The following is a 72,089-nucleotide window of genomic DNA, read 5'->3' on the forward strand; positions in this document are numbered from 1 at the left end:
TCAAGCTGAAGTCGCCCACTTGTGTATACTTGAGTCCAAAGTCTTGGGTTCCCTTCAAGTAATTTAGAACTCTTTTTGCAGCAGACCAATATCCCTCACAAGGCTTTTTCATAAACCTAGAGAGGATTTCAACAACGAACGAAATGTCTCGCCTGGTAGTAGTCAGGCAGTTGAGACTTCCTACAAGATGTCTATACTTTGTTGCATCCTCAAATTCTTTTCCTTCAATGGATGTGAGCTTTAAGTTTTGTTCCATTGGAGTAGTCAAATGATTGCATTCAGCACAATGCATCTCAAGCAAAGAGACAAAGAAGTACATGATCACACTGCATATACCTCACATCAAGGAGTTATATGAAGAAGAGGATGATAATCTGCTGGATCTGGTTGTACCATCAATCTCGTGGCGTCGAATATCATGGAAATGACTCCTCGCACATTGAATGCTGACACCAGCACTCCACTTTGAAAAGTGGCTGAAAAATGGAATGCCCAAATGGAAAATCTGATTACACCATCAGATTCATAGCGTCGAATAATGTAAAATCGATTGCCAAATTTATGAATTCTGACAAAGTGAAAATCTGGCTACAAGAACCTTTTAGATTTCCCCTAGATTCCTCAAAGATTCCATCCTCTGGGTCATTTGAAGATCTTCTTCTTAGATCAAAATTCTGATCTCGTTATTGAGATCCTTGCAAAATTCTGAGAAGAATGAGTTTGAAGTTGGCTACATTCTGACTCTGGCGAATTTCAACCTCCAAGGAATCTAGAATATTCCATCAATATTCTCAAAGATTCTCCTCCACTGGAAATCTGCAAATCTGCTGGTCAAAAGGTGAATCCAACCTCACCATTGCATTCCCTTGCGAAAATCTGAGAAAAATGACTGTAAACTTGATTACATTTCGATAAAAATAATTTTTACCTCCCAAGGGATCTTTAAGATTCCTCAAAGAATCTACATGAGAATATTCCCTAGAATATTTTGGGCCTCTACCTCGTTTTCCATGCCCAGGGCAGACCCCTTTGCACTACCACGCCTCCATTCCGTCGCTCTCCTGTTTGGTGTTCTGTGCTCTGTTCTCCCCGTGCAAATGAAAGGTCGGGTTATATAAACGTTTTGTTGGCGGAGGTATCAATGAGCAGTGTTGTGGGCCATTGGTTTCGTTGGCAGATGGCATAGAGGCGGGCAAGTTCAAACCCCACCCACTCCAAAATAGCACGCAATATATTTTTTTTGGTTAACCGTTGTGGGGTTGCATTAACTCCGACAACAAAACACACGGTTTGATAACCGATATGTTCTTTTGTTTGTTGGAGCCATTTGGATTGCAGTGTATTGGTGTTTATGTGTGTGGGCACTCGAGCAGTGGGCCGGCAGATCCAACTTGGCGGGTTCAAACCCTGCCTCCCATGGTTGTTACAAATTATGTGGTATGGTGGGGCGTGGGTTGGTCCACCAGAGGTGGCCTGCTCACCGCCCGTTGATATAACCTTTGTTATAATGTATGCAGGTAAGGTGGTTGGAGGTCTGGCAGGGTCATGGCCGCCGACCTATTTTTAATAAAAAAAAATTTAACATATGTTTTTTTGGGTGCGATGGAGGTGGCGAGGGTCATGGCCCGCCACCTGTTTTGTATTTTATTTATTTATTTTTATAATAGGCCATTTTTCTGATTTTGTTTAATATAAGGGATATTAGACAAATTAAAGAGGCAACAATTTCACCCGCTCTCAGGAGCTAAGTTCCATATACGGTTGACGGTGAATTCGTAGGACCATTAAACCTGGCCCACTGCCCAACTTTGACCGAAAATTTGATTGGTTGTTTCTCCCTCATACGAGCTCGGATTTGAGTTTCATTCACACCGTTGGAATCAGGGCGACGAGCACTTCGATTTGGTGCTAGTTTGGAAGAAATATGACCACTTTTAATTTTGACCCTTTCTGAGTCCTCTGGGACTTCTGCATGTGTCTGGAGCCACTTAGATCAAATAGCATTAGATGGACATCTATTCTTTACATACATAGCACATAGAACTGCATTAGCCCAAAACATCAATTTTACATTCTTGAAAAACATCATGGAATGTACCATATTTAAGATTGTCCTATTCGTTCTTTCAGCTACTCCATTGTGTTTGCGATTATAAGGCACAATTGTTTGATGTTTGATCTCATCATGACGAAGATAGTTTTCAAATTCATTTGAAGTGTATTCTTTTCCATTATAAGTGTGAATAGAGCCAATATGAGATTGTGCATCATTTTCAATCCATGTAATGTTTGAAAAGCATCAGATTTGTTCTTCAATAAATAAACCCAAACACATTCTGGTGTAGTCATCAATAAATGTCATCATATGTTTATTTCCATTTGAAAAAGGAACATGCATTGGACCATATAAATCTGAATGAGTGAGTTCAAGTTTTCTATGTGCTCTCGAATGTGAATCATGAAAAGACCATTTGCTATGGTTTCCTAGAATACAAGCATCACATTGCTTAAGTTTCCTAGGAATTGTAGGCAAACCAGTAACACCATTTTTCTTCAACAAGCGAAGTTTGTCATAGTCCAAGTGTCCAAATCTAGCATGCCATAAAAGACTTGATGGAAATGTACCTTCATCATTACAAGAATTGTATGAGAAGTTTCATGCACGAGCAGAGGCGCCTTGTAGCTTCAAAAGTCTTTCTTCTTCTATCTTCGTCATGACAAGTGAGTGATTTGATGCTTTTATGACCTCAACCTTGCCATCAGTGGTATGGGTGAGGTTGTTCGCCATAACCATTCAACATATAACAGTGTTAACGTAACACAATGTTCAACGCACATTTCAAATGCACCATAACTCCAACATCCAATATGAACCAATGTACATATACATCAACACACAACTTCCAAAATTGATTCGACAACTTTCAAAATTAGTTCAACGGATTCCAAAAAGTTTGCATGGATTTAACATACAGTATAGTTTACTACCACAAAGAAAGGAACTCAATGGAGATCTTACAATCCAACGCATTGGGAACAGTTCAGGGTATTGAGTTCAATGACCATAATCAATGCGCCGAGGAGAAATACACCCATGCACAATCACAATATTCCCTTCAATTCATTTCAGCGCCCAGAGTAGTGTACACACACACCCAACTGTTCAGTGCAGAAAGAAGAGAACTCTTTCTCGATGTCAGGGAATAATGAAGGTAAATAGTAGTTATAGGAGCACAAGGAAGCTAAAAAAGGGGTCTGGCTCTAATAACATGTCAGGCCAGGAGGTAACTCCTCAAATGAATTGTGTTTTTGCATTGGGATAGCTCATGGATATATACAAGCAGGGAGAGACTCTTGGGCTTCACCTCTCAGCGTCTCTTCATATTCCTATTCTCCATTATTTACTATTTACATATATTCACCCAAACCCAATGATTAGGTGTCAACATACAACAATAATTAATAAATGATATCCGTACATGTTTGTGAAAGCCTACAAATTAACTACACCTCCTCAATATACACCAGAGACTCTAATCGATCTATGTTATACACATGGTGTAGACAATTTTTTATTTGTGATTAGGAGAAATACAATTAACCATAGAGTCAAACACACATAATGCTTATAATAGTTGATGCATGATGAATAGCAATGACTAATTATATGAGTAGATAAAATAGTTAAACACACACTTATACACAACTTTCACAGGTGCATTGTAATCTCAAAATTTTTTCAAGCAATGAATGGCAGTTAGAGATTATTGTACACATTTCACATCCCTAGCTCTCAAGAAGTGTGACTCAATGTTCGTAGTCACTCATTATAATATAACCTGAACTTCTCTATTAAAAGCTCCATGAAATTCCAATAGCATAGAAATTAAATGACTAGATAACATTTAATACATAATTTTATGTAGGTTAACCTAATAAGCAACATTCACAAACAAAGAGTAGGAATTCTGTTAATTATTTGATTGGTTAATTAGTCAACTAAAGGAGGGACTTCCACTCTCCTCCTAATCATAGATCAACTACACCATAATTCTCTTGCAACTAATCATCCTCAAGCCGATTTGAGGTTTGAGGAAGAAGAAGCTCAATAATGAAACCTCATTCAAGAAATAAAATAATTGTGATGAAGAAATGATGTGAAGACTCTCTCATATCCATCATTGGAAAAAATCTTATGTTAAGTGAGAAATGGTGTGTATTTATATCCTTTTACCCCACTACCTCTTACAACTAAGGGGGCACTGCCCTAGTTCTTCTCAGGGACATTTTGTCCTTTCAAGTTTCGAGGGGAGAATATACTACAAGTATTCCATATCATGTTTTGTATTATGGACCACCCTTTATTTAATTTCTTAATTCTTCTTTAATAATTTATTATGGTTTAAAACTCGTATTGTGCACAATTGGCATTCTATGAAAACATTCATATAGCGACTCCAGTTAATAAGCAAGAGCATTAATATTATCTTCTGCGGACTTTAAATTAGGAGAGACATTGCTTAAGTCAACCACTTTTACTAAAGAAAAGAAGGCCTATCTCTTTGGCTTAGCCTCTATAGACTTCACTAAGTATCTCCAAATATTTTTGGTTGAGTGTATAAAGATAATAATGGTTTCTAGTTTTTTTTCAAGCAAAAAAAGCAACGATCTTTCATTACAAAAGCAAGAAAGTTACGAAGTCCCCAATAAAATGGGAGTGAGAGAAATATAACCAATATGCAATACTAATAAACAAAGTGCTAGAAAACACAATATAAGTATGTTTATGTGTCAAAAATAGGGCATAGAAATGTCTATGAATTTATTAGACAGCTAGGGGAAAGGCCAATGGTTGTTCACCCTAGTCGGGCCGCAGAAAGACATCCAAGATTAGAAGACTATGAGCAGGGAAGCATAGCATATGACCACCTATTGTCCATGAAACAACCAACCTACCAGAATAAGAGGCAGAGTGCCATTTCACAAGCTGAAAGATCCCTCATAGCAAATTGATCCATTGACCAAATATTTGAAGCACATCTGCCCATCCCAGATGGTGGTACCTCTCTTGGAGAGGAAATCTGCCAAGGAGTTCTGCTCCTTGTAAATGTGGTAGAAGGAGATGGAAGGGAAGGAGGTAGTGATGGCCCAAATGTGCTCCATCCACTGGAAAAGGAAAGAGACATATAACATGGAGAGACCATTGATCCAATCAATGGTAGTCTTCAAGTCCCCTGTGATCGAAATCTAGTCAATAACCAACCAATTGTCGCCCTTGATCACCCCCCATAATGCCAACACTTCAGCGCGAATATTAGAACCAAGTCCACCAGACTAGTGAAAATGATAGGCTATGGTAGGCTGAAACAATGATGGCTCCACAACCACAAGCCTCATGTGTTGCTACTCCATCAAAGTAACCTATAGGGTCAATATTCTTGAGGTTCATATGTGACCATTTGCGGATGTATGACAGAGGGATCCAAGGGCCAATCTATGAAAAATAGGTTGCAATAGAAAAGGCAGTGGACATCATATCCACAGATTTGTTCTCAAAGATGAGGGCATTTCAGCAACACCAAATGCCCCAACAAATGTACAGAGGAAGAGCCTTGAATGCCCTATTATGGATGGACCGGTTTAGAAAGCAATTAGCAATGGATGATTGGTCCACCAACTAGTTGATCTTGAGAATATGAGAAACCTCCCTCCAAATGGAGATCAGAAAAGGGAAGTGTAGAAAAATATGTTGCACCTCCTCATTAGTAGATATGCACAATGGGCAAAGTCCATGCCCTATAAGTCCTCTCTTAATTAAATTTTCCCAGGTGAGAATTCTATTGTGGAAGACGAGCCAAATGAAACATTTTAGCTTCGATGGAGTGTCCCATCTACATATACCAGCTAACTAAATAGTATCCAGGGTCTAAGGGGACGGATTTATAATGAATGAATAGGCCTCCTTAGCAGAGATTAAATTACCATTAGTGCTTTTGTCCCAAGTAAGAGTGTCATTTTGTTCCGAAAGGGAAATACCATCCTGACATAATAAAAGATTGTATCTTTCCCACTCAAGCACCAAATAAGGGGAAATATCCAACTCGTATGCATGCAACCAGTGGGTAGTATAAAATCTAACATCCAATGGGTGGCCGATGTAAGTGAGGAAGAAAAATCCATACCCCTGTAAAAAGTGGATCAAGGGAGGTGAAATAAAGTGAGTTCACTCCAATCCAAAAATGCCAACAAGCCCCATAGGGGTGTTTTTTCCACAACCAACCTTCCACTTAAGGTTGTTGCATAACCATGGCCTAGATTTCATTAGGTTGCGCCAAATAAAAGAAGCTCATTTCTTCACCAATGCCCCAAACTTTACTCACTCCAAATTAGCATTATTGAGGTATTTATCTGAGATGATTTCATGCCAGATTCTAGGCCCCTTGAAGGCCCTCCATTAATTCTTAGTTAGCAGTTCCATGTTGAAGAGCTTAGTATCCTTGATACCCCAACCTCCATCATCTTTCAGTTTACAGATTATAAAGAGCTTAGAAAGGTGGAATTTTGATTTATTTCTAGCCCCTGCCCATATGAATTTAGTAAGTATATAATCAATCTTCTTGATCACCGACATGGGAAGGAAAAAGAGATGCATCCAATTGACATAAATTCCTTGGAGAATAGTCATAATCGTGACCATATTAGTTATGTTAAGCAAAGTAGTTGTTCCAGTCCTACCTTATAGCTATAGAATTAGTAAAGAGTAGCAATGGTTCAGTTTTTTTAATCCTGACATGAGTAGCGATGATCATGGCATGCAATATTAATTTTTAATCCAAATTCTGATGTGAAGTATCATATAAGATTACCTTTGTCAACTTTAGAATTCACCACCCAAGAGTGTCATCCTTTGCTTCTCTACTGTGGTGTATTGCCACATCAATTCTAGAATCATTACCAACAAATAAAGTGATTTCTCACTGAGATTTTCTTGTTTGACTACTAGTTCAATCTGGATAAAAAAGCCAAAAAAGAATAAAAATAAATTATGTAAAATTGCTATGATAATTTGGCCCAATGGTCCAAGGCACCAGAGCTAGTCTCTAGCCCGCAAGAGCATAGTTTCATGTAGTAGTCATCATAATGATCCAACCCAATGTCTATGTTTTATGTATAGTTGTACGAGGAGTAGTAATTCCACTTATCAACAAATATGTGACGAAATAGGTTTTACCGACTTCTACATAACAATTTATCAACAACAATTTCCCGAGTTTCACTTGTTATGAACTCAATCCTCAATAAGATTTGCTTCTTCTTACTTGGGTGTTTACATTACTTACAGAGTGGACCTGGCCTGTGCTATTACATTCTATGTTATATTAGCCAATGACCATCCTCAATCAGAAAACACAATGTCAGGCTAGGAGGTAACTCCTCAAATGAATTGTGTTTTTGCATTGAGATAGCTCATTGATATATACAAGCAAGGAGAGACTCTTGGGCTTCACCTCTCAACGTCCCTTCATATTCATATTCTCCATTATTTACTATTTACATATATTCACCCAATCCTAATGATTAGGTGTCAACATTCCCCCCTTAATCTGAAGGGATGTTGTTGAGTCCAAGCATCATTCTGAACCTTTCAAACTTTTCTCTTCCAAGTACTTTGGTGAAGATGTCTACAATCTGCTCATTAGTGGAATAGTGGAGTAGATGGATTCTCTTGGCCTCAACATGATGTCGAATCAGATGGTATTTTGTATTGATGTGGTTTGTTCGATCATGGAACATTGGGTTCTTGGCCAAGTTTATTGCAGAGGTGTTGTCAATCATGAGTGGAGTTGAATGCACTTGTTTTACATGCAAATATTCCAGAATTTTCCTTAGCCACACAATTTCCTTTGTCGCTTCAACTACTGCCACATATTCTACCTCTTTTGTGGAATCTACTAGAACTGATTGTTTACATGATCTCCAGGAGACAACTCCTGATCCAAGACTCATAGCATAACCTGAAGTAGATACCCCAATTTCTTTGTCTCCATCGAAGTCTGAATTAGAGTATCCAATCAAGCTGAAGTCGCCCACTTGTGTATACTTGAGTCCAAAGTCTTGGGTTCCCTTCAAGTAATTTAGAACTCTTTTTGCAGCAGACCAATATCCCTCACAAGGCTTTTTCATAAACCTAGAGAGGATTCCAACAACGAACGAAATGTCTGGCCTGGTAGTAGTCAGGTAGTTGAGACTTCCTACAAGATGTCTATACTTTGTTGCATCCTCAAATTATTTTCCTTCAATGGATGTGAGCTTTAAGTTTTGTTCCATTGGAGTAGTCAAAGGATTGCATTCAGCCATGCCAAACCTGTTCAACAGATCTCCAATGTACTTCTTTTGAGAGAGGAATATATACTTCGGATGTCGAGTTACTTCAATACGAAGATAGTAGTTAACATAACCCAATTCATTCATTTCAAAACCTTTTCTCAATTCCTTCTTTATGGATGCAATGTATATCTCATTGTTCCTTATCATCAAAATATCATCTACATATACCACAAGATATACAACTATCTTTCCAACTTTCTTCACAAACAAATTTGCATCATCAAGATCATAATGTTTGAAGTTGAGTTTCTAAAGTTTCTCAGTTAACTTTTCATACCAGGCTCGCGGTGCTTGCTTGAGGCCATACAAGGATTTCACAAGTTTTCATACTTTGTGTTCTTGGCCCTTCACAACAAATCCTTCTGTCTGGGACATAAAAACATTCTGTTTCAAATATCCATTCAAGAAAGAAGTTTTTACTTCCATTTGGTGGACTTTCCAACCTTTTTGAGCTACCAAGGCAAAGAGTTTCTGGATGGTAGCCCATTTTTTTGTGGGGGAAAAAGTCTCATAATCGACCCCTTCCTTCTGTGCAAAACCTTTTGCCACAAGCTTGGCTTTGTGCTTGTTAAGTGAGCCATCAACTTTATACTTGTTCTTGTAGACCCACTTGCAACCAATTGATTTGGTTCCCAATGGAGGATCAACCAACTTCCAGGTGTCATTCTTTATCAAGGCATCATACTCCTTTTGCATCACTTCTTTCCATTCATCACGAGAATTGGCTTCTTTGAAGGAAGTTGGTTCAAAATCTGTAGACAAATTCAATTCACAATCATAAGAAACATCCATATCAACAGGTGAATCAGAGTCATCTACATCACCTCCATTTTTCTTGTCTTTCCAACCTCATCAGGATGAACACTTTCAAGTGTCTTTGTCAGCCATTTTGGGGGACCTTTCTGAGATGGTCCAGGTTGCTCAGTTGAATGACTTGGGACTGAATCAAGATTGAGTCTCCCAATTCCATCAATCACATCACTAAAAGTATCATCATTGGCTGGAGCTTCATGTGGGGGGGAGAGTGATTAAGAAGAAGATTCCACAGATTGATCCAGTATAGGAATCCCCCCTTAAAGATGTGGAATTTGATTATCAAATTCTTGAAACGATTTTTCATGTCCGAATCTATCCAAGCAATCAAGCTTCCGCTCAACAATATTGTCAGCTTTGGAAGATTCAAGAAAGATTACATCTCTAGATACAACAAACTTCTTATTAACTTCATCATAGAGACAATATGCTTTGGAGGTATTTGAATACTCCAAGAAGATACACTTACGACTCCTTGTACCAAGTTTGTTTCTTTGTTCCTTTGGTATCAAGGCATAACAGGCGGAACCAAAGACCCTGATATGCTTTACCGAAGGAATGTGGCCATACCACATTTCATAAGGAATCTTGTTTCTAATAATGATTTGAGTTGACTCGACTCTCGGGTTTAACCAAGATCTTTTACTTTCATGATGTTGTTAGAATTGCATTTAAAAGAGCATAAAGGGACACATATGCATGATGTAAAGAAGAAGGAACATGACAAGAATCAACAACATAACACAAGACGTTGATAACGGAGTTCGTCCAAGAAGGACTATGTCTCCGGGCCCCGGTGTCAAGATGGCCGCTGCATCAAGTGCTGGAAGAGTGATGATGTACATGCATGTGTTTTCTCTATCATGCAAGGAATATGCCCTCGCACAGGAGTGGCTCCACGAGATGTTCCGTTGCAAGAACTCTCATTCACAAAAGGACTCCTATTAGCATGACATAATTTCACATATGATAATAATGAGCATCTCGCCAACATGGCATCAAAGGGATCTCCATTCAAACATACATGGAAACACATGAGTATCCCGTCAACATGGCGACAAAGGGATCTCAATCAAAACATGACAATAAGTACATCTCACATCAAGAACAAAACAAGATCCCACATCAAACATCAAACATGGATCTATACAACACAATGCATCTCAAGCAAAGAGACAAATAAGTACATGATCACACTGCATATACCTCACATCAAGGAGTTATCTGAAGAAGAGGATGATAAACTGCTGGATCTGGCTGTACCATTAATCTCGTGGTGTCAAATATCATGGAAATGATTGCTCGCACATTGAATGTTGACACCTGCACTCCACTTTGAAAAGTGGCCGAAAAATGGAATGATCAAATGGAAAATCTGATTACACCATCAGATTCGTGGCATCGAATAGTGTAAAATCGACTGTCAAATTTTTGAATTCTGGCAAAGTGAAAATCCGGGGCTACAAGAATATTTTAGATTCCCCCTAGATTCCTCAAAGATTCCCTCCTCCGGGTCATTTGAAGGTCTGCTGCTTAGATCAAAATTTTGATCTTGTCATTGAGATCCTTGCAAAATTTTGAGAAGAATGAGTATGAAGTTGGCTGCATTCTAACTCTAGTGAATTTCAGCCTCCAAGGAATCTGGAAGATTCCCTCAAGATTCTCCCCTGCTAAGAATCTGAAAATTCATTGCTCAAAAGGAAAATTGGACCTCGCCATTGTGTTCCCTACAAAAATCTGAGAAAAATGACTATAAACTTGATTACATTATGATAAAAAGAATTTTTTACCTCCCAAGGAATCTTTAAGATTCCTCAAAGAATCAACATGAGAATATTCCCTAGAATATTTTGGGCATCTGCCTCATTTTCTGTGCCCAAGGCAGACTCCTCTGCGCTGCCACGTCTCTGTTCCGTCACTCTCATGTTCGGTGTTCTGTCCTCTGTTCTCCCCGTGCAAATGAAAGGTCAAGTTATATAAATGTTTTGTTGGGGGAGGTATTAATGAGTAGCCCTGTGGGCCATTGGTTTTATTGGCAGATGGCATGGAGACGGGTCGGGTTCAAACCCCGCCCACTCCGAAATAGCATGCAATATCTATATCTATATCTATCTATATATATATATATATATATATATATATATATATATATATATATATATATATATATATATATATATATATATATATATATATATATATATATATATATATATATTAACAGTTGTGGGGGTGCGTTAACTCCAACAGCAAAACACGCGGTTTAATAACCATTATGTTCTTTAGTTTGTTGGAGCCATTTGGGTTGCGGTGTATTAGTGTTTATGTGTGTGGGCTCCTGAGCGGCAAGTCGGCTGATCCGGCCAGGCGAGTTCAAACCCCACCACCCACGGTTGTTAGAAATTATGTGGTATGGTGGGGTGTGGGCTGGGTCCACTAGAGGTGGTCCGCCCACCGCCCGTTGATATAACCATTGTTATAACTTATGCGGGTAAGGTGGTTGGAGGTCTGGCGGGGTCATGGCCGTCGACCTAGTTTTAATAAACATTATTTTTAACATGTTATCACTCAGATTTCTTCCTTAGAAGTTATTAATGAAGGAATAGTCCGAAGTAACCACAAACCAATCTTTTAGACTCAGGTTCTAGCCAACCTAAGTCCAGAGAGGGCTCTCTCTTTATAATTTAACTTTGTTTGAATAATATTTCAGGCTAGTTCTTAATGTTCAGGGTTGTTTTGTTTGATTGAGTGGTGGAATTAAGAAGACAGATGGGCATAGCAAATATTTAGGCCATTGGGCTATGGAGTCATTCAAGAAAGGCTTAACTGGATTTGATCTATTACTGAGGTAAGAGTCCGCTCGGCAGGCAAACAAAGCAAGAACAAATCTGCAGGTTTAAATGGATGGAAAGTCTTAAGCAGGGCCAAGGGAAATGAAGAATCCTCAACTGGGATTAGGATGAAGAAAGGAAGGATGGACAGTAGCTAAGGGCAATGAAGAATCCTAAATTATGGACCAAGGGGAGGGAAAACTACGGAAGTAAGGGAGCAACTAAGGATTCCGAGACCAAGGTAGTTTAGTAGAAAACATAAAGAAAGAAAACAGTTAAACAGAGAGCACTTAAGCTAATTCTGCTGATATTATTCCTTGTTTGCTTTAAGATTGTATAAGAAACACGAGAATATTTCATAACATAAAGAGAAAATGATATTTAAACATGAGAAGATGATACTTATTTGTTCCAATTGTGCACAAGAATCCAGTGAAATGTCCTCAACTTTATTTCATTTCCAGTAAAACCAGTCCAGTTTTGAGTACAATAGCTCCTTGGCTAAAAAATAATAAGTCCACAGAAATGTATTTTAATCCACCCAAAATATTTCAAATGAAGAAGTATTTATATAGATTCTAAACTAAAATATCTTGAAAAAATATCAAGATTGGTTTTACAAATATCTCAAACTATTTTACATTAATAGAACTTAAATAAAGGACACTCAAAACTAATGAATCTATTTGGCACTATAATTATGGATTGAGGGTGACAAAGAAGAGAAAGTCGAATTTGATAGCAACTCTTAATTGATGATGAGGCATCCCAGTCACTAACTACATCCTTTCTTTGTGCATTCTGCTTCGGCAACTCTGCAATATTAGGGTCCATTGATACTTTTGTATATCTCAATCCATGATAGATATGTAAAAAGTGAAATCGGTTATTGTAGATAAGTATGTTTTTGAGATAAACCTCTCTCAGTTTCCCAAAATTCAGCTCCAGTTGTTCACAATATTCTCTGCAAAACGATGTCAAAAAGAGGACTTTCCACAAACTGAAAAATAGGCTGTGAATACATGCACTTATCTCCCTTTTGGTAATACCTGTGTAAAAAGTGAGATAATTTTTTGTAAATTGGCCTGTTAGGAGCAAAAACCTCCTCCAGTATCTCAAAATACATCTTGCATTGGTCACAGTAGTTTCTGCAAAACTATGACTTAAACAGAAATTTCTGAAGAATGTACCATTTCTGCTCTGATTTCATCTTTTAACCTTAAATTTCTTTTAATTGTTTTTCACTTTTACTTTGGATAAACTTCATTGTTGTTGGTGAAAGTGTTTTCATCTCTATTTAACCCTTAATGCCTCCATGTTTACTTTTACTGTTTACTGTTTACTTTTACCGCTCTGTTTTTCATCTGTCTTCACTTTGACATGAATATGTATGCTATGCTTTGTAACTGTCTTCCTTGCTATTTATCTTCATGCTAGTTGATTTACTTGACTTTGTCTTCAATCTGATACTCTTTAACCCTCATACACTTTGACTTTTTTTTACTGTGTCATTTTACCTTCACTGTATATTTTAGGTTTTTACTATCTATTTCAACAGTAAATCATTTAATTTCATGTTTCCTCTGCTTGTCTTTTAACTGTATGTTTTATTTCCATCTCTGTTTGAATAGATTTGATAACAATCTAGGAGTGAACAGGTCTTATGACTAGTATTAAGACTATTTATCCAAGGCTGCGGTCTTTTGATCACCTGTAAAATAAAACAAATTGTTAAGAAAAAGTTGGGTTGATAGGGAGGGTCACTAATGGCTTTATCGAGTTTTATAGGTCTATGGTGTGAGTCCAAAGTGATTTCGGGAGGTAAACCATGCTTGAATTGGTTAGCAAAGGCTTCAGGTGGCGTAGAAGGGTTACACAAGGTTTTACTACACAATCAGGCAAAAACGAGCAAAACTGAGGTTTTTTTTATATTCGCGAAAGTCAACTTTTGGCGGGTAAGGTGAAAAGTGGTTATTTTTCACATAGTGGAGTGAACAGTAGTTGTTTTAGCGTGTAGCGGGCTGGCGATAAATGGTTTGTTTTGCACAGCTTTTCGGCGCTTGGCGGTATTGGGGGTAGGCCGCCCGATGCCATTCATCCGGCGCCACATAGCATCGTGGCCCAACAGGAAACCACCCATATTGATCGGGTAAAGGTTGGTCTTCGGAGGCCTTGTGAAATCAACAAGGATCGTTAGATTTGACGGGGGAAGATCAGGCGGTGGTCGATTCATGAAGATGCATGAATGGTAGTGGGGGGGCCCAGCGAGCAATTAAACATGTGGATTAGGTTTAATTCAGGATTAAGGTACGGGTAAACGAATCGGAAGAGATTTCATTGGCGGATGGTTTGACTTGTAATTAACCATGGATTGATTAATTATGTCGAGTTTTATTCATATAGTTTACATTTCAAACTTTCAGGGCGGGGTATTAATATAAGGGTTTTATTGATATATATACGGGAAGGGTTTATATTTATTTTTGAGATTTAATACATATATAAGTGTTAGAAATTAATATGAAGATGGTGGAGAATGGTTTTTAGTGCTAAGTGTAATGTATCTAATTCATTTGTTTTTCATAAACACATTGTAACTTAGGCTAAAAAGGTAATTTTTGGGTTTTTTGAGAAAATGGGTCTTTTCATGGAGGATGATACTTTTTCTAGGATAACAAGGTCTTATTCTTAGAGAACAAGGTTTATTAGGGAAAAATGACCTTCCCTTAGGAAAATAGAGTTTAAACCTTAGGAAAAAGGGGTTTTATGAGGGGAATGAGGGGGAGTGAAGAGGGGTAAATGTTTACGAGGGGATTTTTTGTACTTAAGGTCTATAAGTCATTAGGCCGAGGGTCCGGTCCCTCCAGAAGTCAGAGAAATGCTTTGAGCCACTTTGATTTAAGATTTTAGGTACTTAAGACTTTTCTTGGAAATTAGTTAAATGAAAGGTGTAATGAGTGAGGGAGGTTAATCAATCTGATTTTGTGGATTTGATACATGCCCAATTTTTGTCCATACTTAGAAATTTGATGATGAAAGTGATCAATATGTTTTTATCTAACAATCATCACAATTCTACAACCATTCTTCTACTTACCCACCTACTCATTCTACCATTTTTACTCCCCTTTATTAGGGTGCACTTAAGCTGGCAAACCCTTATCAAATATTTTCTTTTCTCTTTACAAAAGTAATCTAACTAAGTCTAACCTTATTACATCCAAGGGCTTAGATTAAACAGTTGAGCTCCTTTTTATTTACTCTACCTATTTACTTATCTGCCAAGATTAAACAGTTTAGTCAAATTTTATTTCTCTATCTATCAACATGAAACTAAAAGCATGAAATAGACAAGTTTAAACTGTTTAACCATCCATGGATTGTGCAAAGATAACTAGCTGCACACAATCTTTTATTTTGCATCAAAAGTAAATAGTAGTGCCATTTTGACTTGCACACTTTCATGGTCTTTTTTATTTCTTGGGGTTAATTTTTATTTATTTATCTTTTTTCACCTTTTTTATTCTTTTTGTCCTTTGATTTTTCTTTTAGGACATACCCTCTTTACATTTTTTTATTTTTTTATTTTTTGAATATGGAAAACATTTGCAGAAAACAAAGGTATGTACATATTACGGATTTGACTTCAACTATTCAAAAATTATAACTCCTATTGGTATAAGAACATAACAGTGGCTCCACTTGGGGATGGCATTTCCTGGTGAAATGTCAAGAATTTGTAGATCAATGGCCTTCTTTATTTACCTTGTGATTTGTCACCCTTCATCCTGCTTTATTCATACTTATGATAGTAAATCCTTAAAAGCTTATGACCTTCTCTTCGGGCTTCAATTCCAAAGGTTTACCATCCAATCCAAACTAGAATTTTCAAAATAAAAGATGTACAAATGGGAAGTGACCATTTGTAACTAGTTTCAAAATGTTTTATCATTCGACTATTTACTGGCCCACTTGCTTCTTCAATACCATCAAGTCCTCTTAGGAAGTAAGCATTATTTCCTCTGTAAGCATAAATGACATAGGGACCTTTCCATAGGAAATCAAATTTCCCATGTTTACCTTTGCCTTCCCTCCTTAAATCCCACTTGAGCACCTTGTCACCTAGGTAGGAATCTCCAGCCTTGGTCCTTTTATCAAAAATATTTTTAACCTTTTCCTGCACAACTTGAGATCTGACCTGAAACTAAAAGGTGTTGCAACCTTCAAACCAAATTAGTAAATCATCAAGACCTTAGGGCCTTTTGCTTGGTTTCAAATCTTTTATGATTTATTTCATAATCTACTGAAAACTGAATTAAATCAAACTGAAATGCTACCTACTCTATATTGTTGAAAATCAGGCTGACTTAAATAATACAAAAATGCCAATGAAGCCAGTCAAGCAACTGCAGAAACAAATGGACTGTTTGACTGATTGTCAGTAAAGTCAGAAGCATAATTTGATCATGTACCCACATAATCAAAACTGTGATATATAAAGGCCACTGCTGATGTATTTGGTCCTCATAGAGAAAACATGTTAAAGAACTTGAGCTGAGAAGAACCTCCATATAATCTGCTATAGGATCAACAAAAGCATAAAGTATGATAGTTTCTTCTAGGCCTTCAATGTCTAATTGATCAGTTGTATCCTCAATACTAAACCCTGAAACTACTTCTTCAGTCTTGCTCTTGAAAGCATAATCATCCTCAATCTGCAAATCAAAAGGCAGTACAATTTCCTCTTGGTTTGGAGAAGGAAGATTTTGTAAGAATTCTTTAGGATCTCGGAAATTATATGACTGAATTTGAGAATGCAAAAGTTTAATTTCATTTTCATATTTTTCAGCAACTAACTCAAGAACACACATTTTAGCTTTATGAGAGTATTTTCTTGATTTAACAATTATAAACACAACTCTTAAAAAAGCTTCATCAAGCTGAAATTTTGATAACTCATCCCTGAATTCATTTAAAATTTCATGAAATGAAAGATTTTCCACAAACCCTGTCATCCTGTATCACTATTAATGCTTTGGAATATGGATTATTTGGTTGTGGAATTGCTCTGAAATTTGAAGCTCTGGATCTTTGAACAATGGAGTCTTGATTATTTGAGGCTTCTTGATTGGAAAATGATCATCAAAAGAGTCAGAAGAATGATGCTCAAATGTGCAAGGAGATTTTATATTTACAATTTTCAAAAGAAAATAATTAAACACTAATCTAAGATCTTCTCTAAAATACTATATACATTGAAAGACTTTCTTGATGAGAAAGAACATAATGTCTCGGATAACAATCCAAGTTAAAAGCCTAATCTTTTCACATAGTTCTTTCAAGTTCATTCCTCTAGTGGAGTCTTCATTGTAGAATTGATTTTGGAGTCGCCAGGTGGATGATTTTAACCTTTGTGTGTCTGATCACTGTCCACCATCATAGATCAGATCTAAACTTGTAAAACAATTCTGAAGAAAAGGTTAGTTCTCCCTAGTATGGTCCCCACTATGTTATCACTCAAATTTCTTCCTTAGAAGTTATTAAAGAAGGAATAGTCCGAGGTAACCACAAACCAATTTTTTAGACTCTGGTTCTAGCCAACCTAAGTCCAGAGAGGGCTCTCTCTTTATAATTTAACTTTGTTCGAATAAGATTTCAGGCTAGTTCTTAATGTTCAAGGTTGTTTTGTTTGATTGAGTGGTGGAATTAAAAAGACAGATGGGCAAAGAAAATATTTAGGCCATTGGGCTATGGAGTCAATCAAGAAAGGATTAACTGGATTTGATCTATTACTGAGGTAAGAGTCCGTTGGGTAGGCTAACACAGCAATAACAAATCTGCAGGTTTAAATGGATGGAAAGTCCTAACCAGGGCTGAGGGCAATGAAGAATCCTCAACCTGGATTAAGATGAAGAAAGGAAGGATGGACAGTAGCTAAGGGCAATGAAGAATCCTTAACTATGGACCAAGGGGAGGGAAAACTATGGAAGTAAGGGAGCAACTAAGGATTCCCAGACCAAGGCAGTTTAGTAGAAAACATAAAGAAAGCAAACAGTTAAAACAGAGAGCACTTAAGCTAATTTTGATGATATTATTCCTTGTTTTCTTTAAGATTGTATAAGAAACACATGTGAATATTTCATAACATAAAGAGAAAATGATATTTAAACATGAGAAGATGATACTTATTTGTTCCAATTGTGCACAAGAATCCAGTGAAATGTCCTCAGCGTTATTTCATTTCCAATAAAACCGGTCCAGTTTGAGTACAATAGCTCCTTGGCTAAAAAATAATAAGTCCACAAAAATGTATTTTAATCCACCCAAAATAATTCAAATGAAGAAGTATTTATACAAATTCTAAACTGAAATATCTTGAAAAAATATCAAGATTGGTTTTACAAATATCTCAAACTATTTTACATTAATAGAACTTAAATAAAGGACACTCAAAACTAATGAATCTATTTGGCACTATAATTATGGATTGAGGGTGACAAAGAAGAGAAAGTTGAATTTGATAGCAACTCTTAATTGATGATGAGGTATCCCAGTCACTAACTACATCCTTTCTTTGTGCATTCTACTCCAGCAATTCTGCAATATTAGGGTCCATTGATACCTTTGTATATCTCAATCCATGATAGATATGTAAAAAGTGAAAGCAATTATTGTAGATAAGTATGTTTTTGAGATAAAACTCTTTCAGTTTCCCAAAATTCAGCTCCAGCTGTTCACAATATTCTCTGCAAAACGATGTCAAAAAGAGGACTTTGCACAAACCGAAAAATAGGCTATGAAGACATGCACTTATCTCCCTTTGGTAATACCTGTGTAAAAAGTGAGATAAATTTTTGTAGATTGGCCTGTTAGGAACAAAAACTGCCTCCAGTATCTCAAAATACATTTTGCATTGGTCACAATAGTTTCTGCAAAACTATGACTTAAACAGGAAATTTCTGAAGAATGTACCATTTCTGCTCTGATTTCATCTTTTAACCTTAAATTTATTTTAATTGTTTTTTACTTTTAGTTCGGATAAACTTCATTGTTGCTGGTGAAAGTGTTTTCATTTCTGTTTAACCCTTAATGCCTCAATGTTTACTTTTACTGTTTACTTTTACCGCTCTGTTTTTTCATCCGTCTTCACTTTGACATGAATCTGTATGCTATGCTTTGTAACTATCTTCCTTGCTGTTTATTTTCATGCTAGCTGATTTACATGACTTGGTCTTCAATCGAATACTCTTTAACCCTCATACACTTTGACTGTTTTTCACTGTGTCATTTTACCTTCACTGTATATTTTAGGTTTTTACTGTCTATTTCAATAGTAAATCATTTAATTTCATGTTTCCTCTACTTGTCTTTTAACTCTATGTTTTATTTTTCCATTGTGTTTGAATAGATTTGATAACAATCTCGGAGTAAACAGGTCTTATGACTAGTATTAAGACTGTTTATCCAAGGTTGCGGTCTTTTGATCACTTGTAAAATAAAACAAATTGTTAAGAAAAAGTTGGGTTGACAGGGAAGGTCATTAATGGCTTTATCGAGCTTTATAAGTCTATAGTGTGAGTCCAAAGTGATTTCAGGAGGTAAACCATACTTGAATTGGTTAGCAAAGGCTTCAGGTGGTGCAGGAGGGTTACACAGGGTTTTACTGCACAAACAGGAAAAAACGAGCAAAACTGAGGTTTTTGTGTTTATGCACGAAAGTCAACTTTTGGCGGGGAAGGTGAACAGTGGTTATTTGTTGCGTAGTGGCGTGAACAGTAGTTGTTTTGGCGTGTAGCAGGCTGGTAGTAAGTGGTTTGTTTCGCACAGCTTTTTGGTGCTTGGCGGTATTGGGGGGAGGTTGCCACGTAGCATCGGGGCCCAACAGGAAACCACCCATATTGGGCGGGTGAAGGTTGGTCTTCAGAGGCCTTGCGAAATCAACGAGGATCGTTAGATTTGACGGGGGAAGATCAGGCGGTGGTCGGTTCATGAAGATGCATGAACGGTAGTGGGGGGGCCCAGCGGACAATTAAACATGTGGATTAGGTTTAATTCAGGATTAAGGTACGGCTAAACGCATCAGAAGCGATTTCATTGGCAGATGGTTTGACTTGTAATTAACCACAGATTGATTAATTATGTCGGGTTTTATTCATAAAGTTTATATTTCAAACTTTCGGGGCGGGGTATTAATATAAGGGTTTTATTGATATATATACGGGAAGGGTTTATATTTCTTTTTGGGATTTAATACATATATAAGTGTTAGAAATTAATATGAAGATGGCGGAGAATGGGTTTTAGCGCTAAGTGTAATGTATCTAATTCATTTGCTTTTCATAAACACATTGTAACTTAGGCTAAAAAGGTAATTTTTGGGGTTTTGAGAAAAGGGGTCTTTTCATGGAGGATGATTACTTTTTCTAGGATAACAAGGTTTTATCCTTAGAGAACGGGGTTTATTAGGGAAAAATGAGTTTTCCTTAGGAAAATAGAGTTTAAACCTTAGGAAAAAGGGGTTTTATGAGGGCAATGAGGGGGAGTGAAGAGGGGTAAATGTTTATGAGGGGATTTTTTGTACTTAAGGTCTGTAAGTCATTAGGCCGAAGGCCCGGTCCCTCCAGAAGTCAGAGAAATGATCTGAGCCCCTTTGACTTAAGATTTTAGGTACTTAAGACTTTTATTGGAATCTAGTTAAGTGAAAGATTTAATGAGTGAGGGAGGTTAATCAATCTGACTTTGTGGATTTGATACATGCCCAATTTTTGTCCATAATTAGAACTTTGATGATGAAAGTGATCAATATGCTTTTATCTAACAATCATCACAATTCTACAACCATTCTTTTACTTACCCACCTACTCATCCTACCATTTTTACTCCTCTTTATTAGGGTGCACTTAAGTTGGCAAACCCTTATCAAATCTTTTCTTTTCTCTTTACAAAAGTAATCTAACTAAGTCTAACCTTATTACATCCAAGGGCTCAAATTAAATAGTTGAGCTCCTTTTTATTTACTCTACCTATCTACTTATCTGCCAAGATTAAATAGTTTGGTCAGATTTTATTTCTCTATCTATCAACATGAAATAGCCAAGTTTAAACTGTTTGACCATCCATGGATTGTGGCAAAGGTAAAAAACTGCACACAATCTTTTATTTTGCATCAAAAGTAAATAATAGTGGCATTTTGACTTGCACACTTTCATGGTATTTTTTATTTCTTGGGGTTCATTTTTTTATCTTTTTTGACATTTTTTTATTCCTTTTGTCCTTTGATTTTTCTTTTAGGACATACCCTCTTTACATTTTTTAATTTTTTTGATTTTTTGAATATGGAAAACATTTGCAGAAAGCAAAGGTATGTACATATTACATATTTGACCTCAGCTATTAAAAAATTATGACTCCTATTTGTATAGGAACATAACATAACATATTTTTTTTGGGTCTGATGGAGGTGGCGGGGATCATGGCCCGCCACTTGTTATCTATATATCTATATATATATATATATATATATATATATATATATATATATATATATATATATATATATATATATATATATATATAGATATATATATATATAATAGGCCATTTTTTTTTATTTTGTCTAATATAAGGGATATTAGACAAATTAAAGAGGCAACAATTTCGCCCGCTCTCGAGAGCTAAGTTCCATGTCCGGTTGATGGTGAATTTATAGGACCATTAAACTTAGCCCACTGCCTAATGTTGACCGGAACTTTGACTGGATGTTTCTCCCTCATACGAGCTCGGATTTGAGTGCCGTTCACACCGTTGGAATTAGGGTGACGAGCACTTCAGTATGGTACTGGTTTGGGAGAAATCTTACCACTTTTAATTTTGACCCTTTCTGAGTCCTCTAGGACTTCTGCATGTGTCTAGAGTCACCTGGATCAATCCTCCCCACTGAGGATCTTTTGGTCCTCCAAAAGCATGGAAATAATCTGCAACTTCTTTGTACCTTGTCTGCACTTACAAATGTTTGATAAGTCACTCTTCCTTCTCCTTCACCTTTGTCCTTCGGAGCCATAAGTGATGAGCCAACACCTACAGCCTCAGCAAACCTATAGTACAATTATGCAAATTACATTCTTGACTTACAAGACCCATTACTGACCCAAATATTCCATACTTGCCACGAGTTTATAGCACATACTCGGTGGTCAAGTTTACATCAAAATTGAAACAATACCCCAGCTATGAAAACAAGGCCAACATATCATTGTTGCTTCAACAAGTGATGGAAAACACCTCATCACTGCAACACATGATTTACAAAATTAAGGCCAAACACTATTGTTGCTTTGACAAGTGACGAAAACAAAACATCACTTTCACAGTTTAAAATGAAATCACAAAAGAAGACCAGACATCAGTGTTGCTTAACAAGTGATGGAAAACACATCATCACTTTTACATCTTAAAATGCAAGAAATGATTTACAAAAGCACGACCATGACAAACTAACATATCTAGAAACCATTTTTCACTTATCACTGTGAATGGGTCATCCCCCTGTGGTGGTTTTGCTTGGCGAATGACTTTTTCAATTGGTTCATGCACCGACACTTTGTCTTTAAGGCGCTGCTCTAGATGGAGCCTCCAACATGTGGCTCTTTGATGACCACTTCGGTTGCAATGACTACAATAAGTCTTCTTCCTTCAGATCTACTTTACCTTATTCTTTGCCTGCTGTTGAGAGGGTCTTTCATGCCTCATCGTTTTGTGTGCTACTATCATTTACCAGCACTCAATAAATGTATGGTTATCTAATCCACAAAAAGCACATGTTTTTCGATGCCATGTTTTACATTCATCATTAACAACATGATTTTAATCAAAATGAACATTCGAATATTGAGACTTGCTATACCTTTCCTTGCCATCTATGGTGTCATTATGGCGATGAGAGCTTGCCTCAGCTCTTTCCCTACAATGGGGACTACCATGGGATGATGGTGATGTTTTCCCATCATTCTCTTCCTTTGATGATTTCAATGATGTCTCGGAAGCATCTGACACCTTCAAGCATTCTCCTTTGGTGTATCCCAAGCCTTCAAATCGAGGTCTTTGCACAACCTCCAATGGATGAGTAATTCCTTGGCTATTAACACCAAGTTATTCTTCCTTGTACCTCATCTTGGTAAGGAGCCTCATGTTTGTCCCTGTAATTGGTATCTCCACATCTCCAACAAAAATCATACTATGTGAAGATGAAACTGAAGGGAAATCAACATCTTTTACGTCCACTGCCGATTTGGCAAGAAATGATGAGGACTTCTCATCATCTGTTGTTGGTGGTTTGTTGGATGTCTCGACACATTCCCCAACCTCCTTTCTGACATACCCAAGTCTTGCCTGACGGGGTAATTCCTCTAATTTGATGGGGTTGACAATGCCTTGGCCATTAATGCCCAAGCCTTTCCCTTCATACCCCATTTTTTTCAACAGTTTGGAGTCAATTCCTGTGGTATGATTTTCAAAAATAGTGAAATCACCATTAAGAAACATACATGAAGAAAAAGAATTACTTTTTACCTCACATGGGTCGTGCTGCAACTTTTCCAAGGCCTTGTCCTTAGCTTGCAGTTGTCATAGCAAACTTTGTTTCTCCTCTTTTTCTTCATGTAGAAGCATCTTCAATTTAGTGTTATCTGCTTGAAGACTCTGGTTGCTGTGCTTCAGTTCTTCTAGGGCCTCTTTCGTGGCTCCCAACTGAAGCTACAATCACTTCTTTTCCTTTGTCTCTATTTGTAGAGCTTCATACATTATTTCCACCTTTCGGGAAATTTTGAGCATGGTCTCGTACATCGCTTTGTCATCCTCCATCGTTCCATGTTCCATTGTTCACGCTCGCAATTCACATCCATGCAAAGACCGCTCTGATACCAAACTTGATCCAAGTTGACGCAATTCCCAGATTTAACCAAGATATTTTATTTTCATGATGTTGTTAGAATTGCATTTAAAAGAGAATAAAGGGACATATATGCATGATTTAAAGAAGAAGGAACATGACAAGAATCAACAACACAAAACACAAGACGTTGATAACGGAGTTCGTCGAGGAGGGACTATGTCTCCAGGCCCCGGTGTCAAGATGGTGTAGGATGCAACATTAGGTGATGGAAAGAGTGATGATGTACATGCATGTGTTTTCTCTATCACGCAAGGAATATTCTCTCAAGCAGGAGTGGATCCATGATATGTTCCGTTGCAGGAACTCTCATTCACAAAAGGACTCCTATGAGCATGACATAATTTCACATAGGATAATAATGAGCATCCTACCAACATGGCATCAAACGGATCTCCGTTCAAACATACATGGCAACACATGAGTATCCCGTTAACATGGTGACAAAGGAATCTCAATCAAAACTTGACAACAAGTACATCTCACATCAAGAACAAAACAAGATCCCACATCAAACATCAAACATGGATCTATACAGCACAATGCATCTCAAGCAAAGAGACAAAGAAGTACATGATCACACTGCATATACCTCACATCAAGGAGTTATATGAAGAAGAGGATGATAAACTGCTGGATCTGGTTGTACCATCAATCTCGTGGCATCGAATATCATGGAAATGACTCCTCGCACATTGAATGCTGACACCTGCACTCCACTTTGAAAAGTGGCTGAAAAATGGAATGACCAAATGGAAAATCTGATTACACCATCAGATTCATGGCGTCGAATAATGTAAAATCGACTGTCAAATTTATGAATTCTGACAAAGTGAAAATCTGGGGCTACAAGAATCTTTTAGATTCCCCCTAGATTCCTCAAAGATTCCCTCCTCTGGGTCATTTGAAGATCTGCTTCTCAGATCAAAATTCTGATCTCGTTATTGAGATCCTTGCAAAATTATGAGAAGAATGAGTATGAAGTTGGCTGCATTCTGACTCTGGCGAATTTCAACCTCCAAGGAATCTAGAATATTCCATCCAGATTCTCAAAGATTCTCCTCCACTCGGAATTTTCAAAACCGCTGGTCAAAAGGTGAATCCGACCTCACCATTGCATTCCCTGCGAAAATCTGAGAAAAATGACTGTAAACTTGATTACATTCTGATAAAAATAATTTTTACCTCCCAAGGAATCTTTAAGATTCCTCAAAGAATCTACATGAGAATATTCCCTAGAATATTGTGGGCATCTTCCTCGTTTTCCATGCCCAGGGCGGACCCCTTTGCACTACCACGCCTCCATTTTGTCGCTCTCCTGTTTGGTGTTCTGCCCTCTGTTCTCCCCGTGCAAATGAAAGGTCGGGTTATATAAACGTTTTGTTGGCAGAGGTATCAATGAGTAGTGTTGTGGGCCATTGTTTTCGTTGGCAGATGGCATGGAGGCGGGCAGGTTCAAACCCCACCCGCTCCAAAATAGCACGCAATATATTTTTTTTTGGTTAACCATTGTGGGGGTGCATTAACTCCGACAACAAAACACACGGTTTGATAACCGATATGTTCTTTTGTTTGTTGGAGCCGTTTGGGTTGCGGTGTATTGGTGTTTATGTGTGTGGGCACCCGAGCAGCGGGCCGGCCAATCCAACTAGGCGGGTTCAAACCCTGCCTCCCATGGTTGTTACAAATTATGTGGTATGGTGGGGCGTGGGCTGGTCCACCGGAGGTGGCCTGCTCACCGCCCGTTGATATAACCTTTGTTATAACGTATGTGGGTAAGGTGGTTGGAGGTCTGGCGGGGTCATGGCCGCCGACCTATTCTTAATAAACATTTTTTTTAACATATGTTTTTTGGGTGCGATGGAGGTGGCGAGGGTCATGGCCCGCCACCTGTTTTGTATTTTATTTATTTATTTTTATAATAGGCCATTTTTTTCATTTTGTCTAATATAAGGGATATTAGAAAAATTAAAGAGGCAACAATTTCACCCGCTCTCAGGAGCTAAGTTCCATGTCCGGTTGACGGTGAATTCATAAGACCATTAAACCTGGCCCACTGCCCAACTTTGACCGAAAATTTGATTGGTTGTTTCTCCCTCATACGAGCTCGGATTTGAGTGTCATTCACACCGTTGGAATCAGGGCGATGAGCACTTCGATTTGGTGCTAGTTTGGAAGAAATATGACCACTTTTAATTTTGACCCTTTCTGAGTCCTCTGGGACTTCTGCATGTGTCTGGAGCCACCTAGATCAAATAGCATTAGATGGACATCTATTCTTTACATACATAGCAGATAGAACTGCATTAGCCCAAAACATCAATTATACATTCTTGGAAACATCATGGAATGTACCATATTTAAGATTGTCCTATTCGTTCTTTCAGCTACTCCATTGTGTTTGCGGTTATAAGGCACAGTTGTTTGATGTTTGATCTCATGATGACGAAGATAGTTTTCAAATTCATTTGAAGTGTATTATTTTCCATTATAAGTGTGAATAGAGCCAATATGAGATTGTGCATCATTTTCAATCCATGTAATGTCTTAAAAGCATCAGATTTGTTCTTCAATAAATAAACCCAAACACATTCTGGTGTAGTCATCAATAAATGTCATCATATATTTATTTCCATTTGCAAAAGGAACATGCATTGGACCATATAAATCTGAATGAGTGAGTTCAATTTTTCTATGTGCTCTGGAATGTGAATCATGAAAAGACAATTTGCTATGGTTTCCTAGAATACAAGCATCACATTGCTTAAGTTTCCTAGGAATTGTAGGCAAACCAATAACACCATTTTTCTTCAACAAGCGAAGTTTGTCATAGTTCAAGTGTCCAAATCTAGCATGCCATAAAAGACTTGATGGAAATGTACCTTCATCATAACAAGAATTGTATGAGAAGTTTCATGCACGAGCAGAGGCACCTTGTAGCTTCAAAAGTCTTTCTTCTTCTATCTTCGTCATGACAAGTGAGTGATTTGATGCTTTTATGACCTCAACCTTGCCATCAGTGGTATGGCTGAGGTTGTTCGGCGTAACCATTCAACATATAACAATGTTAACATAACACAATTTTCAACGCACATTTCAAATGCACCATAACTCCAACATCCAATATGAACCAATGTACATATACATCAACACACAACTTCCAAAATTGATTCGACAACTTTCAAAATTATTTCAACGGATTCCAAAAATTTTGCATGGATTTAACATACAGTATAGTTTACTACCACAAAAAAAGGAACTCAATGGAGATCTTACAATCCAATGCATTGGGAACAGTTCAGGGTATTGAGTTCAACGACCATAATCAATGCGCCGAGGAGAAATACACCCATGCACAATCACAATATTTCCTTCAATTCATTTCAACACCTAGAGTAGTGTACACACACACCCAACTGTTCAGTGCAGAAAGAAGAGAACTATTTCTCGATGTCAGGGAATAATGAAGGTAAATAGGAGTTATAGGAGCACAAGGAAGCTAAAAAAGGGGTCTCGCTCTGATACCATGTCAGGCCAGGAGGTAACTCCTCAAATGAATTGTGTTTTTGCATTGGGATAGCTCATGGATATATACAAGTAGGGAGAGACTCTTGGGCTTCACCTCTCAGCGTCTCGTCATATTCCTATTCTCCATTATTTACTATTTACATATATTCACCCAAACCCAATGATTAGGTGTCAACATAAAACAATAATTAATAAATGATATCCATACATGTTTGTGAAAGCCTACAAATTAACTACACCTCCTCAATATACACCAGAGACTCCAATCGATCTATGTTATACACATGGTGTAGACAATTTTTTATTTGTGATTAGGAGAAATACAATTAACCATAGAGTCAAACACACATAATGCTTATAATAGTTGATGCATGATGAATAGCAATGACTAATTATATGAGTAGATAAAATAGTTAAACACACAATTATACACAACTTTCACAGGTGCATTGTAATCTAAATTTTTTTTCAAGCAATGAATGGCAGTCAGAGATTATTGTACACATTTCACATCCCTAGCTCTCAAGAAGTGTGACTCAATGTTCGTAGTCACTCATTATAATATAACCTGAATGTCTCTATTAAAAACTCCATGAAATTCCAATAGCATAGAAATTAAATGACTAGATAACATTTAATACATAATTTTATGTAGGTTAACCTAATAAGCAACATTCACAAACAAAGAGTAGGAATTCTATTAATTATTTGATTGGTTAATTAGGCAACTAAAGGAGGGAATTCCACTCTCCCCCTAATCATAGATCAACTACACCATAATGCTCTTGCAACTAATCATCCTCGAGCCAATTTGAGGTTTGAGGAAGAAGAAGCTCAATAATGAAACCTCATCCAAGAAATAAAATAATTGTGATGAAGAAATGATGTGAAGACTCTCTCATATCCATCATTGGAAAAAATCTTATGTTAAGTGAGAAATGGTGTGTATTTATATCCTTTTACCCCACTACCTCTTGCAACTAATGGGGGCACTGCCCTAGTTCTTCTTAGGGACATTTTGTCCTTTCAAATTTCGAGGGGAGAATATACTACAAGTATTCCATATAATGTTTTGTATTATGGACCACCCTTTATTTAATTTCTTAATTCTTATTTAATAATTTATTATGGTTTAAAACATAATTCGAAATTAATTATTTATAGAAAAATTTATGGATTACAATTATTCACTAATTGGAATATTTAAAATTAAATAAATTGTATTTACATTAAATTATTAAGTTATTAGTAATTTACTGTACAAATGTTCGGTTACAAAAAATGTTTATAAGGATCATTTTACTTAGGGGTGATACAAGTGTATTTGTTAGTCTATGGGTTGACATTTGTTTCCTAGTTGGTCCAGTATTTGATTCAATGGATCCTTGTGTGGCCCTTTCAGGGAAACAAGGAAAACCAAACAATTTCATCCTCTCACTGAAGATCCATAAGGCAATCCAACCTTTAGTGGCATTAATTAATTAATTTAGGTTTTTGACCATTTGTGGATGCCTCCATGTTGTTATGGTCATCACTACTATATTTACCATAGTATGATAGACAGGGGGTTGTTACAAACAAGGATTATGAAATGACTTCCTACTTTTTTGTTGTAGACAATAGGGTCAAAATGACATCTAGAGAATTTGATTTCAAGAAGAAAGCTATCCATGTTTGCATACCAAGCTTGAGCAACTTGTTTAAGACCATAGGGAGATTTATTAAGGTGAAAAACAAGGTTGGAGTCACTCTAAACATAATTGAGAGCTTTTTCTAGGTAGATTTCTTCTTGTAAATCCCCATGAAAGAAGGAATATGTAAGATCAATCTAATGGACCTCCCATCCATGTGAGGAAGAAAGGGATAGAACAAGGTGGATGGAATTCATTTTGGTGAAAGAGGCAAAGGTTTCATTGTAGTAAATTCCTTCAACTCGAGATAATCCTTTAACAATTAACTGAGCCTTATATCTTTCAATACTTCCATATGATGCACACTTAGTTCTGCATACCCATCTACATCTGACAAGTTTTCTTCCTTTTAGAAGGGGTACAAGTTCCCAAGTATCATTCACTATTAAGGAATGCTATTATTCATTCATTGTTGTTCCCCAATCTGGATGTCCTAAGCTTTTGCAAATGTTTCCAAATCATAATTCCTTGAAACATTAGCAAAAAGAGAGGAGGCTCACCAGAACTATGAATCAATATGACATTGATTTGTAGGATCACCAATAAGGTCACCAACTACTTCACGTGTTGAACATGCCCATTTGGGAAGCTACGACACTGGTGTATGTTCATGTTCAATGGACTCATCTAGAGGAATATGAGCATGTGGAGGTGTATTTTCATCCTAGTGTCATCATTTGAAGAATACACTAGAATAGGAAGAGAAGGTGGAATAAACTCCAAAGACGGCTCATAGGCCAAAGATGGCACAACCACTGAATTAGGCTCACAGGCTAAAATATTTTCATCAAATTTAACATATCTTCTAATGATTTTTTCATTAGAGTGAGGTTGAATAAGTCTATAATCTTTTCCATCTTTAGAATATCCAAAAAAATACATTTCTCAATTTAGGCTGTAGAACTTTCCTTTTTCACTAGGAATGTGAGACCATGCTACACTACCAAAGATACAAAAATGAATTACATATGCATTAATTTTGGTCCATGCTTCTTCTAGTGTTATATTGCTTAAATCCTCCGTGGAAGTGAAATGTACTATGTAATTTTCACAGTTGATGGCTTCCACTCAATAATGAAGACTTAATCCCTTAAATTGAATCATACAATTAGGCATTTCTTTTAATGTACGATTCTTTCTTACAACAACACCATTTTGTTGTGGTGTATATGGAACATTTTGTTTGATCCGAATTGGATCCATGAAAATAATCAGAGAGCCATGACCGTATCAAAATAGGACAGAGTTCCAAATTTATGAACACAGAGCGATCAGAAAGGCCTCTGACAGTGGCAGTGTGCAGCCAGCAAGGAATGACGAGGACCTCGGTCAAAGCACACCGACCGAGGCCCATGGAGACTGCGCAGGAGGAAAAATGGCCATTGGGAAGCTCGGATCGGGAAACAGAGGGCATTTCTGATGCGAGATTAGTGCATCGCTAGGCAAAACCCCTCGAGAAGGAAAGGCCCCGAGAGCTCGGTCGCATGGAAACTGAGAAAACCGTGGGGAAAAGCGCTGAAGGCTAAAGGCGGGACCCGTGCTCCAAAATCGGCGGTATATCGAGGGCACCCTTGGGCGGTAAGCAGATTTGGAGAAAAATGAGCGATTCCACTCAGCGCCCGACGCGTGGCAAACAGAGGAGAGAGAAAACCGCCACTCATCGCGTGCTAACGATCAAGCAAGTCAACCACGCGAAATGAGCGAATGTCATAGGATCGGGGGGCTCCAGATCTAACGGCTGAGATCACGCCTGATGGAGAAACCGGATTTGACAGGGGATTAAGCCGCGACATAGAGAATTTTGACGTCTGATTTGACTGCTGAGTTGGCAGACGAGTCATTTCACAATGTAACCGAAAAACCAAACCAACGAGGAAGAGCTAACGCAGTTCGCGAAAGGACAAGTGGCCACTCCTTGTGAGCCATTGGCGATGACGCAGAGACAGGGAACTCCAAGCGAGCAGCAGCAGGCGATCCGCCGAGGGCGGAAGAGGAAGAAAGCAGTTAGGGATAAATTGGCTTTAAGCCATGAACAGACACAGAACAGAGGATGATAGGAAAAAAGAAGAGAACAAAGACAGAGAAAGAAAAATAGAAGAAAATACAGTGAAGCAAGAAGCAGAAAGACAGAGAACCGAGCTGACCTGCAGCACAAGGCAACATCAAGCAATCCCTGAGAGGATATGTTGGGAATTGAGCACCACATTGGGCTCCTCCCATTGAAGACCATAGAGTTCAAGAGCTGGTAAGGAAAAGAGTTTGTGCACTCTAGTGGCTTGGGGAATCCAAGGACCACCCTGCTAGGCAATTCTGTTTCAGGAGACTTAGATCAAGCTCCTCATTGTAAATCTCTGCTTTAAAGACACAATAAAAGAAGGCCACCACTGAAAGTTGGATAGGAGACATAGCCATGGAGGATAGGGTGAACTCCTTATTAATTTGTTGTGTTCTTGTATTTGCTTACTGTGTTTCTCTTGCTGTTTTCCATATTCCCAGTGTCTGTGTATTTTGTAATCTGATCGATCCGTTGCCTAAAATAACATAGACACACACCAACACATGAGTCCGTAATATCTTCATTCATAAATTATTTAACTGAGGTCACTCAAGGGTGATTTTCAGATCAAGTGGTATCAGAGCTCTAGGCTGTTAAGGTTAGACAAGCCTGTGTTGGTTTAGCTATTGAATGCTAACTAGATCAAAGCGCAAGTGAGGAGAAGGAGAGTTGGTAGAAACTAATCCTGAAATTGGGAGAGTCTATCTTCAGAAGACAATGTCAGAAGAAGGTTCTGTAGGGCCAGACCCTCAATTCATAGGTAGTTTCCTAGCCATAAGGTCCATGGTAGAGGAAATGTATAGGGACTTTAGAAAACACAAAGATGAAGATTCATCAGGCTCTAAACAAGACAAAGGAGAAGATGAGTCTCACTTCCATGACCACTCAAAAGGAAAATGGAAAGAGGAAACCTTTCTCACACCTCCTAACAGCCTTGAACACAAAAAGAAAGTATCTTTGATCAAACTAGATGTTAAATTTGATCTACCTATATATGATGGAGAGTTGAATGCATAAAAGTTGGACAATTGGATTAGACAAATTGATGTTTATTGCAGAATACAGAACATCGACTCAGACAAGAGAAAGATTAAGCTAGCAAGCCTATGCATAGGAGGAACTACCTTGGTTTGGTGGGAAGGCATAACCCAAGTTGATATGAAAAGACATGGTAAGACTATCTCTTTCTGAGTGAATTTGTTTCTGTAATCAAAAAATAGTTCTATCCACTGGCCTACATGCAGCAAGCCATGATGAGTTGGCAAACTCTTTGACAATTGAAAGGACAAAGTGTGCAAGGATGCACTCAAGAATTTAGAAAGAGAGCATTGATTCTAGGAATCTCATTAGACTTACCAGAGACTCTGTTGAAGTAAATTGGTGGTCTACACAGCTACATGAGGCACACTATCCTCATGTTTAATCCCACTAGTATAGATAAGGTATTTGTACAAGCTATGCATTGATGAGCCCCAAATTTGGTAACATTTTGGGCTCATTTGGCCTAACTACCTTTGCTCAAACATTGGTTTACGTACTCATGCAATCTTTGGTGCAATATTTTCGTTTGTAGAAGTTATCCATGGGTTCAGACCTTTTGAAATGCTTCTTTGCTTCAGTACCATACATGGTTCTCTTTAGAAATAACGTTGCTGTTCATTGGTTTCATTAAACAGTTAGGACAGATTGGGAATGTTTTGATTATGTGCAGGACATGGATGATTTGGTTCAGTTTATATTGTGCAGTGCATCTCCATCATTCTATCGTCCTTCTCAGCTTCGTCCATGCCAACTGCTCATCTCCAAATTAGACCTCTCGTCTCACAACTATTCTACTGCCCACGTCATCCTACCTTTTTTTTCTTGGCCTTCCATTCCCTCTACCCTCTTTAAGACAAACTAGTTTTCCACACCCTCTCATCACCTCATCTCCCTGTCACTAAGTCATTACAAACCCCTCTCCTACCTCCCTATCCATCCATGCAGCCTCTTCCACTCACCCATCATCCAAAATCCAATCGTAGAACATCCTGTAGGAATTACTGAACATCCTGTAGAAATTCTGAAACATCCTGTAGAACCCCTGTAGACTTCCTGTAGAAGCTCATAAACTCGGTTTCTTGGCAGCCAAGCTTTGTGAAACTCTCTGGAAGGATGTTAGGGACTCCTTAGACCCTCTCTGAGCCTTCCCGACCTCTTCCAAGCATTTCTCCTCCGTGATCCGCCTCTGCACAGTAAAAAGCCAGTTACAAGCATATGCATGATAATCCTAAATAACTTATTCAAAAATACAAAAAGATGTTTCTTCAGGTAGAAGTAGTCTAGACACATGCATCTCACCTTCATAGAAGTAATGGCATCTCTTTCAGTAGTTTGCATTCCCATCTTTGCATGAGTAGGACTAGCTGGTAGAATTAGGGTTTGCTAGGGTTTGTGTTTCTTGTTGGCTTTCAGTTCCTTTCTGCAAGTAGATTAGCTTCCTTTGAGTTAGCTTTCGTCCATCAGTTAAAAAGCTTCTTCTAAGAGCTCATAGAAGTTGGCTTGAGCCCCTAGCGGACTTGTGCCAGCTGACCAAGTGACAGCTGCGGCAAGAGCTAGTACTTGTGCATACAGCACCGTCGCTTCCAAGTTTGTTACGAACTACCGAGTTGATAAAATTAAAGAAGGAAGCTCCAGGAGTTGTAGCATTATTGCTGCAATACTGGAGCCCACCATCTTTTTGGCGCCATTGCCGGGGAAGCGTCAGAGTATTGGTGATTGTTTCTTTTCTTCTATTTTCCTACTCCCGCCTTCTGCTAAGTAGTTTATTTCATTTCCATTCTGCAAAAGTAGCATAGACATTTCCTGCTTTCATAGATTAACATTTCAATTCCGCAATTTCATTTTTGCAAGCGTAGATTAGCATTTCTATTCCGCAAGCGTAGCCTAGCATTTCATTCCTGCAATTTCATTTGAGCAAAGTAGATTAGTTCTTTCATGCTTTCATTTCAATTCCGCATTTCCATTTCAGCAAGATAGTTAGTTGCAGTTCAATCTATTTCAGTTTTGCAGGTACCAGAAAAAACAAAAGCAATCAACAGTCTTTCCATTTCATGCCTCATAGAAATCGAGATAAAACAGGCAAATTCTTACCCAACACCCCCACCACATCACTGAGTCACCCTTCTCTCTTCTTTGGTGACAGTGATCCAGAAGAACCTATAGGCGAACCTCTTGAGATATACGAAGATCCTATAGCAGAAGAAGAGTTAGAGAACACTCCATCTGAAGCTATGGCTGACAATAGGGGAGAAGATGAGAGAATTGAAGGTGCCTTCCCCATCTGAGAGACCAATGGAGACATGAAAATGAATAACATAAGCCCCTCCTCTTTACCTCACTTCCATGGACTGACTACTGAAGACCCTGATACCTTCTTGTTTGAGTTTGCCATCCTTTGTCGAACCTATGACTATACCGAAGATGACTTGAAACTGGATGCTCATTATGCTGGTTCATGGGCTTACCTGGGAACAGTATCACCACTTGGACCCAGATGCAGCAAGCTTTCAATACCAAATACCGGGACTACTGTAGGTCCAAGGAAGCCAAGGGAGAAATCTTTCGGATGACCATGGGGAATGATGAGTCCTTAGAAGATTACGAGGAAGGTTCCAACTTAGCTATAAACGGGCCAAGTGCACACTTGACCCTGAATCTCTCAAGTTGGTCCTGCTCCGAGGAGTCCCTGAAGACCTCTTAGATACCCTTCACATGCTAGCTGGAGGAGATATTTACCAACTACCTTATGAGGATGTAAAGACTGTGTTTAGAAACCACTCTAGGGCAGCCCGGAAAACAGGTAGAGGAAACCTCCTCTCAGCTAGTATTCCTTTCTCCAAACATGAGTTTGCAAATCAATTATAGGACCTCAAGAGTGAGGTGAGACAGACCATCGCCATGCAACTTGATACATTTCGAATCCAACAGAAGAAAGAGGAAGCTGAGAGGGCTTTGGCTATCTTCTGCCCTAGGTGTACAAGGAAACACCCTAAGAACGAGTGCCCATTACATTCAGTTGAGGTATGTTTTGTTTGTGGGGAGGACCACCCCACAAACCAATGTCCAACCTTACCTGGGCTTAAAGCCATGTATCAAGGGACATAAGCGCCCACTGAACCTCTCTATTTCCTCAACCAAAGGAGGCCACATGGACCTAGACCTTACCATCAGGGGATGCAAGGGACACCTCAAGCTTATTATAGCCCCAACCAATCTGCTCCTATGCCTTCCTAGGGTCCCCCTGCTCATCCTTCCTGGTCTGTGCCTCCTCCATGGTCTTACCCGCCTCAGTACCATACTCAGCCCACTACTCATTCATTTCACTCACATGCCCAGCCACAGCCTCAGTGGAATGCACCTCAACCTGGGTGGAGGCCCCAATACAATACTCCTCCCGCCATTTTGCCTCCACCACCATCTCAACCACAACCATTACCTCCTGCTCCTCCAAGGCAACCCCAAATTCCTGCTCAACCGAACCCAAACCCCAACAACCGACAGGCCCAACAGGTATATACTGGGGAAACATCATGCCCTACCTATGCTGTGGAGATCCAGGAGATCAACCTGCGATCTGGAAAGACTCTTCCGGATCGCCAACCTCCTCCCCCAGAGGACGAGGAAGATAAATGGGAAAGTGAACCAAAAGCCATTCCACCCTTTCCTGAGAGACTAACGGCCAGCACACAACCCAACCCAGAGGAGGATGAGCTTCTGGGAGAACTCAAACAGTTGTGTGTGAGAATACCACTTCTCCAAGCCATCAAAGATGTACCGATATAAAACAAACTGGTTAAGGAAAAGTGTTTTAGACACCCAGGCAGGCGAAGAAGAGACGCTTCAACCATCAATGTCATAGGACGACTGTTTGATCTTATGTTGGGGCAAGTCATCTGCCCAAAGTATTTGGATCCTGGGAGTCCTGTAGTTGATGTCCACATCAATGGCACCATCATACCACACATATTGATTGATCTGGGGGCTGCCATTAATGTGATGACCAGGGATACCATGCTCAAACTCAACCTTCAGGGTTCCTTGAGAAAGACCTCGACAGTCCTGCAACTAGCAGATCGCTCCACCGTGACTCCCGAAGGGATTGTAGAGGATGTCTTGGTCTCTATTGACTCTTGGGAGTACCTTGCAGACTTCTTGGTTCTGCAACCAAAGGCGAAGCTCACTGGATACCCCCTTATTTTGGGAAGGCCTTGGTTAGCCACTGCAGATGCTTACATAAGCTGCCGTGCAGGAAACATGACCATCAAAAATGGTCCTATGTCCAAGCAGCTAGTCTTGTACCCTCCTGCCCAACCCTTATTAGAGCATGACTTACCACTTTGGTTGGAGGAAGGAGAAGAGGATGAGGTGTACTCAGCACCTTTGTGCACCCTAGACACCACTAGGGGAGGCCCCCTAACCGAGGATGATTTGATTGAGACCTTGATCCAGAATCCACCTCCCAGTGCATTGTCCTTAGAGGAATTGGTGGAGGATGCCCAAGCCAGCACCTTAGTGGACCTTTGTGTGACCAACCTTGTCGCTCCCAGAGTCAAGAATGTGGAGTTCGGCCCCGAGAGAACGTTAAAGATCAGCTCCTCCCTATCTCCTTCCTAGGAAAAGGAGCTGTGTAGTCTGTTGGCCAGTCATCTAGATGCTTTTGCTTGGAGCTATAAGGAGATGAAAGGAGTCCATCCTTTGGTCTGTACCCATCACATCTACATCAAAGAAGATTGTAAACCGGTTAGGCAACCCCAAAGGAGAATGAATCCAGCCCTTAAGGACATCGTCAAGGAAGAATTGCAAAAACTGTTGGATGCCGGATTCATTTACCCCATCTCAGATAGCGAATGGGTGTCCCCTCTATTGTTGGTTCCCAAGAAAAATGGGAAGTGGAGAATCTGTGTGGACTACCGAGAACTGAACAAAGCTACCAAGAAAGACCATTTTCCTCTACCCTTCATAGATCAAGTGTTGGATGGACTGGCAGGAAATAAGTTTTTCTCTTTCCTAGATGGGTTTAGCGGGTATAACCAGATCCAAATCAGCCCGGAAGACCAAGATAAGACCACCTTCACTTGTCCTTGGGGTACCTTTGCTTACCGAGTTCTTCCCTTTGGACTATGCAATGCTCCTGCCACCTTCCAGAGAGCTGTCTTGAGCATCTTTTCTGAGCTGGTCCATGATTCGGTGGAAATCTATATGGATGACTTCACTCCTTATGGGTCCAACTTCCAGGAAGCATTGTCCAATCTGGGAAAAGTCCTAACCAAGTGCATTGAGATGAACCTGTCCCTTAGTCCTAAAAAGTGTGAATTCTTGATGACTGAAGGGACCGTGCTAGGCCATACCATTTCTTGCCAAGGGTTACAGGTGGATCCTAACAAAATTGCTCTCATCAAGAAGGTCCCACCTCTTCACAAGGTAAGAGATGTTCGAAGTTTCTTGGGTTTAGCAGGGTATTATAGGAGATTCATTAAAGACTTCAGCAAGCTAGCCTCGCCATTGTTTAGCCTCTTGGCAAAAGATGTTGAGTTTAAATGGACTGACGATTGTCAGAAGGCTCTGAATGAATTGAAGGATAAGTTGGTGTCTGCCCCAATCTTGAGAGGTCCAAACTGGGCCCTGCCTTTCCACATCCACACTGATGCCTTGAACAAAGCCATAGGGGCAGCCTTAGGACAAGTTGAACAAAAACTTCCATACGCCATATACTTTGTCAGCAAAAACTTATCCAAGGCGGAACTGAATTACACTGTAACTGAGAAAGAATTTCTGGCCATGGTCCATGCACTGAACAAGTTCCGACATTATATCACTGGCTATCAAACATTTGTACATACTGATCATGCTGCAATTAGATATTTAATGAATAAACCAGATGTGAATGCTCGTATTATTAGATGGTTACTTTTGTTGCAGCAGTTTGATTTGACTATCGTTGACAAACTGAGTAAAGAAAATGTTGTTGCTGACTTTTTGTCTAGATTGGATTTACCTGCAGGTGAGGATGGAACAGTGGATGACCAGATGCCAGATGAACATCTGTTTGCTATTTCAGTACTCTCTCCATGGTTTGCTGATATAGCAAACTACCTTGTCTCAGCACAGTTCCCTCCGCACCTATCCTCAACGGAGAAGAGCAGGATCGTTAGGAAGAGTGCCTCATTCACTTGGATCGGGGGCAACCTATTCAAGCTTGGCCCTGATCAGATCTTAAGGCGTTGTGTAAGGGAGGAGGAAGTCTTTGATATCCTCCTAACCTGTCATGATGGGCCTTGTGGAGGACATTTTGCAGCCAAAAGGACTGCCTTCAAAATCCTACAGGCAAGCTACTATTGGCCCACGCTTCATCAAGATGTCAGAAGGTATATCAGCCAATGTGACCGATGCCAAAGGATGGGGAAACCGACTCCAAGGGACGAAATGCCTCTCCAACCTCAAGTGACTCTTGAGCCATTTGAGAAGTGGGGTATGGATTTTGTGGGTCCAATCAATCCCCCTTCGAGGCAAAGGTCTTACATCATTGTGTGCACAGACTACCTGACAAAGTGGGCAGAAACCAAGGCAATCAAAGCAGCGACAGAAGAAAAGGTGGCCGAGTTCTTAAGAGAAAACATCTTCTACAAATTTGGCTACCCAAGAGAGCTAGTCACTGATCAAGGAAGCCAGTTCACCTCCAACTTAATTGAAGACCTACTCGCTCATCACAAAATCAAGCATAGGACTTCCACCCCTATCATCCTCAAGCAAATGGGCAGGTGGAAGTCACCAATAGAGCATTGGAAGGGATCTTGACTAAGGTGGTGAGCAGCAGTAGAAAAGATTGGGCAGATCGCCTGGTTGAGGCCACGTGGGCTTACAACACCACTTGGAAGACCACAACCGGCTTCACACCTTATGAGCTGGTCTATGGGAAGAGAGATTTGCTGTCGATTGAGTTCGAGTACAACACCTTGAGGATGGCAGCTCAGCTGGACCTGGATCTCAGCCATGCCCAACAAGAAAGGTTATTGCAGCTGAATGGATTGGACGAGCACTGAATGCAGGCCCTTCTCCACTCAGAAGTGGTTCAACTTCAGAGGAAGGTGTGGCATGACAAACACCTCAATTACAAGCAATTTCAGCCGGGAGATTGGGCGCTGTTGTATGATTCCAGGCATAAGGATTTCAAGGGGAAGCTGAGAACCAGATGGCTGGGACCATATGCAGTGGAAAAATGTAATGACAATGGGTCTGTTCTTATTCGGACCATTGATGAGGAGGCCATTCCCATGCTTGTCAATGGGCATCGACTAAAGGTTTACAAAAAACCTCTTTCAAGGCAAGAATTCATCAAAACTGTGGAAAAATCAGTGCTGGTCATAGAGAAGGGTTCTGCCTCTGTTTTGGGCATACCCTGAACATCTAAAAAAAAAAAATAATAATAATAATAATAAAGATCCTTGGGTGAAAACCTTTCTGAGGCTCCCAAGGCAGATGGTAGGGGTGAAAACCTCATTGAGGCGTCCCTGCTGTCTTCTGAAAACGTTTGAAAAAAGACCCTTGGGTGAAAACCTCTCTGAGGCGCTCAAGGCAGATGGTAAGGGTGAAAACCTCATGGAGGCGCCCCTGCTGTCTTTCAAAAAAAAAAAAAAAACAAAGAAACAGGGAAAACAGGTTCAAGATTTGATAGTTCATGCAGGTTGCAGGTATTCCATGCAGGAAAAGAGGTCCCTCAACTCAAGGACAAGGGTCCCTACTATGCTACCAGGTGACCTCACCAGCACTCCCTCCAGAAACACTCATCTCTTCCAAGGTCTGGGCATGATTTGATCACAGTTTAGCCTTCTACAGGAAGCTACAGGATTTTCTACAAGAAGTTCTATATTTCTACAGGAAACTTCCTGTAGAATCTTTGGACAGCCCAAGACCGACTGTGTGGGAGGATTCGAAGCCGAGGTCCAACATGGAGGCATGCAAGCCAATGTTTTTTTCCATCGCCCACTGCTGTCGCCTCCTTCTACCACCCCAGTTGCCATGCAATGGAAATACCTGCACAGTCAAATCAGAACGTTGAATTCTCAGAGGAAGCGATTCTCAAATGGAATAAAGGATGCAGAGACCCCATGCGCTACTTATCAAAGCCATCCGAGGACCCTGCGACCGTGACCGTGATGCCACCGTCTCCACCATTTCGGCATGCACCCGAGGAGGAGAAACTGCTACAGGACATCCTACAGGAATCCCGTAGCAGTTCATCCAGCTAGAGCGTACACCATCAAGGCACCTGCAACGCATAGAGCGGGCACATGCACCATCCGCAGCCAGGTAATAAGTTTCGTAACCAGCAGCAGTCTGCAAGGAGGAACCCCCGTGCCTGTGCGTGAAGCAGCAGCAAGCGGATCCATCACCCTCGTCCTGAAACCTGAAAATAACGTCGCGGCCGCACAGGTAAGTGCCTCACCCTTTTTTCGTCAAATTACATGAACAATACTCTAAAATGTTTGCGAGTATGGAAATGAATGGGTTGAGCCAGTCGGGTAGCCATTCAACTGGCCACCACGACCAGTCCGATGGTCTCGTCAGATTTGGAAAGTGTTGGTCGTGGCAAGCAAAACAGGAAATGGACACGTGGGAAGCGTCCAGTCGGGGAGAAGCGACGATCTAACAGAAATGGCGGCGGTAGATATGCAGGGAATGATGCGGCGGTCAGGCAGACTTGCAGTGAAATGAATAGGTGACGTCGTCCAATGGTCTGGCAGGGACAACTCACCCCCGCGCCACGAGTTCCGCAGGGATTCAAATCCACTGGCTAGATCGTCACTCCACTCATTCATCATCAACCGCTTTGCAGTTGAGTAAGCGTCCGGAATTCCCTGAAGCTTGTTACTCCGAGTCCTCGGCTTGTTCAAACTTCTGGTGGTTGCACAGAAGGCACAGAACCACTGACACGCTCTCCGGAACCTGTGCGCGACTTCTATAGGAAGATGCACTACAGGAAGCTCACTGCTACGGAGGAAATCAATCTATTCATGTCAAAGGTGGTGAATTGGGAAAGGTAAGCCTGAAGCTGTTCTTCCCATGCAATTGGTTTGAAGGGTGGCGAAGTCGACGTCCTAAAAAGGTAAAACTACAGTCTGGGCATAAATTTGCAAATGTCGTCTTCCTTTTGCATGAGAATTGTCGTCGTAGTGTATGTGCGGGGTTTTCTACAGGATGTGGTTCGTAATTGAGCCCCTGTCAAGGCTCACCTGTAGATAGCCGAGAATTCACGAACTGTGTGCTTGACAAAGGCGTAATTCTGTGCTCTGTCTCAAGAAATCCGAAAGGCCCATCTTTTAATACGCACCAGCCACCTCCGGCTAACACAGCAAGCTTTCACCATGCTGGGCGGATTCATTAGGAAGGAACCGACAGACTCAAAGAAGCGATGGGAAAACCCTGAGGTGGTAGAACGGTTTTCTCGTGCACGATGGATGTCGTTCTGCGACAAGCTTCAAGGTTATGATGATGAGGTGGCAGAGGAATTCCTGCGAGCTTTGAAGCCAAAATCAAAAACGCTGGCCGTTGTCAATTTCAGGGGTTTGAATCTCAGACTCACCCCACAGTTCATCAGCAGAGTCACTGATCTCCCAATGGGGGTACCGTGGGATAAGGAGGAGAGGAAACTAGGCCAGAAGGCTAAAAAGGAGTTCTTTCTGCCAGAGGAGCAATTCTCAGAGGATAAGAACGGGGTTCGCAGAGCTAGCCTACAGCCACTCTGGAGTGAGGTCAGCCTCCAAATTATGAAATATATCATGTGCGAAGGACGATTCAGCATCGTATATGGGTACCATTTTCGGCTGCTCATAGAACTTAGGCACCAAATGGACCTACCTTCAGAAAAAAAGCTAAGTATTCCTTACTTCCTCCTGCAGTCCATGACTGAATGTGCCACCAAATTACAAGAGGGCACGCCAGACCAGGTAGCCCATCATGGGCTCATTAAGATCCTCGTGGAGGATGCACTCCACACATACACCGTCCCTCTCTCGTGGGAAGCCTTCCGAAATTTGACTAAGGATGGCGATATCAAAATGTTGACCGAGGAGCTCACCTCTTCCAGCAGCGAGGAGAAGGAACCAATATACACAGAGAAGGAAGGGAAAGGCCAGAAAACCACGGCCAAAGCACTGAAGAAAGAACAAAAGGGGAAACAAGAGAAACACCAGGTTGCCAAAAAAGAGGATGACAAATCCACATTGACACCCAGGGAGAAAAGGTTACAAAGTAGGGTGGAAAGGACTGAACAAGTCCACGTCAGTGAAGGCATCTCGAAAGCAGCCTCAGCAAAGTCAAAGGGCAAAGCACCCTCAGCCAAACAGGCTAAAACGGTGCCACCTGTTTCTACAGGAAAACCAAAAACGACTTCTACAGGAAGCCAGAAATCAGCCGCTACAGGACCTTCTACAGGAAGTCCTGAGAAAGGGAAACCAAAGGAGAAGACAGCCGAAATCCTTGCAAGGGAGGCAGTAACCGTGCTGGCCACCCTTAGTACCCATCCCATGCCGAAGGAAAAACGAAAGAGGGAGATCCCTCTGTATTTCAAAGCCAGGAGAAGTGTGAGAATCAAAACAGGCAGGCCCCAACCTCCATCCAGCAGCCCAATTACTATAAAAGACACCCCTACCTCGCCAAGGGAGAGGTCCCCCTCAAAAATATCAGTCACTTATGAGCGGGGGAGCCCGAAGACAACTGCTTGGCAGGAGAGAATGGACAGGTTGGCTTCAAAAACCCCGCTACAGGATGCTGAGGCCGTTCTACAGGAAACATTGGCCCGGCTCAAGGAGACAGAGAGAATGGAGGGAGAGGCAGCCACATCACCACTTAGGGAAGACGGAGTAGAGCCACCGAGGGAAGAAGAGAAAGAGCATATTCCGGAACCGAGTCCCCAGCCAAGCTTGAGCTCGTATTATAACTTTCTGGAAGCTGGAAAAATTATTCCACAGAAATTCACAGTGCCGCTTTTCTTTGCGTTGGAGGAAGAGAGAGTGAGGACCCACACGTGGATGAAGATAGCTAAATCAAAAGGAGTGGCAGATATAGGCCCCTTGGAGGAACAACTCAAGGAGGCACGAAGAGAGTTAGCTATGGCCAAACACATGGCAAACTGCCAGCGGGTATTCCTACAGGAAGAGAACGAGAAACTTAAACTGCAGCTACAGGAACTGAAGAAAGAAAAGGGCACATCATCAGGGGACACTACAGCAGAACCTCAAGGCAAAGAAGGACTGCAAGTTGGTCTTGGGGAGCTAACCTCGCATCTACAAGAAAGGGAACTGCAAGCACAAATCAAGATACAAGCTCTCAAACAACAGTTGCAGCAAAAAGAGGCACAACTGGCCTGCATGGCCAGTTGCGCCATGGATGCTCTACAATGTAGACAACCAGCCAAATCTTATGGCCTATACCTACGGGACCAGTGGCTGCAATTTCAAATTAATGCATTGGCGCAGAGGGGTATCTCCCAAATCCAAGACCCCCAGCAGTTCACAGAGTTATGCAATAGCAGTTCATCAGAGGACAAGGCCAAACAATCGGAGTTCTATCTCCATAATTTGACCCTTCCTAATGTGACTTCATGGGATCCCAACATAGTCGTAGGAGATATGCAGTTGATGGCATTTGCCTCATGGTTGAACCATGAAGAAAAGAGAGCAGCAGAGGTCAAAGAGGCCATGAACCAAGAATTACATGAGCCACTGCTGATTAGAGCAAAGCCAGGGGATCCCACTACATTGATATCGGCCCACCAACACTTAGCCACCAACCCTCAAACTTTATTGAAATACATGGATCAGCAGGCTCAGGCTATGGCACATTTCGAGGATATGGAGCGACTGTTAGGGGAAAACTGTGTTCATGCTTGCACCCGTCGATGGAACACATTGTCCCACAGCCTCAAAATCAGGGAATATCACACTCCCACTCGAATGAGGGAAGCTCTAGTACGGGTGCCCCTCTACAAGAAATCCATACAGAACCTCCAAGCCAGCTGGATTGGCCTCAAGCTAAGCCCACCTTTGCTTTTAGGATTGATGGAAGGCAGCACAGAAAAAGAAGAGCATAAGCAGTGGGAAGAGGTGGAAAGGAAGGCTGGGTTCCATGCCAGTGAGGAGGATACTACTTCAGAAGCCTGGAATGTGAGGGTGGCGGTGAAAGCAATGAAGGATGAGGAGCTGGATTAGTTGCTCAGGGATGAGCAATCATTTTAGCTGGAGGGTGATGATGAGCCCCAAATTTGGTAACATTTTGGGCTCATTTGGCCTAACTACCTTTGCTCAATCCTTCATTTTTCATAACTTATGCATCATTTTTTAGTATGTTTATGTCATTTGTACGAATAAGGGCAGTCACTATTCCTAGGTGGCTAACACGTGCTCATTTCAGGTTTTTTGACACATGTTGGAGCAAAACCGAGCAGATAAGGGCTAGGAGACAGCCAAGATGGGGTTGAGGATTCGTAGGAGGGTTGTCCACAACATTAAATGGCCTTCCTCGGGATCTTCACCCCCAACTCCGAGCTCCAACAACCACCACAACCGGATCTAGAAGGCAGCCAAACGGATTTTGAGGAAGCAGCTGTTCACTCCCAGTTTGGTCAGCCAAGTCCCATAGATTTAGGAGGCCAGCTTGGGGCCTCGTGATGTATAAATGATAAGGCTTTAGCCTTCGAAAAGGACTTTTGAAACACTGTTGCACATTCTGCACTACGAGCTGCTAGCTTTGTTTTTGCTCTTTTGTAGCCATCATTGGCATACTTCTTGACTTATGATTATTATTTTTTAATGAGAAGCAGTCAGATTTGATCTCAGCTCTGAGTTTCTAAAGGAGCCATAGCTCTCGGGGTTGGGCCCAACCTGAGAGCCTAGGGCCTCCTTCTTTTGTATTGATATCTTTCCTTTCAGCAATATGGTTTTCTTTACATGCATTTGAAACGCAGTTTGTTGAGTTAGATTTCTTGGTGTGGTTAAGTAGGTCATTGTTAGAAGATAGAGTTGCTTCAGATGTTTAGAATAGAGTGAAGAGATTAGAATTGATAAAAGTTCCAGAAAAGGGTTGCCTGCACTCTCATTTTCACCTCTTTCTAGGGGCTGGAATTGCAGACAGTGCTACCCACCAAAAACATTGGTTTGCGTACTCATGCAATCTTTGGTGCAATATTTTCATTTGTAGAAGTTATCCATGCGTTCAGACCTTTTTAAATTCTTCTTTGCTTCAGTACCATACATGGTTCTCTTTAGAAATAACGTTGCTGTTCATTGGTTTCATTAAACAGTTAGGACAGATTGGGAATATTTTGATTATGTGCAGGACATGGATGATTTGGTTCAGTTTATATTGTGCAGTGCATCTCCATCATTCTCTTGTCCTTCTCAGCTTCGTCCAGGCCAACTGCTCATCTCCAAATTAGACCTCTCGTCTCACAACTATTCTACTGCCCACATCATCCTACCTTTTTTTCTTGGCCTTCCATTCCCTCTACCCTCTTTAACACAAACTAGTTTTCCACACCCTCTCATCACCTCATCTCCCTATCACTAAGTCATTACAAACCCCTCTCCTACCTCCCTATCCATCCATGCAGCCTCTTCCACTCACCCATCATCCAAAATCCAATCGTAGAACATCCTGTAGGAATTACTGAACATCCTGTAGAAATTCTGAAACATCCTGTAGAACCCCTGCAGACTTCCTGTATAAGCTCATAAACTCAGTTTCTTGGCAGCCAAGCTTTGTGAAACTCTCTGGAAGGATATTAGGGACTCCTTAGACCCTCTTTGAGCCTTCCCGACCTCTTCCAAGCATTTCTCCTCCGTGATCCGCCTCTGCACAGTAAAAAGCCAGTTACAAGCATATGCATGATAATCCTAAATAACTTATTCAAAAATACAAAAAGATGTTTCTTCAGGTAGAAGTAGTCTAGACACATGCATCTCACCTTCATAGAAGTAATGGCATCTCTTTCAGTAGTTTTCATTCCCATCTTTGCATGAGTAGGACTAGCTGGTAGAATTAGGGTTTGCTAGGGTTTGCGTTTCTTGTTGGCTTTCAGTTCCTTTCTGCAAGTAGATTAGCTTCCTTTGAGTTAGCTTTTGTCCATCAGTTAAAAAGCTTCTTCTAAGAGCTCATAGAAGTTGGCTTGAGCCCCTAGCGGACTTGTGCCAGCTGACCAAGTGACAGCCGCGACAAGAGCTAGTACTTGTGCATACAACACCGTCGCTTCCAAGTTTGTTACGAACTACCGGGTTGATAAAATTAAAGAAGGAAGCTCCAGGAGTTGTAGCATTATTGCTACAATACTAGAGCCCACCATGCATCTAGAAGCTAGAGGAAAGAATGGAAATCCAGAAGTTGGGGGACCATCACAACCCACTACAAGCAAGAGCAAGGAGAAAAGAAAGCAAAAGTGGAAAGCAAGGAAGGCTAACACTGTACAGAAGAGCAAAGCTTCATGCACTCACTATAAAAAGGATGGGCATGATGATGAGCATTGTTGGATTCTACATCCAGAGCTGAGACCTAAGAAGTTTGAGGGCAAGAAGAAGAAGACTGCTACAGCTATTCAGAAAGATTTGGGGTCAGACTCGGGGGATGAAACAACCATTGCAGCTACAAGTATAAAAGGTTGTCTGATTTAGAGAATGTTGAAATCAAGAAGCAGGTGCAGGAGTTGCTCAGAAAAGGGTTCATCAGACCTAGCACATCACCATGTGGGTCACCAATCGTTTTGGTGAGAAAGAAAGATGGCTCATGGAGAATGTGCATTGACTACTGAGCACTGAATAAGATAACAATAAAAAATCGTTATCCCCTCCCTCGCATAGATGATCTTTTGGATCAATTGAAGGAAGCTGTTTATTTCTACAAGCTAGACTTGCACAATGGATACCATCAGGTCAGAGTTGCAGAACAAGATGCATGGAAGACTGCTTTCAAAACAAAGCAGGGATTGTATGAGTGGCTAGTTATGCCTTTTGGCTTAACTAATGCTCCTGCTACTTTCATGAGATTAATGAATGATGTACTCAGACCTTTTCTTGATGATTTTGTTATTGTGTATCTGGATGACATTCTGATTTTTAGAAAAACATGGGAAGAACACTTAAAGCATGTTAAGAAGACACTAGATGTTTTGAAAAGAGAAAAACTTTATGTTAAACTCTCAAAATGTGAATTTGGAAAAACATCTCTGAATTATTTGGGTCATATAGTAGGGGGTGGTGAACTGAAGATAGATCCCTCTAAGGTGACAGTCATTGTAAACTGTCCTAAACCCAAGTCTGCTATAGAAGTAAGAAGCTTCTTAGGGGCAACACAATATTGGAGAAAGTTTATTTCTAACTTTTCCTCAATTGCAGCTCCCTTACATGCTTTAACAAGATTGAACAAGGTGTTTCAGTGGGGAGGCAAACATCAGAAAGCCTTTGACACCTTGAAAGAAAATATTAGTACAACATCTGTACTAGCACTGCCTGATCTTCAAAGACCATTTGAGATCCAAACAGATGCCAGTGACTATGCCATGGGAGCAGTGTTGACACAGCACGATAAACCCATATGTTATCATTCTGAGACTTTAATCCTACAATAGTTAACTATCCTACATATGATAAAGAATTGTATGCATTAGTTCAGAGTGTGAAAAAGTGGAAACATTACTTAATGGGCAAAGAGACAGTAATACATACTGATCATCAACCACTTCAATGTCTACACTCCCAAACTAAGTTGCATCAATCAAGACACTACAGATGGATGGGTTTTCTACAATAGTTTTATTTAGTCATCAAATATAAAATGGGCATACATAATAAAGTTGCAGACATGTTATCTAGACCCCTTATAAATGCATCTATTATACTTAAGCATAATTCTGTGCTACATGAAAGCTACATTGAACAATATGCTCAAGATATAGACTTTAAAGATGTATATGCAACTTTAAGTCAAGGCAAACGAGTAGAAGAATTGGATTATCATGTAAAGGACTGACTCTTATACCATTGTGGGAAGTTATGCATTCCACAAACTAAAAGAGTAAATATAATTCAAGAAGCACACACTTCTCTAATATCGGGTCACTTTGGGGTAAGTAAAATAGTTGCACAGCTGCAAAGATTTTGTTATTGGCCAAAAATGAATGAGACAATTTCTAGATATGTAAGAGGGTGTACTATGTGTGCTAAAAGCAAGCCCAGCAATAGAAAACTAGGCTTGTATATTCCACCACCAGTTCCTTCTCACCCTTGGGAAAGTGTTTCCATGGATTTAGGTTCATTGAACAAATCCAGGAGATCCACCAAGCAGTACAGGAATAGCTGGAAAAGAGCCAAGCCAAATACAAGGCAAGGCATGACAAGCATCAGATGGAGCATAGTTTCCAAGTTGGTGACCAAGTCTAGCTGTATATCAACAAGGACATGATGCAAGGTGAAGGTAAGAAGCTAAAGCCTATCAGGTATGTGTTATCACAAAATCAAGCACTGAAGGGCCGCTGATCAGTAGACTCTGTGTAACTGTTTCAGACCAATCTTTTGACTAAGGCTTAGCCTCCTTAGCCTGAGAGGGCTCTCTCAAAAGGTTATTGATTTTGACTATTGATAAGATGGCTAACTCTTGCAAGGTGAATTTAACAAACATGATGGCTGGATAGACATTACAAAGACTTCCATTGGGCTTATGGAGTTAATCATTCTTCAGTAAACTATAACACTACTCATACATAGAAGTCAGGGCATGTGATGTTTAAATACTCAAAACACATATCATAGAAACCTCAGCTTACAAATACACACAGGAAATCAGAGTAGCAAAGTGAATTCTAAGTGATTGTGTATTTATACAACTGTAAAAACATAAAGGATAAAACAAAACCACATATCTTGAGCATTTGAAACACTGTATGAATCCTGAGAAGAAAAGTAGTCACTTGTATTACTGAAAATGAGTTTGTACACAAGCCAAAATAACACTTTGTTTCCTCAAATATCCAACCCTAATTACATTCATCATTCAGCTATATATAGAAACATAATTATAACTACTTGGAGCTTCCTCCTCCAGCATGAGGGGAGCTCGATGACTGCCACTAATGACACCTATCTGCTTTGCAACAAACTATTTAATACAATAACCACTAACTGAAGTTCTAAAGAGTTCTAATTTAATTATAACTCTAACTCTATCTCCTTCGTAGAATGATTCCTCCTTGCAGCTTTGACACCTGGTTTCCTTTTCGTTTGGCTGAGATGGCATGAGATGAGCAGTTAATGTTCCATGCTGGCTTTGGATGCTGGATGCTTTGATGGTTTAGTGATGTTAGGAGAAATCCCCTATTTTTCGGTTCCAGTCTTCCACCACTTCGAATATGCAGCAGCATGTCTTTATCTTTTAATGACTTGAAATATGGAACGCTGCCACGTTCCTGATGTGCTGGCAACCCTTTTCCATGTACCTGTGTGATGACAAAACTTTTCAAAAAGATTTGCCGCTTTGTCAATTACAATTGATTGGCTCAACTGAAACATGCAGCTACAGCAGTTTCGTAGCGCGCTACGAAACTGCTGTGTAATTTCATCATACACAGTCTCATCACTTCTCTGCATTCTTGCTATCTTCTCCCCATATTTCTTTTTCAGCTGATTGTTCACATTTTCCTCAACAAATGAATAACAACTTGCAAGTAATCCTGTTCAGCTGCCAGGCTTCAATGTCAATAGCTTTTCCTCCTAGATCCCTCCCTCAGACAAATCACGGTGCTCTCCAAAGCATCTCTCCTTGCAGTTGATGGACTTACAATAGATAAATGACGAATAACAACTGCTCCTAACAACACTGAAGCCACCACTGTATAGCTAATGCAATGATCAAGATACCAATAATGTACTCTAAAGCATATTAAGAAAACTCTGTATATTTCAGCCACAAACAAGACAGCAATTCGACTTTTGAGAAGCTCAAAGCCAAATAATCATGCTTCAATACCAACTTCAATACCATCCACATAAGCAAACTTATAAGACCTCCGGACATACTCATCTACCTCTAGGCCTGCTCCATGAAAAACCAATCCATAACATGTGTGTCTCTGTCCATTTTCAAGAGTCCTTCATCAAAAGTCTTTAGATGTTTGATCTGTACATTTGTACCATCTTTGCTATAAACTTCAGGAAAGGACATGCCGAAGCATGTTATAGACAAGGCAGTAGAAGCTGTGAAGCTGGATTTAGTTGCATAAAATGATGCAACAGATAAAAGGTCTTTGATTACCAACATGGCATCCTTCAAATCACTGATATTATATTTATCTGCAGAGCCAACCTGTGTGTGTAAAAACTCATTAGGAGTAAGAGATCCATATAAATATAGCTCACAACAGCCTAGGTATTAAGTCTTCATCCAGTTCAGGGTTTAGTGCCCACTGCCACATTCCAAGTTTTTTTTTTATATATTCGAGCAAGGAGAGAAACTCCAGAACTTGAAGGGCTAACAGAGCTTGATAATTTCACTTCAAGTTTATCACGGGGAACAGAGGACATTCCAGTTCTTCTAGCTTCCTTAGCTTCTTTCTTGACCATTGTTTTCCATTTTTTAATGAGCTGAGGATGTAAGCATAGTTCCATCTGAAAACGACCAGAAGAAAGGCTGTGCCATAATTGCATATGGATGAGTTTAAGCACTGTTCCACGCACTATCTCATCTTCCAAGCTCTGGAATGAGTAAATAAAAAAGATCAAGTAATTTGTTTTCTCTGCTATGTTTAGGTCTCTTCCCTGCTACTTCAGTAACAAAACTCGTCTTAATAAACCCTCAAATGCATCGTCCCTGTCATGAAAGCATTTCCATGTCAAATATGTACAACTTGCTTGAGTCTTCATGTCCATGAACCCAATTTCCTTCATACTGTAAAGAAACAGATGGTGGCAGCTGAGAATCAAGAATTGCATGTAAGAATAATCGCCCAGGAAGAGGTAAAAAACCTTCAATTTCGAATGTATATCCAACCCCTGCATTTCAGTAAACAGAGTATTACAGAGAAAACCCCTGCATTTCCAGTGTGGCTGCAAATCCAGAAAGAATTGGATCACAAGCAAGGTGATGGTACAAAGCATGAGTATCTCGCAAGCAAACATCCCGAATTGGCTCATGCTTAATAGCTTCAGCTACAGCTGATAACAATGCCTGTTGAAATTAAGTATCTTCACAGTATCCCATATTTATACATGAAGAATTATGCATCCAAACAACCATGGAAAATATTGACTAAGTTGGGGGCAAAATGCTGTTCAGAGATAACATATGCTATATTCGAGCAAGTGCCAATACATTTGATTCACCCAGAAGATTGGCCACTAAACCATCAGACACTGTTTTGCAACTGCTAATGAGAACACTAAACCAATACAAGTATACTTCAATTTAACTATCAGCTTTCAAAGAATTGCCTGCTCCGCCTACACGAGAAAGACCATTGGAAACGGAACGACTGTTCTTAAAAAATGTGAAGCTTCCAGACCGTCCCTAATCCTCAGGAGTGCCACCATTCTTTCTAGACTTGAAATTCCATGAACAACTGCCCGCACTACTTTCTAGGAAAACCAGCATGAAATTACAATCAACAGTTATACCAACAATTCCAAAAGAATGTGGAAATCTTCAAATCTTTAGAACTCGAGCTTGGAATGTAATCATGCATTTTTCTCTGTAGAGCTATAGTATTTAAATATCTAGAGGTTTTCTGCTTTGAAAAAGATCCAACGACATTTCAATAGCGAGCAGCTTTGAGAAAATTGTCGTAAGGGCTTGCCGGTGGTAGCCTGAAAGATTGCCAAGAATGCTGGGATTCTTCCAAGGAAGGATGCAACAAGCTAGAAGTGATGTTAAACCACTCTGGGTTGCCTGCATCGATAGCTAGTTTCTGTCTATTGAGGGAATTATTTTTAATCTTCCGCAGGTCTTGATCAGCTTTATACACAATCAATCCACTCAAATCATTTTTTCGGTGCAGGGAGGAGCAAAGGATCTGGATTTCTCTTGAAGCTCATGACGACCGACATTTTCCTTTGTTTGCCAATTACAAGAGCTTCACGCTGGCTTGTCATTTGGGTGTAAGGTACAGGAATAGTCGAGGTGGATATACTACTTGCCACATGCCGTGCTGTGTCTAGAGCCGATTCTAATAGTTGATTAACACTCAGCACATGTACATTAGCAATATATCCTCCCTTCTCAACCGCTTTAAGAAACCATGATAATGCTTTCGCATGATCACGGGGAACCCCATTCAAACCAAAGTATTAGAATACACCAAGTTTATACATTGCCACTGCATTCCCTTTCTGGGCCTGATATTCAATAATTTGGAAATCATCATCTTCCTCACCGCGTGACTTCAGTGCCATCTTCGACTGAAAGTTTCCACCTTCTGTAGCAAAAACGATGATACAAAAAAAAAACCTTTGCATCACTCTGCTCATCATCAAAATTTAGTATATGAACCTTCTGCTGAAAACTCGAACAAATCCCCAATTTTGTAGCGCGCTACGAAACCACCTAAACATGTAGCACTGCGAAACTGCTAAAAAGGATTCAAACAAATGTAAGACATTTGACATTGAAATTTTTTCAGTGATAACAGTGGCTCCACTTGGGATAGTGTGCCCTTGTGGTACACTAAGAACCTGCAGTTCCAGTGCCTTAAAAAATTTATTTGACAAACATCTTCTTTAAGTTCCTTGGGCCTTCACCTCGAGCTTGAACTTGATGATGACTGTAGGAGAAAGAAGTCTATATCCACCACTACTAAAAAAAAAATAAAAAAATTGCTCAGTCAACCTTGAGCTTATTTGCATTTATCTTACCTACCTACCCTATCAGCTGCAAGCTCCACTTGTAGCTCAAGCAACGTGAAATTTCCAATGTAGCCAATCATTTATCTTATCTGACATTTGAGTCCTTTGGCTGTGCTTGAAACAAAAATAAACCAGATACTGAAGTAACCAAGGCAGCATGAGGTGTAACTGTTCTTCAACATGAAAATATAACTGGAATCCTGAACAGTAAATCTTTTCCATGTATTCAGCTATAGGGTCAAAAAACACATGGTTAGTTTGCTGATTCTCATAACATTCTATATCTTCAAACAACTTATCCTCAGCCACACCAAATTTACTTGATATGCTATCCAACTGCCTTTCTGAATGATGCTCACAAACAATGTAATTTTCCTCACTATTATGATTATTATTTGAAGTAAGCTGCTGCAAGGAATTACAAAATTGAACAAGCTTTTCCTCTGCCTGAGGGTCGTAAAAACTATCTTCCAGTACTTCTTCTTGTTGTTTGCAATCGATTTCATACTCATGATGATCTGAAGCCTGACAAATCTGCTGCTTCTCTACATCAATATCAAAGGATGAAACATGGTTTTCACAAATAAACCCCTGTTGATCTTCATGCTACGTTTCATGAGAGGTTATACTTTCTTATCGGTGCTGAAATGCATTGTTATGAAGAGCCTCTAAAATTTCTTCATCCATAAATTCATCATCATCATAACAATCCTCCAAGTACTGAATAAGATTTAAAGAATGCCTACAGCAATCTTTAAGCAGCAATAAGGAAGGATAACCTTCTTTATACATTTCACAGAATTCATCATGAAAACTAGCAAGCGAATATATTGAACCATTTTCCAGACTTTTATACCAAGACCATGTTTTTCCTTCTAAAGTGGTCATAAACATTTTCATGAGACAATCTTCAGGGAAATGAACCTTAAGACTGCGTACATGCATATGGAATTTAACCAAACGAAGAGCAGCATCATCTTTCTTTTCATCTTTGAATATTGGAAGATCCTCTAACCAATCAACCTCCGGCATAGGATTTGGAAAACCAGGGATATGAGACCGATTCATAGGAGCATACCTGGCATTCATTCTTGCAGTGGAATCCATCTTGAAACTTCATCAAGCTACTGATCTTCTAGCAGTGGAGTCACCTTCCAATTTCTTATTTGATGTGTGGAGTTGCCAAGGTAGTTTTGCAGCCTCAAAAGATGTCTGAGCTCCTGCTACCTTCAGAAGTTCAACCATTGATTTCGGGAATGAATAATCTTCAGACTCCCCGCAGACGCACCAAAATGTTATCACAAAATCAAGCACTGAAGGGCTACTGATCAGTAGACTCTGTGTAACTGTTTCAGACCAATCTTTTGACTAAGGCTTAGCCTCCTTAGCCTGAGAGGGCTCTCTCAAAAGGTTATTGATTTTGACTATTGATAAGATGGCTAACTCTTGCAAGGTGAATTTAACAAACATGATGGCTGGATAGACATTACAAAGACTTCCATTGGGCTTATGGAGTTAATCATTCTTCAGTAAACTATAACACTACTCATACATAGAAGTCAGGGCATGTGATGTTTAAATACTCAAAACACATATCATAGAAACCTCAGCTTACAAATACACACAGGAAATCAGAGCAGCAAAGTGAATTCTGAGTGATTGTGTATTTATACAACTGTAAAAACATAAAGGATAAAACAAAACCACATATCTTGAGCATTTGAAACATTGTATGAATCCTGAGAAGAAAAGTAGTCACTTGTATTACTGAAAATGAGTTTGTACACAAGCCAAAATAACACTCTGTTTTCTCAAATATCCAACCCTAATTACATTCATCATTCAGCTATATATAGAAACATAATTATAACTACTTGGAGCTTCCTCCTCCAGCATGAGGGGAGCTCGATGACTGCCACTAATGACACCTATCTGCTTTGCAACAAACTATTTAATACAATAACCACTAACTGAAGTTCTAAAGAGTTCTAATTTAATTATAACTCTAACTCTATCTCCTTCGTAGAATGATTCCTCCTTGCAGCTTTGACACCTGGTTTCCTTTTCATTTGGCTGAGATGGCATGAGATGAGCAGTTAATGTTCCATGCTGGCTTTGGATGCTGGATGCTTTGATGGTTCAGTGATGTTAGGAGAAATCCCCTATTTTTCAGTTCCAGTCTTCCACCACTTCGAATATGCAGCAGCATGTCTTTAGCTTTTAATGACTTGAAATATGGAACGCTGCCACGTTCCTGATGTGCTGGCCACCCTTTCCATGTACCTATGTGATGACAAAACTTTTCAAAAAGATTTGCCGCTTTGTCAATTACAATTGATTGGCTCAACTGAAACATGCAGCTACAGCAGTTTCGTAGCGCGCTACGAAACTGCTGTGTAATTTCATCATACACAGTCTCATCACTTCTCTGCATTCTTGCTATCTTCTCCCCATATTTCTTTTTCAGCTGATTGTTCACATTTTCCTCAACAAATGAATAACAACTTGCAAGTAATCCTGTTCAGCTGCCAGGCTTCAATGTCAATAGCTTTTCCTCCTAGATCCCTCCCTCAGACGAATCACGGTGCTCTCCAAAGCATCTCTCCTTGCAGTTGATGGACTTACAACAGATAAATGACGAATAACAGCTGCTCCTAACAACACTGAATCCACCACTGTATAGCTAATGCAATGATCAAGATACCAATAATGTACTCTAAAGCATATTAAGAAAACTCTGTATATTTCAGCCACAAACAAGACAGCAATTTGACTTTTGAGAAGCTCAAAGCCAAATAATCATGCTTCAATACCAACTTCAATACCATCCACATAAGCAAACTTATAAGACCTCCGGACATACTCATCTACCTCTAGGCCTGCTCCATGAAAAACCAATCCATAACATGTGTGTCTCTGTCCATTTTCAAGAGTCCTTCATCAAAAGTCTTTAGATGTTTGATCTGTACATTTGTACCATCTTTGCTATAAACTTCAGGAAATGACATGCCGAAGCATGTTATAGACAAGGCAGTAGAAGCTGTGAAGTTGGATTTAGTTGCATAAAATGATGCAACAGATAAAAGGTCTTTGATTACCAACATGGCATCCTTCAAATCACTGATATTATATTTATCTGCAGAGCCAACCTGTGTGTGTAAAAACTCATTAGGAGTAAGAGATCCATATAAATATAGCTCACAACAGCCTAGGTATTAAGTCTTCATCCAGTTCAGGGTTTAGTGCCCACTGCCACATTCCAAGTTTTTTTTTTATATATTCGAGCAAGGAGAGAAACTCCAGAACTTGAAGGGCTAACAGAGCTTGATAATTTCACTTCAAGTTTATCACGGGGAACAGAGGACATTGCAGTTCTTCTAGCTTCCTTAGCTTCTTTCTTGACCATTGTTTTCCATTTTTTAATGAGCTGAGGATGTAAGCACAGTTCCATCTGAAAACGACCAGAAGAAAGGCTGTGCCATAATTGCATATGGACGAGTTTAAGCACTGTTCCACGCACTATCTCATCTTCCAAGCTCTGGAATGAGTAAATCAAAAAGATCAAGTAATTTGTTTTCTCTGCTATGTTTAGGTCTCTTCCCTGCTGCTTCAGTAACAAAACTCATCTTAATAAACCCTCAAATGCATCGTCCCTGTCATGAAAGCATTTCCATGTCAAATATGTAAAACTTGCTTGAGTCTTCATGTCCATGAACCCAATTTCCTTCATACTGTAAAGAAACAGATGGTGGCCGCTGAGAATCAAGAATTGCATGTAAGAATAATCGCCTAGGAAGAGGTAAAAGGCCTTCAATTTCGAATGTATATCCAACCCCTGCATTTTAGTAAACAGAGTATTACAGAGAAAACCCCTGCATTTCCAGTGTGGCTGCAAATCCATAAAGAATTGGATCACAAGCAAGGTGATGGTACAAAGCATGAGTATCTCGCAAGAAAACATCCTGAATTGGCTCATGCTTAATAGCTTCAGCTACAGCTGATAACAATGCCTGTTGAAATTAAGTATCTTCACGGTATCCCATATTTATACATGAAGAATTATGCATCCAAACAACCATGGAAAATATTGACTAAGTTGGGGGCAAAATGCTGTTCAGAGATAACATATGCTATATTCGAGCAAGTGCCAATACATTTGATTCACCCAGAAGATTGGCCACTAAACCATCAGACACTGTTTTGCAACTGCTAATGAGAACACTAAACCAATACAAGTATACTTCAATTTAACTATCAGCTTTCAAAGAATTGCCTGCTCCGCCTACACGAGAAAGACCATTGGAAACGGAACGGCTGTTCTTAAAAAATGTGAAGCTTCCAGACCATCCCTAGTCCTCAGGAGTGCCACCATTCTTTCTATACTTGAAATTCCATGAACAACTGCCCGCACTACTTTCTAGGAAAACCAGCATGAAATTACAGTCAACAGTTATACCAACAATTCCAAAAGAATGTGGAAATCTTCAAATCTTTAGAACTCGAGCTTGAAATGTAATCATGCATTTTTCTCTGTAGAGCTATAGTATTTAAATATCTAGAGGTTTTCTGCTTTGAAAAAGATCCAACGACATTTCAATAGCGAGCAGCCTTGAGAAAATTGTCGTAAGGGCTTGCCGGTGGTAGCCTGAAAGATTGCCAAGAATGCTGGGATTCTTCCAAGGAAGGATGCAACAAGCTAGAAGTGATGTTAAACCACTCTGGGTTGCCTGCATCGATAGCTAGTTTCTGTCTATTGAGGGAATTATTTTTAATCTTCCGCAGGTCTTGATCAGCTTTATACACAATCAATCCACTCAAATCATTTTTTCGGTGCAGGGAGGAGCAAAGGATCTGGATTTCTCTTGAAGCTCATGACGACCGACATTTTCCTCTGTTTGCCAATTACAAGAGCTTCACGCTGGCTTGTCATTTGGGTGTAAGGTATAGGAGTAGTCGAGGTGGATATACTACTTGCCACATGCCGTGCTGTGTCCAGAGCCGATTCTAATAGTTGATTAACACTCAGCACATGTACATTAGCAATATATCCTCCCTTCTCAACCGCTTTAAGAAACCATGATAATGCTTTCGCATGATCACGGGGAACCCCCTTCAAACCAAAGTAGTAGAATACACCAAGTTTATACATTGCCACTGCATTCCCTTTCTGGGCCTGATATTCAATAATTTGGAAATCATCATCTTCCTCACCGCGTGACTTCAGTGCCATCTTCGACTGAAAGTTTCCACCTTCTGTAGCAAAAACGATGATACAAAAAAAAAACCTTTGCATCACTCTGCTCATCATCAAAATTTAGTATATGAACCTTCTGCTGAAAACTCGAACAAATCCCCAATTTCGTAGCGCGCTACGAAACCACCTAAACATGTAGTGCTGCGAAACTGCTAAAAAGGATTCAAACAAATGTAAGACATTTGACATTGAAATTTTTTCAGTGATAACAGTATGGACCTTTCAAAATACTTGAGAAGATTGGTGAAAATTCTTTTCGCCTTGATCTACCAGCTTACATGCACATCTACTCAGTCGTAAATGCAGATTGCTTGAGATTGTTTAAACCTTCCCTAATTGAAGATCCCGAAGAGAAAAGCCAATTGCCTTCTATTGATGACCTGCTACCTGAATATCTTAATGAATTGCAGGAAGACACAGTTTTGGACAGGAAGGTGAGGATGACGCGTAGAGGAGATGTTGAGTACCTCAGAATTGGGCTCAAAGGTTCAAAGCCGAGCAGTACAAAGTGGATTCAGATTGGACAAGTGAGATAATTGTACCCTCACTTACTCGATGCTTGAAAACCAACTTTTGGCGGTCCAAAAGCTTTTTCAGTGGGAAGGCCATGATTCGAATTAGATCCATGAAAATAATCAGAGAGCCATGACTGTATCAAAATAGGATAGACTTCCAAATTTATGAACACAGAGTGATTAGGAAGACCTTTGATAGTGGCAGTTTGTAGCCAGCAAGGAACGACGAGGACCTCGGTCAAAGCGTTCTGACTGAGGCCCATGGAGACTGCGCAGGAGGCAAAACTGGCCATTGGGAAGCCCGGATCGGGAAACAGAGAGAATTTTTGATGCGCGATTAGCTGCTTAGCGCTAATCGCGCATCGTTGGGCAAAACCCCTCGAGAAGGAAAGGCCCTGAGCGCTCGGTCGCATGGAAGCCGGGAAAACCGTGGGGAAAATTGGTTCACCTAGTCCAAGTCGCGTATACAAGCAGGTTCACAGAACAAAAGGAGTGTATACGTATGCACGCACTTTCACGGAAGGAAAAGCGCGTATGGGATGGAAAATTAAGGATAAATAATACCAAGGGTCCATACCATGGTATTAACCCACAATATTGAGCAAAATAACGACTACTTGATCCCGTCTAAGAATACCACAAGTTCTAAAGGTTGTTTTGGTCCAAGGTATTGAAAAAGGCTCTAAGTATATAAGGAGGTGAAAATCAAAGTGTGAAGGAGTGCAAGTAATGAATATCTTATGAATAGTTAGATCAAAAGAAAATATGCATGTTATGGGTTTCTGGTGCTTTGCTTGATCTGAACTAAGTATGCACCTGAGTGTTTGATGATGGATGAGATCTAATGATGGATCAGGATCATAAGACCTGAAATGACTTATCATTATGTGATCTCATAATGGATAGGCTAACTTTGAGTGCTAACAAATGTTTTTTCCTGTAAATGTTAGGATAAGGGTATATCTGAAGTCTGGAATAGCTACGAAGTTATAAGTTATTATTTGCAAATCTATACATTGGTTCGCCTTGGTGAAGGCACATATACACGCTAGTTCGGCACTTTCAAGTAGTGTATGTAGATGAAAAGCCTGTTGTTCAAAGATGATTGATCTATCTTATCAATGCTACTGTTTTACTACTTTCTGTCAATGATGTCTTCATTAGATCTGAAAGTAGAATTGACTATATAAGGAGATTGAGTCTGATTGATTGAGTGAGAAGGGTGATCTTTATTGTTATCTATTTAGAACTCTGTATTTTGACAGTAGACCTTCATAATGTCAATGATTGGTAAAGTTTGTGGTTTAGAGGTTTTATGATTCAGTATCTTTAGAGGTATACACAGGTTGGGTTAAAGGAAGTAGCGTTTACATGCAAGTTGGCTTCACTTAAGTAGTGTATACATTCTGACATATGATTTTTGAGGTTGTAGTTGGTTCTAGTTGTTGATGCAGTGTTCTAGGTTCAACTTTGTGTTCTGATGACAGTGATTTGATAGTTCAGATTGACTGATTGTTGGTAGATGCAGTTATTATTGATTTTTAGCTTCAATGTTACGGATGGGTCTAGAATAAAAATTTGATGAAACGTGTCCCACATATTGTGTTGTTAAGTAGAAGGAGTATCCAGTCTAAAAATTTAAGAAAATTGGTCCCTGGAAGAAGAGTGAAGGTAGTAGCCTTCTGTAGGCCGGCACCTATGTACTGGTAAACATATCAGCCAACACAAGAGCTAGGGGGTTGTAGCTCCCTGCCAGTAGAAGTTCGATAACAAGAGAAGGTTATAGCCTTCTAAAGGTGGGTGCCTACATATTGGTATGAGTCTGTGTCAGTACAAGATTGTAAACAACTTATTCTTTATACTAAAAAGAAGACAGAGACAATAGCAGGAGGTGGTTTTCTCTCGCATTGGGTTTCCACCTTAAATCTTGGTGCTCATGTGTGTTTCTTATGTGTGATGGTTTATGTATTACAACACATGGTTAATAGTTGTCTAAAGGTTAATCAAGTACGAATGTACTAGCTGAAGACAAACATATGATGGATTAACTGAATTGTGAGTTCACTGGATATACACTAATTGTCTTAAGAATAGTCACATGCACATGCAGGTTCGATTCAGTAAAGTTGTGTATAGAAATCTAAATATGAAATGTAAAAATTTATTGATTTGTAAATACTGATTCACCCGCCCCCCCTCTCAATATTTTTCCCAACAATTGGTATCAGAGGCAGTCCTTTCGCAGAAGCTTGATCGCTTGAAGGAGATCCGTTGTAACAATGGGAAATAAGCAAAAGAAGAAAGCAACTCAGAAGAAGAAGACATCTCAAAGGAATAGTGACAATAGGAGAGACAATTGGTTATTAGGTGGACGCAAGTATTCAGATTCAGAATCACCTCATATTGAAGATAAACAAGAAAAATAAGTATCAGGTACTAATTTTTGGTCTTCTGGTGATACATTTCTCTATTCATGGAATATTGAAGATAATGAAAGCAATAGTGAAACAACTAGATTTTCTCTTATGGGTGAAAGTGAAAGAAATATAATAGAGTCGGAAGTTAAAAGACTCACAGATAAAATTAGAGATCAACAAGATCTATTTGACAAAAGGGAGTGTACCTTCAAGGAAGAAGTTATCAAGTTAAAAGCTCAGTTAGACGAAGGAAACAAAGTAAGGAAGTAGTAAAAGGAAAAGGAAGATCAATGTCAAAGGCTACAGGATGAAGTGACATCATTGAGAAATGAAGTAAATGAAAAGGATACAACAATCAAGAAAATTATAGAAAGATCCAGTTACTATAAAAGTATTGAAGTTGAGATGGTCTCTCTAAAAGAAGATATTGAAAATTCAAATAAGCAGAGTGAAGAACTACCACAAGAATATGAAGAACAAGAAAATGAGATTCTCAAATTAAAACAACTAGTGGAAGAAGGAAGAAAAACTGAAGAAATCATGAAGAAGCAATATCTGGAAAAGGAAGAGCAATATCAGGTTGAGGTAAATATCCTAAAAGGTAAATTAGAAGAAAAGGATAAAATTTTGAGATTTCAAGATAGTACTAAGATTTTGGATAATATTCTTAGTAGTAAAAGGTCTCATAGCATCAAATTTGGTCTTGGTTTTCATGAAACTGTTAAAATTGAATCTAGCTCACAATCTAAGGCAAGGAACTCTAATGCAAAATCTGAAATGCTCAATAAGGAGATAATAGATCAACCCCATCAACAACCAATGAAAGAAAGTCTTCAAAGAAAATAATTTACTCCTAACTATGAAAGTGTTAATTGATTATTTCCTCTGATGAATAATGTTCAATGTTTTAGATGTCATAATTTTGGACATGTTGCAGCTAGATGCAGAAGTAGAATGTTTCAAGCTAATAATAGTCACACAAAAAGATCATCAGCTTCTAGGTACTTTAAGGGATATTGTTTTTCTTGAAATATGTTTGGTCACAAAGCCATTGATTTCTTTAGAAGGAATATGAAACATATAAGATGTTATGCTTGTAACAAATTTGGGCATATAGCAAAAGAATGCAGGAACAAGTCTATGGATCGATGCAGACAATATGGTAAGCAATCAAATAAACAGATTTATATGAGAAAATATGAAAAAGATGAATCCACTAAGAATCAAGAGAAGGAAGATCAAATAAGGTGTGATCTTGCTCTCTACTCATTCGAAGACAAAGATGACAGTGGAAGTACTCATCACATGAATGGTGATAAGAAAAAAATGGATTCTTTGATAAAGAACCATCATGATAATGATATTCATGGAACTGATGCTTCTGCAAAACTTATAGGACCAGGTACAGATAGAACAGACTCAGGAGGAACTTAAAGTATGAAATTTCAGTGTTCTAATTCTCATGCGTAGATATTATGAAGACAAGAAGCGTATATACGCTAGTTTGAAACTGCACAGTCGTGTATATGTTGGTTTGATGAAGAAGCAGTGGAACAGACTCAGAAAAGGGGTTTGATATGGTTCAGACAATTATCAATTGTCTTTTCTAGTTTGATGGTTGATGACTACAGTCTGTGGATGTTATTTAGAAGTGATTTTGACCCTCATTAGTTGATGACTTAATGACTTGATGGATAACTAGTTGATGATTATGCCATGATGTTCCTTACTAATATTTTCAATGATCAAATCTGACAGTGAACAATTGGCACGGTTCAGGGGGAGAATATGTTATGCTTATAATAATGCATTGTTGGCATTATGTTTAGAGGTCTTTGGTACATAATGATTCTTATCAATAGTGAGGATGCTAATCTCTTTGAAGTATTTAAATGATATATCATGCTATGCTATGATCATGGGTTGCCTATGATGAAATCATAGATGATACTTTGCTCGAGCCACTTAGTTGTTTTGATGTTGCTAATTAGATTTGTGGATGACTCTTTTGATGATGCATATAATTATGTTTCTTACATGGTGATCTTCATTAGTTCAAGGAGGAGAACAAAGCTTGAGTACACATCTTCATTATTTGATGATGTTTATGTTGATTATCATGGTTGATGCTTATCAGATGTGGGATGTTAGAAAACTACCTAGTGCTAATAAATGGTTGATATATTGAGGGTTGTTATGGAAATATCATACAATTCATAGTAAGATGATGATGATATAGTCATGGATGATGACTATGGTGTTTTCACATACATATGATATGTTGTGAATGGTATTGTGTTACTGCTTGGAGATGTGACATATGCTTATTTGATTCATGGAAGGTTATGTTCTACTAAGGAAATAGAGCAAGTTGATCTTGATCAGATCAAGAGGATGAGTTGATATCTATATGTGGCATATCTTGTCACAGGTTAATGATATTAAAGGTACACTGTCTTATCTTGCGAACTGATGATGGATATATACAGGTTGTTGTTCTGGATGTTGCTGACATATGCTTATGGTGAAAATCATATATGGTGTAAGATAGTTGCTGATGACTATCATGGTCTTGTTTAGACCTTTGGTCTTTGTTATAAATGTCATGTATATCATTTGATGTAAAGGTCATGTAAATACCTATGATGTAATAATTGTCATATTCAGTCATGTATGGACTTTTGCGATCATGTCAAATATGTAATCCCACTTGGATGAGTGGTTGAGTCATTTGGTGTATCCCCACTTGGCTGGGTGATTGATATATGGTGATAGCAAGGTCATTATAGAGTCATGTTAAAATTTTGAAAAATATTTCTGTAGTCTCTGCATGTGCTTAGGGGGAGCATGGACAGTATAGTGCATCTCATCATGTACTAAAGGGGAGTTTGATCAGAGAATTCAGCTTGTGCCTAGGGGGATCACGATCAATGTTCATATTTAGTAGATCAGATTTGGAAGCCTTCATTTTACATTGGTCAGCCCTTTGCCCTTGATTTCAAAGGGGGAGATTATCTTGGTGTTGTTTGATATATCTAACAGGTTATACAACTTGACGTGATAAACACAATTATGGTTGCCATCAAGTCCAAAGGGGGAGATTGTTGGCATTATGATGAATGTGTTGTCCTTGATGGAAACTCACTTGTATATGGTAACTAGATGAATCTACATGACATATCAGAGGTAACAGAATGATGGAACACATAGATATCAGAGGTGACAGAATGATGGAATAGAATAATGGTCAAAGGTTTGATACAGGGAGATTGTGTTAGTGTTGTCCTTGATAAGCAACCTAACTGATGAGTTTTCCTTGATGACAACCTATTTGATGAATGGACTACTTGATAAAGGTATAAAAAGGATGTGACAGAATACATGGCAGTTGTGTTTACAACTGTGACCAAATGCAAGACAGTTTAGAGGAATCATTTCAGAAGGGATGTATGATGACAACTCAAAATGTAACAAAGGTAACAAAGTAATGGCGCAGAAGAATAGGAGGATGGAACAAAGGACTATAGATCAAAATCAAGAAATTGAAGAAAAAGAAAGTTTTCAGTTGTATTAAGTTGTATACACTAGTTCACCTAGTCCAAGTCATGTATACAAGTGAGTTCACAAAAAAAAAGGAGCGTATATGTATGCATGCACTTTCACAAAAGGAAAAGCGCGTATGGGATGGAAAATTAAGGATAAAGAATACCAAGGGTCCATACCATGGTATTAGCCCACAATATTGAGCAGAATAATGGTTACTTGATCCCGTCTAAGAATACCATAGGTTCTAAAGTTTGTTTTGGTCCGAGGTATTGAAAAAGTTTCTAAGTATATAAGGAGGTGAAAATCAAAGTGTGAAGGAGTGAAACTAATGAATATCTTATGAAGAGCTAGATCAAAAAAAAATATGCATGTTATGGGTTTCTAGTGCTTTGCTTGATCTGAATTAAGTATGCACCTAAGTGTTTGATGATGGATGAGATCTAATGATGGATCAGGATCATAAGACCTGAAATGACTTATAATTATGTGATCTGATAATTTATAGGCTAGATCTAAGTGATAACAATTTTTTTCCTTTAAATGTTATGGTATGGGTATATCTGAAGTCTGGAATAGCTACTAAGTTATAAGTTATTATTTGCAGACCTATACACTGGTTCACCTTGATGAAGGCATGTATACACGTTGGTTCGACACTTCCAAGTAGCGTATGCAGAAGAAAATCTTCTTGTTCAGAGATGACTGATCTATCTGATCAGTGCTGCTATTTTACTATTGTCTGACAATGATGTCTTCATTAGATCTGAAAGCAGAACTGATTGTATAAGGAGATTGAGTCTAATTGATTGATTGAGTGAGTGAGAAGGGTGATATTTTTTGCTATCTGTTTAGAACTTTGTATTTTGACAGTAGATCTTCAGAATGTGACTGATTGGTAAAGTTTTTGTTTCAGAGGTTTTATGATTCAATATCGTTAGAGGTATATGCAGGTTTTTATAAAGGAAGTAGCGTATACATGCAGGTTGACTTCATTGAAGTAGCATATACATTCTGACATATGATTTTTGAGGCTGCAGTTGGTTTTGGTTGTTGATGCAGTGTTCTGGGTTCAGCTTTGTGTTCTAGTGACAATGATCTGATAGTTCAGATTGACTGATTGTTGGTAGATGCAGTTATTATTGATTTTGAGCTTCAATGTTACTAACGGGTCCAGTATGAAAATTTGATGAAACGTGGCCTACAAATTGTGTTTTTAAGTATTAGGAGTATCCAGTCTGAAAATTTATGAAACATGGTCCCTAGAAGAAGAGTGAAGGTAGTAGCCTTCTATAGGACAGAACCTACATATTGTAAACATATCAGCCAATACAAGAGCTAAGGGGTTGTAGCTCGCTTCCTGTAGAAGCTGGAGAATGAGAGAAGGTTGTAGCCTTCTGCAGGTGGGTGCCTATGTACTGGTATGAGTCTGCACCAGTACAAGATTGTAAAAAACTTATTCTTTATATTAAAAAGAAGATAGAGACAACAACAACAAATGGTTTTCTCCCACATTGGGTTTCCACCTTAAATCTTGGTGTTCATGTGTGTTTCTTATGTGTGATGGTTTATTTCTTGCAGCACATGGTTAATGTTTGTCTAATGGTTAATAAAGTACTAATGCACTATATGAAGACAAACATATGATGGATTAACTGAATTGTAAGTTCAAAGGATATATGCTAATTATCTTAAGAACGATCACGTGCACACACAGGTTTGATTCAGTAAAGTCGTTTATAGAAATATGAATATGAAATGTAAAAAGTTATTGATTTGTAAATACTAATTCACCCCCCCATCTCAGTATTTTTCCCAACACAGGAGGGTTCTGAAAAGCTACATGAGGGAGATCTGAGGAAAAGGACAGCCCAACATGACCCTGGAAACAATGAATGAGATTACCCCGCCATGGTCCACTATCCATCTATCACTCATCAATCCCATTTCATTAAAAAAAAAAAAAATTAACTAAAATTACTCCACTTTGTCTTACCCCTATTGAAAACTTTTAGAGAAGCACACAAAGGACATCATATTCATTTCTATAAAAGCTACACTACTCCCTCAAAGTCCTAGTATTTTCCTCAATACCTTTTACATCCTCTCTCGTCACCCCCATACAACTTGAATACCCCAAAGGAAAAGGAAAGGACTACTACAGGAAGAAAACCTCCTCCTGTAGAAGCATGTGCACACATCAGAGAAATCATTTATCCTGTTTTTTTTCTGATTAGGAGCAATGAAGAAATACACAGGAAGTAAACACAACAAGTCAATTCCTTTGATGCCAATAATGTGGTCCAGCTTCAGCATGTAAATCCATGCATATGTTAAAGCATGAGGTAGGCATAGGTATGGAAAACTCTCACCTCCTCCCTATGTGTAAATAATGAAAATGTGTAAATGTCAAGAGGAGATGTTTTAATAAGATGGAGGTGGTCAGTTAACTTGGCCACCCTCGGCTAGTAAACTAAAAGTGATGGTAAGCACTCATGCAACGTGGAAGTGTCACATCAGTCGAGTTGGGATCACAGATAGTGGGTGGTGATTGTGAGGAAAGAGGTAATAATTTGTCTAAGTGGGGAAAACAGTCGAAAAGAGGAAACCTCATGTGACTTCCAGGTCACCACAATGCTCCAAGCCTAAGCCAAAAATGGCATATTATGTACTAGGGCTCGAATTCTTTTTCATAATCACTCATTTCAAAAATATTTAAGGAGAGGATGAGCTTGGGGTTCCATCGAAGAGTTTCAAACCCTGTTTTTCCATTTCCTTAGGAGGGAGCTACAAGAAAGCCTACAACTGCTACAGGAGGGCCGAGAGACTGCTACAGGAATACTAAAAGGGTGAAGGAACACTGTAGAGGGTCGAATTTCTCTCCAAATTATTACCTTCATCCCACAACACTTGATAAAAAGTAAGTACCACAATCTCCTTCATCCATCCATAAGATTGTATGCAAAGTGCACTTCAAATTCTATAGGCAATAACAGTCTAATTGTGAAATTGAAAAACCTTTTCAAGCTGTAGAGTAAAGGGAATGCAGGTAATTATAATCAACAAGGAATTTTAACTCACTCTTGCCACTAATTTATACAATAAAGCTATTAAAAGAAGTATCTGTCCTTCACTTAGCCAAAAAAATTAGAGAAGAGATGGAGGGAGGATTTAATAGAAGGGAGCCCTCGGATACCAAAAGAATCCATCTACACCCTCCTATGATAGACATTTTTAGAATACACTAGTGGCTAGGATTCTCGAGTTTTTGAAATGGTATGATGATGAAATTTCCTTTGAATTTTCCATGGCCTTGAATTCACAAACAAAGGACAGTACCACCACTGTGGTGAGGGGGTTAGCTATCTCACTTAGCCTTGAACTAATTAGCAGAGTGACATCCCTGCCTCTAGGGATCAAATGGGGTAGAGAATATAAATCCACCAAGGCCACTGCTAAAAATAACTTCTTCACTTCCAATGAAAAGCATGTCAAGGAAAAGAATGGAGTTAGGATAGAAAGCCTACCTTATCCCTGGGATGAAGTGGCCTACCATATCTTGAAACACATCTCTTCTGAAGGAAGGTTGAGTGTGGTCTATGCCTACCACTTTAGATTACTTCATGAACTCAGATTTTGTAGAAATTTTGAATAATTTAACACATATTCAACAGAGATTATCCTGATCATGTACTATTGCGGAATACATACACAATACATAAGCTCCTCTATGTTGATCATCAATATAGCAGCATCAATAAAAGTAAAACATCAAGAGCATTCACACATTAACACAGTATGTAACCCGGGGAAAGAATCTCGCTAAAAACCCCACACTATCTGTATATTAATGATTTAGACCATGTAACATTACAAAGTACAATGCTTATCACAAGAAATCCAGTACCAGCTCCACCTGTTACACACAATACAACTAAGATCTGATCTCCAAATCTATTCCACTGCTTACCTGCCTCCACTGCTCAATACCTGCTCAAGAATGAATGAGAATGGTCTACCAAACTTGTATTTCACATCCAAAGAATCACTCAAAATGTGTAAGACGTGAGAAGAAGCTACAAAATGGGAAAATACATGAGCAAACTCATTGGCATACTCAATCCCTTGATTGTGCAAGATCTGATGCACAACTATAGTCACAACGGATAGCAATCTGATTCTCTAACACCTGTCCCTGCTGAACTGAACATGCACTGACATGCAACTGAGTTAACTGATGTATTCTATAGTTGTATTATGAGTTAATAATTAGTTTAACAACTCATCATTATTCTATTTGCAGTTAGACTAACTACAACTAGTTTAACCAAGTCAAACTGAACACAACTCCATCAACTCCACAATCAACTCCACCAAACTCAACTGATTGAGTTCTAACTGAAGTCATGCATGCAACCACTCAACTGACTCATAAGAAAAGCATACTTCCTTCTGACAGCTGCATGGGCCACATCTGTAGCTCAAACTGAAGTGCTCCAAGAGAATAAGATCAAGTTTATAGTCCAAATATTATTATGAGACAATAATATTTGACTTTTCTATTTTTGACAGCCAGTCTAAAAATAGACTTTGATCACCCACACTATGGTCACCCACACTTTGGTCACCCACATTGTGATCACTCACACTGTGATAACCCACACTGTGATCACCCACACTGTGATCAAAAATAGAACTTGCGCCATAATTTGCCTACGGGCCCACTTAGTGAAGGCGGATCTTTTCACTAAGCTCCATCATCTTGTTGCAATCTCAACACTCCCTCTCGACAAGATATGGATTATCAGCAACCCCTATCCTGCCTCGGTGGTACTCGAATTTTCTCCTGGTGAGAGCCTTCGTCAGAATATCACCATCCTGATCCTCCGTTGGAATGTATGAAAGCAACATGATCCTTCGCTGCACACAATATCTGATATGATGGTACCTGATGTCAATATGCTTAGATCTATCATGAAATACAGGATTAGCCGAGAGTTTAATGCAACTCTGGTTATCACAGTAAATCACAGTAGGATCCAAATGAGAACTGAACAAACCAACCAGGATCTTCCTCATCCATATAGCCTCGCATGCAGCCAAACTTGCTGCCATATACTCGGCCTCCGCTGAACTGAGTGCCACGGATCTCTGCTTCCTGCTGTACCAAGAAACTGCTGTCGATCCAATACTGAAGACCCCTCTTGATGTGCTCTTTCTGTCCGTTGGGCTCCCTGCCCAATCTGCATCCGTGAAGCCACATAGCTTCACCTCATCCTCCTGTCTGTACCACAAACCATATCCCGATGTGCCTCTCAAGTAGCGCAATATATGCTTGCCCGCCTTCCGGAAGAGCTTGGTAGGCTTAACCATAGCTTGTGAAAGCTGGTTAACTGCATAGAATATATCAGGTCGTGTATTGACCAAATACATCAGCGATCCCACCAACTGTCGATAAACAGTGGCATCCACTTCTTCTCCCAAAGTGGCATCCTCCTTCCTCCAACCTCCAGGAAGCGGAGTATCAACAGGCTTGCAGCCATGCATGTTGAACTTCTCCAGTATCTCCCGAGCATACTTGCCCTGAGAAACAAACAGTCCACCACTGCGCTGCCATATTTCCAATCCTAGGAAATAGTGAAGGAGGCCCAAGTCCTTCATCTCAAACTCTGTAGCAAGATCCTTCTTGCATGACAATATCAATAGCTCATCAACCGTTAGAATCAAATCATCAACATACAGTACAATGATAAGCAACTTACCATCCACCACAATCTGGTATAGGTTAGGATCCGCCTCGCTCTTGAAGAATCCAAGTCCTGTGAAATAGCTGTCTATCCGTGTGTACCAAGCACGTGGTGCTTGCTTCAACCCATACAACGCTCTCTTGAGCCTGCACACATGCGACTCGCTGATGAAGACCTCAAAGCCTTCGGGCTGCTCAATGTACACCTCCTCCTCAATGACTCCATTGAGGAATGCAGTCTTCACATCCATCTGATGAATGTGCCATCCCATCTGCGCTGAGAGAGCAAGAATCGTTCGTATGGAAGAATACCTTGCGACAGGTGCAAAGGTATCCTCATAATCGATCCCCTCTATCTGTGAAAAGCCTCGGGCAAAAAATCTTGCCTTGTACTTCTCCACACTCCCGTCAGCTGCCTGCTTGACCTTGTAGATCCATCTCGAACCCACCACTGATTTCCCTTCCGGTCTAGGAACAATCTCCCATGCACTGTTTCTGACAATAGAATCATACTCTTCCACCATGGCGTCTACCCATGCGGGATCCTCCACAGCTTCCTCGAAAGAGGATGGCTCAGTCACAACACACTTGCTCATCAGAGCCATGTATCCAGTGTACCAATCAGGTGACTGTCTCTGCCTGCGTTGGGCTGTAGGTGGTCCTACAACTTTCTCTGCATCTTGAGCCAGTCGCTCAGCTTCTGTCAAGCGCTTTCGCCCTCTGATGGTTGGCGCTGCATGAGTGGACTCTTCCACTCCATGAACCTCATCCTGTGGCTGATCCACGTCCTGAAGCTCATCCTTAGGAACTAATAGCTCCTTATCTGCATGCAAGTGTAGCTCCCTCTCAAGCGAACACTTCATGGCTTTCTCCTCCTGAAATTTTATATCCCGTCGCACAACAGTTTTACCACTGTTTGGAAAATACACACGATAGTTGTGGGGCGTATCAGTGTACCCCACAAATATCCCAACCTCTGCGGTCGGCTCCAACTTCTTCCTGGCATCCTTCGTCACATGCATATAAACGTTAGCACAAAAAATCCTCAAATGAGAAAGATCAGGCTTCTTACTAGAATAAGTCTCCTCAGGTGTACTCATTCCAAGTATCCTATGAGGAGAACGGTTCTGCACATAAACTGTTGTATTGCATGCGTCCGCCCACAAGTGAAGGGGTAGGCCTTGATCATGCAACATTGCCCGTGCAACACCCACAATCGTTCTGTTCTTCCGCTCAACTACCCCGTTCTGCTGTGGGTTATGGGGAGCTATGAGCTCTCTATGAATCCCTTCTGCCTTGCAGAAATCCTTGAACTCGTCCGAGATGTATTATCGCTCCTAAGAGCCTTAACCTTCTTCCTCGACTCCTTCTTGACTAGTGCTTTGAATTCACAGAACTTTGAATATGTCTCGCTCTTCTTCTGCATGAAGAAGATCAAGCACTTAC

This window comes from Pinus tabuliformis, chromosome 7, assembly GCF_031772625.1.
Source record: "Pinus tabuliformis cultivar Carrire ecotype Pingquan chromosome 7, CPIR1, whole genome shotgun sequence".
In the NCBI taxonomy this organism is placed as follows: Eukaryota; Viridiplantae; Streptophyta; class Pinopsida; order Pinales; family Pinaceae; genus Pinus; species Pinus tabuliformis.